The sequence below is a fragment of the Oryctolagus cuniculus genome, chromosome 7 (genome assembly GCF_964237555.1).
Source record: "Oryctolagus cuniculus chromosome 7, mOryCun1.1, whole genome shotgun sequence".
Lineage (NCBI taxonomy): Eukaryota > Metazoa > Chordata > Mammalia > Lagomorpha > Leporidae > Oryctolagus > Oryctolagus cuniculus.
This window is the reverse complement of record NC_091438.1, coordinates 80,592,038-80,652,985: the sequence shown is the minus strand read 5'-3', so window position 1 is coordinate 80,652,985 and position 60,948 is coordinate 80,592,038. Positions and strand designations below refer to the sequence as shown.

The 60,948-nt window shown below is 41.2% G+C and overlaps 1 protein-coding gene and 1 pseudogene across 3 annotated transcripts; one reads left to right on the top strand and one right to left on the bottom strand.

Moving 5' to 3' along the window:
• Positions 1–7,974: 7,974 nt before the first annotated feature.
• Positions 7,975–39,559, top strand: ZNF326 (zinc finger protein 326). Of its 3 annotated transcripts, XM_002715870.5 has the most exons (12): positions 7,975–8,162; positions 10,400–10,444; positions 15,750–15,785; positions 15,880–15,991; positions 18,054–18,459; positions 20,752–20,950; positions 27,906–28,017; positions 31,090–31,237; positions 33,653–33,752; positions 34,329–34,459; positions 36,723–36,818; positions 38,357–39,559. In XM_002715870.5, exons 1-12 carry the CDS (start codon positions 8,147–8,149, stop codon positions 38,732–38,734), a joined length of 1,779 nt encoding a protein of 592 aa, XP_002715916.2. In that variant the 5' UTR covers positions 7,975–8,146; the 3' UTR covers positions 38,735–39,559. The 3 variants fall into 3 exon arrangements, with proteins under 3 accessions (XP_002715916.2, XP_017201588.2, XP_069934186.1); XM_070078085.1 differs by lacking the exon at positions 18,054–18,459 and having other exon boundaries at positions 7,988–8,162; XM_017346099.3 differs by lacking the exons at positions 15,880–15,991; positions 18,054–18,459 and having other exon boundaries at positions 7,978–8,162; positions 15,750–15,839.
• A 9,189-nt stretch (positions 39,560–48,748) lies between these two features.
• LOC108177708 (cytochrome c oxidase subunit 7C, mitochondrial pseudogene) lies at positions 48,749–49,123 on the bottom strand (annotated as a pseudogene).
• Between the last annotated feature and the right edge of the window lie 11,825 nt (positions 49,124–60,948).

Sequence of the window (60,948 nt, the reverse complement as noted above, 5' to 3'; positions counted from 1 at the left end):
GCGTAATCCACTATGCCACAACACCAACCCCAATTATTTGGTGCTTTACCTTGTTCTCCTGGTAAGGAAATTCTATCAAATTGATCAGTTTTTCTAATCCAAGGGAGACCTGAAGCACAAGACAAAGCATTTGCTATTAGTTCTTTTGATATGTAGTTCTCTTTAAATAAAGCACAATTATGTAAAATCATCTATGGATTAGCAAACACCCTGGTGATGTATTAGGTCTGCAAGGTTAACTCCATACACCAATATGTAATATTTATCCTGAAGCTGGAGCTAGAAATTGCTGGTTGTGTGGTCTTGGGTGAATAACCCAAGTTCCCTTCCACTTTCTTCATTTGGAAATGGGTATATCCTACTTTACTGTAAAGATTAGAAATAAGGCATGTATGGGTGAAATGGTCTTCTTTTCATTTGATTACTGTTTATAGCCTTTGATTGTATTTATACTAAACTAGTGTCTTTTTTTGCTTTTTACTTATTGAACTTTTTTAAAAAGATATATTTATTATGGTGTAGCAGATAAAGCTGCCACCTTCAGTGCCGGCATCCCATATGGGCACCAGTTAGAGTCCCAGCTGCTCTACTTCCAATACAGCTCTCTGCTATGGCCTGGGAAAGCAGTAGAAGATGGCTTGGGCCCCTGCCCTCATGTGGGAGACCCAGAGGAAGCTCCTGGCTCCTAGCTTTGGATTGGCACAGCTCTGGCTGTTGCAGTCAATTAAGGAGTAAATCATCGGATGGAATACCCCCCTCCCCCAGCCGCCGCCTCTCCTCTCTCTGTGTAATTCTTTCAAATAAATAAATAAATCTTAAAAAAAAAGAGAGAGAGATTTGCTTATTTACTTGAAAGGCAGAATTACAGAGAAGCAGAGGCAGAGAGAGAGGGAGAGGTCTTCCATCCACTGATTCCACTCCCCTGTTGGCCGCAATGGCCGGAGTTGGGCCAGGCTGAGGTCAAGAGCCGGGAGCTTCTTCAGGATTTCCAACACGGGTGCAGGGGCCCAAGGACTTGGGCCATCTTCTACTGCTGTCCCAGCCCATAACAGAGAGCTGGAGCAGAATTGGAGCAACCGGGGCATGAACTGGCACCTATGTGGGATGTCGGCACTGTAGGTGGCAGCTTTACCCTCTATGCCACATCGCCAGCCCCAATTGAACTCTTTCATAAGTGGAGCATGAAGCCCAGCTCTGGCTGTTGTGGCCATTTGGTAAGAGAACCAGGGAATGGAAGATCTCTCTCTCTATCCGTCTCTCCTTCTCTGTAACTGTCTTCTAAATTAAAAAAAAAAAAAAATCAGAGATGCAAGTTTAGGTGCTGGAGCCAGGCTGACTGGGTTCGAATCTTGGCTCTACCTTGATTAGTTGTGTGATCTTGGGGAAGCAACTTGACTTCTCTAGGTCCCAGTTTCCTCACTGGTAAGTTAGGGTGATAATACTACCTACATCAGAGGCTTGTTGAGGGGATAAAGGATTTGATATATGTAAAGACTTTTGAACACTTATTAACAGTCTAATAAAGGTGCATTACTTCTTTATTGTCCTTCCTTTAAGGTTATAGAGACACCCATATCTTTTGAAGTCCTGTATTAAAACCAAAGGTGCATTACTTCTTTATTGTTCTTCCTTTAAGGTTATAGAGACACCCATATCTTTTGAAGTCCTGTATTAAAACCAGGGAGAGACAGCTTCCTACACATATATTTTTAAAGATATGTTTTGTTTATTTGAAAGGCAAAGTAACACAAAGGGAGGGGGAGAAAGAGAGAGAGACAGAGAGATCTTCCTTCTTCTGGTTCACTCTCCAGATAGCTGCAATGTTTTTGGGGCTGAGCTAGTCTGAAGCTAGGATCTCCCACATGGGTGGCAGTAACTCAAGTACCTGGACCATCTTCCACTGCTTTCCCAGGAGCATTAGCAGGAATGCTGGATTGGAAGTGGAGCAGCTGAGATTTGAACTGGTGCTCTGATTTGGGAAGTTAGCATCAAAAATGGTAGCTTGGGGCCAGCACTGTGGTGCAGCGGGTTAACGTCCTGGCCTGAAGTGCCAGCATCCCATATGGGCGCCGGTTCGAGACCTGGCTGCTCCACTTCCAATCTAGCTCTCTGCTATGGCCTGGGAAATCAGTAGAAGACAGCCCAACTTCTTGGGCCCCTGCACCCATGTGGGACACCCAGAGGAAGCTCCTGGCTCCTGGCTTCGGATTGGTGCAGCTCTGGCCGTTGAGGCCAATTGGGGAGTGAACCATTGGATGGAAGACTCCCCCCCACCCCCCGCCACCCCGCCTCTCCTCTGTGTAACTCTGACTTTCTAACAAATAAATAAATAAATCTTTTAAAAAAAAGTGGTAGCTTAACCTGCTGAGCCACAATGCTGGTCCCTTCCCCTATGTTTAAATTGCATTCCATTCAAGACTGTCATAGCAGCTGTGTTCACCTTTGTGGTAGCCTTGTTAACCAGCTTGCCTTTTTTTTTTTTTTTTTTTTGACAGGCAGAGTGGACAGTTAGAGAGAGACAGAGAGAAAGGTCTTCATTTTTGCCATTGGTTCACACCGGTTCACATCGGATCAGCACCGCGCTGATCCGATGGCAGGAGCCAGGTACTTATCCTGGTTTCCCATGGGGTGCAGGGCCCAAGCACTTGGGCCATCCTCCACTGCACTCCCAGGCCACAGCAGAGAGCTGGCCTGGAAGAGGGGCAACCGGGACAGAATCCAGTGCCCCAACTGGGACTAGAACCTGGAGTACCGGCGCTGCAGGTGGAGGATTAGCCTATTGAGCCGTGGTGCTGGCCATCCAGCTTGCCTTTGATAATTCTACAGAGCCCTCAGCATGAATAACTTCGTTGAGCTTGGCTGTTTTGCTCTAATATAGTAATTCTTGGTTAATTTTTTGAATTAAGGACATTTTAAAAATTCACATATAGAGCTATTAATTTGCGAGGTAGAGGGGGAGAGGGTTCCTATCTGCTGGTCTCTCTTGTTTACTCCCCAGATGTCAGCAATGACCTGAGGTGGGCCAAGTGAAAGCGAGGAGGTAGAAACACAATCCAGGTCTCCCATGTAGGTGCCACAGACACAACTACTTGAGTAATCAGCACCTATCCCATCACCTGGGTCTGCATTAGCAGGAAGCTGGAATCTGGAGTGGAGCTAGAACTTCACCTCAGGTACTCGGATGTGGGATGCAGGTGTTCCAACTTGTTCCTTAACAGCTAGGCCCAACACCTGCCCCATAATTCTTAGATTTTTGACTTCCCTCTCTTAAGTGTAGATGAATTCCCCCAAAGCACACAGGGAGGAAGAATTATTTGGAGATAAATTAGAAAAGTATAGTGAAATCAGGACTCTCATTTGTAACTCTATGCTGCTTACTTACTCTCCAAAACAATTGTAGGGTTAGAGTGGTTTTGTGCAGATGAAGCTTTGTGTACTCGATTTCAACCTGATTAAGTCTTTTCTTCAGCGGTGATTTGACGACTACTCCTCCCTCTTAACATAGATAGTGCCAATGTGCTATGTGCAGGCCACCACAAGGGGTACAATGAAGGGTTCATACCCAGAGGGTATGAACAAGGAGCTAGACCAGGATATAACTCACTAATCAGCAAGATTCCAACTCTGATAACTACTAAGAAGCTTACACAGAGTGAAAGGGATTCTGACCAAGATCTTAGGGAGAGGTTTAGAAAGAGGAACATTTACGTGGAATCCGAAGAACAGAGAAGGAAGAGAGGGGGAAAAAAACATAAGCAGAGATTACGACATGAGCAAAGGTGTGGAAATGTGAAAACACACAGCTTGCTCAGGCCACTGCAGATGTATGTGCAGAAGGTATGTAGGTGGAAGGTGAGCTGATGAGGAACAAAGGTGCCTGGGTTCTCAGGGAGTGCACTCACCTAGGTCTTCTCAGGTTCTGGGTGGCACTTCTCTGACAACTGCCTCAGGTGCAGGTCCTAGCTGAAACCTCTCATTTCCTCCTCCCTACAGTGTGCTCTTGACCTCACGCCCCACGTTCTTTTTCCCTCTGAACATAAAAAGCCCTACTCTTTTTAATTTTCCAGTGGACTTTGCCACCTGTTGTAAAATATACGGAAGATGAAATGACCTAAGACTTTGTACAAAGCATTGGCCCCTTAGGGTAAAAATTTCAGCCTACAATGTGGGAACAGGCCAGGAAGTCTGACTGTACTCTGGAGTACAGAGGTGGGAGGCAGATAGCAATGAAGCAAGGATGCTTGGCACTTCGATGGTGCTCAATCAATATTAGTTGAATAAATAAGTCAGAGAACAGCCTGGTGGACTCACATACTGCACGGCATCTATAGGGTATGGCCATCTGTCTGTCAGAGCACTTTCTACTTCGGAAAGGGAAGGAAGGGAAGATGTGTGCATTTTGGCTCTCGGTGCATTTGTGTTGAGAGTTGGCAACTTTCTCTTTTAGAGAATGATGGGAGAAAACACTTGTGACACACTACAGTGACCCAATGTTTTCTTCCAGCCCTAATAGACCCTGAGATCTCTGGTTATACTATCGGTCCTTTGCTAGAAGCTAAATAGGGAGAACTACAAGAACAAGAAAAAAAAGTTATAAACATTTAGGGAAAGTTCAGTTTTACTTTGTAAAGTTTACTTTGTAAACTTGGCACTTAGGGTGGAAAGAAGACTTCATTGTAATAACAAAGAGCTTTTAATGTGAAGAGACAAGGTGCTGGAGTGTTTCATATAGGGAGATTGTGCTTGTAACATAGCCTGAGGCCTGGTTGGACTACCAGCAGCAACATCTGCAAGTTTGGTAAAAATGCACTCTCCACGCCCCACCCCAGACTGCCTGAATGTGAATCTGTCTTAACAAGTCCCTGGGTAAATCACACGCATATTAACCATTGGTCTAGGGAGCGGGCTTGGGATCTGAAAATGTTTCTTAGAAAAAGTAAATTTTGAGTTGTGCTTTCAGGGTGAGTAGTGTCAATCAGGTGGCCTTCTAAGTATAGGGAACAATATAAACAAAAGTTCGGGGGCACAAAAAGACACAGGGTTTGGGAAAATACTTTATCCATTTTAGTATTTTTTTTTTGTTCTAGTACCATTGGTTGAACTCTGTAATTAACACACAATTATTCTTAGGTGTTTAAATTTTAACTGAAAAGTGATCCCTGTTAGGAATTTGGATAACATTATGTTGAGTGAAATAAGCCAATCCCAAAGGGACAAATACCACTTGTTCTCCTTGATAGGTGACAACTAACTGAGCACCAAAAAGGAAACCTGTTAAAGTGAAATGAACACTATGAGAAACGGTGACTTGATCAGCCCTCACCCTGACTGTTGATGAGCAACTTAATATGTTATCCCTCTTAGTATTTTTGTTTGTTTGTTCTACTTAATACTTTTGGTTGAATACTGTAATCAATACACAATTCTTCTTAAGTGCTGAAACAACTGAAAAGTGATTGCTGTTAAATATAAGAGTGGGAATAAGAGAGGGAAGAGATGTGCAATTCGGGACATGCTCAAGCTGACTTACCTCAAACGGTAGAGTTAGAAACATACCAGGGGATTCCAATTCAATCCCATCGAGGTGGCATGTACCAATGCCATCTCACTAGTCCCAGTGATCAATTTCTGTTCACAATTGATCATAATGATAGGACTAAGAACCAAAGGGATCACATAAACAAGAATAGTGTCTGCAAATACTAGCTGATAGAATAAAAAAGGGAGAGAATGGTCCAACATGGGAAGTGAGATACACAGCAGACCCATAGAATGGCAAATGTCCTAACAGCACGCTGGCTTCATAATCAGCCCTTAAGGCATGCGGATCTGGCTGAAATGCCCATGAGAGTATTTCAGGCATGGAAAGCCAAGACACTCTGGGGGAAAAAAAAACCTAAATGAAAGATCTCCACGAGTGAGATCCCAGTGGAAAGAATGGGTCATCAAAGAAGGAGGTACCTTTCTCTGAAGGGAGGAGAGAACTTCCACTTTGACCATGGCCTTGTCTAAAATGATCAGAGTCAGTGAACCCAGGGGGCTTCCATAGCCTTTGAAGCTCATGACAAGAGCCTAGGGTGAATACTGATGCCATAAACAAGAGTGTCAATTTGTTAAGTCATCAACAGGAGTCACTGTGCACTTACTCCTCATGTAGGATCTTTGTCCTTAGTGTGCTGTACATTGAGATTTAATGCTATAACTAGTACTCAAACAGTATTTTTCACTTTATGTTTCTGTGCAGGAGCAAACTGTTGAAATCTTTACTTAATGTATGCTAAACTGATCTTCTGTATATAAAGAGAATTGAAAATGAATCTTGACATGAATGGAAGGGGAGAGGGAGTGGATAAGGGGAGGGTTGCGGGTTGGAGGGACGTTATGGGGGGGAAGTTATTGTAATCAATATTCTGTGCTTTGGAAATTTATATTCATTAAATAAAAGTTAAAAAAATCAAAAACAAAAAAATAAGTACAAAAAAAAAAAAAAAAAAGCACAGGGTTGTTTTTGCAACCAGTGTCCAGAAACTGCTGAACAGAAGGGAGGGTCTGGGAGAGACAAGAAGGCGGAATGCAGAGGTCAGGCAGATCCCTGCTGTCCGTGCGTTAGGTTAAGGAGCAGTGACTAGATCTAAGCCAGGATAGAGACGCCTCGTGACAAGTTTAGACTGGCATTTATGTTACTGCAGCTGAGAACTCGAGACTGAAGGGCAGAAAAAAAAATTAGTTAGGAAGTTGCAGCACTAGTTATGGGGAGAGCTAACGAGTCTGTACATTCAATTGGTGGCAGTGGGGATGGAGAGGAGGGGGCAGGTTCAAGAAATTTTAGAGGGTAATGAACAGATGAAAGACCTGGGTACGGCTTGGGAGTGAGTGGAAGGAAGGGCTGGGCTGAGTAGCGACTGATGACTGGCAGGCGGGCTGGCTGGGATTAGTAGGATTAGGGGGATTAGCTCACCCTGCCCCAAACAGACAGGAAAAAATACATACAGGAGCCCGGGCAGGTCTGAGGAGGAAAATGGTGAATTGAGTTTTCGACATGATCAGCTCAGGTGAATAGAAAAACATATATGGCGGGGGCGGGGGGAGGAGTGTGGAGAGAAGAAGGAAATGAGCAAAGGGTGGAGAGCAGGGTGAATCATTTAGGGAGGAGAAGGAAAGTGGTGGGGAGGAAGCGACGCCTGGCCGGATTTCTGGCTACGTCAGACACCCGCTGTGTCTGTGTAACTGGAGGTTTTCTTACAGTGTATTTCCTTAGAACTTGGTTCCAGCAGCTGATTGAACCCGGAAGAAGAGCAAGGAGCTTGACTCCTGTTTCCTGTCAACTCACTGTTGCCACCATTTGCTTTACGTGGGGTGGTGGGGAGGGGGAGGATTTTCTTAAACCCGTGGTTCCAGCTGCCCCAAGGTCAGAGTGATCAGAACCGTTTTCTCTTTCCCTATGGTTGGGTGGTTGAATAACTTCGCCCACTGCCCACTGTCCACTCAAAAGTGTAAATAATGGAATGCTAGTAGGTTCGTTTGCCTGCGACCTTGTGCAGCTTCTTACTAGCGCCTTCAAATTCAGAGCGGAGAGCCTGCTTTGCCTCATTCCCAGAGTTCTAAGACCGTCCCAGACTTCAGCGTCTCCCTACACGCTCAAGCATTTTCCCGAGCAGTCATCACCAGCCAATAAAAAGCAAAAGGTCGGCACGTGATTTCATTCGTTTCGGGCAGGAGGAAGAGCCTCTAACCAGAGCCTTTCGCTCTTGCCAGGTTCAAACATGGCGGGCCGCAGTCCGCCCTTCCAGAACACTCAGCTCGCTTCCCCGCAGGCGCCGCCACTCGCCGACGCTCTCTTTTTTACCCACCGTGCCCGCGGCGGCTCCACGGGGTCAAAATCCTAGAGCGTGACAGCGGCCCTGCTTCCCGCCCCCGCGCGAGGGCCCGCCCACCAGCCCGCGCCAGCCAATCGCGGGCCGCGCTGCGGCGGCCGGCAGCACCGCCCGGCCCTGCCCCCAGCCTCACTGTGGCCTGCGCTCTCCGGCCCGTAGCGCCGCTCTCGGTGGAGCGGACTGGTTGTGAGGAACCGCGCGGATCGCGGGCGCTTGCCGCCGGCCAGAGCTCAGCTTAGCGCCTCTGAGGCCGTCCGCCCCGAGCCTCCGCCATGGACTTCGAGGACGGTAAGCGCAGCCTCTTGAGAGGTCTCCGCGGCGGGCGGGAGGCGGGAGGCCTGCGCCGGGGGTCTGTTTACCGTCTCAAGATGGCCGTGTGGGCTTTGTTCTGGCGGGCCTGGAGGCCGGGCCCAGGGCCCTGAGGCGGCCTCTGGAGGGACCCGCACGCCTCGAATCGGCCCGGCCGGGAGAACCTGGGAGCTGGGTGTGGGCCTCGGTGCCGGGAAGGACGCGCCCAGAGCTCCAGGCCCCGGGGCTCGGGCCGCGGCCTCGCCCAGGCCCCGGTGCGTGGAAACCGCCTAACGCCTCCCAACTTCCCGGCTCAGGCAAACGGACGCATGGGGCCTGCCGCCACCCCCACCCCCCTCGTGTCGCCTTCGCCCCACAGGGCGGCGACCCGGCCCGTCCGTCCGTTTAGTCAGTGCTCTTCCTGCCTGGTAGCATTTTCCGAGGCTTGTTCACGGTGCTGATTTCGGTTGTTTTTAAGAAAAGATGTTTAGAGGGCGTCCCTCAGAGACGATCGGTGGAAAGCCAGGTATTTCCTGGTTGGAAAACTGGGCTTGTTAATTCTCGTTCGAATTAGGCTCTGTGAACCGGAGCACTTTTATTTATTTATTTTTTTCGGTCTTGTGTGTGGATGCGGTTTAAGTTAGAATTCTGGCACGAGCAAACATCACGTGCCCTTCACCTTCAGACGTGTACTCAGCCGCTTGTGTTCCTGCTGACGAAATAAACTGTCGGAGCCGTGCCTTTTAGCCCCCCCCCCCCCCCCCAGCTCTTCAGATCGTTTTCACAGGGTCACAAAAAATTAATCTGGGCTTCGTCTTGTCCTCCGATGTCCTCAAAAGTCCTCAACTTTTAGCGACATGGGTGTCGAGAGAGGAAAAAAAAATGGCATGTAGTGACAGCAAGTAGGGAGGCCAGGGAAAGGGCTTGTGTAGTTAAACTGGATTTAATCCGGGGGAACCAGGCAGGCGTTTCTAAATAAAAACCAGTTCGCTAAGTAGTTGAAAGCCTCTAATGCCACCAAAAAAACAAGCCATACTTAACATTGAATGAGGTGTGATCTCCGCTTAGGAATGAAGCAGCTTTTGAATTTTGATTTTTACAAAAGTAAAAGCTACTGAATCAAGATATATGAAAGCCCCCCCCCCCCATTAGCCCTTTTGTAGATACTTTGAAATAGGAAGTTCAGCTGGTAAGAGTACCTGGGGTTTTTGTTTGTTTTAGTTGGACTTTGACTCATTTTGATATAAATACCTTTCAACTCTGAATGTTTGAAGTGATCAAAGTTTGGGATGAAAATAAAAAAAAAATTTACTGTGTTTTCAGGCTACAGTTTGATAGTACAAACACCCAAAGGGCAATCAGAGGCTGCCAGGTGTAGGTGGGGACAATCCTTTCCACCCACCCCAACGCAATTAGCCAATACAAATTCTGCAATTGAAAAACAAGAATCAAACTTAGTAATAACTTACTATTCTCATAGGCCTACAATTCTAAACAGTGTCCGTGATAAAATATTCCCTGCCGCGCTGTCCATCCTCAGTCACCAAATTCTATTTGGGAAATGGAATTTGACCAACAGTGTATCTATACAGTGTAGTGTGGTTCTGTTGTATCCAAATGAGTACTGTATTAAATTTCATTCTTTCAGTATTTATTTGCAAAATTAACTAAATGATTAAACTTTTGTTAAATTGGTTTGATGGGGAAATTGGCAATATGGTTTTCAACGGTGCCGTATCTTGGATGGATTTAACACACACTCAGATATACATATACATTCCTCAGATTAGATCTTGAAATCTTTATAGACAGTGAATTAAATGGCAGAAGTGTTGACTTTGAAAAAAATTACATTACATAAAACCACCTCTCAAATGTCTCTGCTTTTTGCATGTTTTTAATACATAATTTTAGCCGCTCTGCTTTCCTTCTTGTTCTGTACTGTAAATCAGTATTGGATCCCTCTTTTGACTGTTATTATGGATCAGGTGTTATGAACTAATTTTTCCATTACTGTAATTGGATGATGAGATGAACCTGCCTTTGGGGAGGGTGGTCAAGAAAAAGAGATGCGTGTTTTCCCAAAGGGAGTATTGGTAATTGTTTGTACCTCAGTTTTGCAGATAATTGAGTTAATGACATTTGAGAAATTGTGTTTGTTTCAAATAGATGCATATATAATTTTGGAGGTTTGCTAATATTTTACTAATTCCTTTCTGTTAACTGTGTCTTCATAGATTACACACACTCTGCTTGCAGGAATACTTATCAGGGCTTTAATGGTAAGTATCCTCTTTCATTTGCAATTAAATTTTTTGAGGATTCAGTGCATTTCAGATTTTCTCTTCAGACTCACCAATGTGAAAAGTCAGTTCTACTTTTTCAGTCATGGTTTTGGCTCTTGATGTATCACTTTTCATTGTTAACTGTTGCTATAATGTATGTAGTATTTGAATTTGGGATCAGAAAAAGTTAGGGGTTTTCATTGTTAATTAGACTTTTTGTCCATTTTATTTGAATTATGATTTTTAAATTTATTACAAAGGCTCTAATAACATTCTAAGTGGTGAAGTACCCAGTACTGGCTGAGTTCTTTTTGTTGAATTAGAAGCTTTGGTATTGAGTAATGTAGCTTAAGTGGATTATTGGCTTGATTCTATATAGCTTCTTTGTAATGCATTTTGACCTTGTTTTGAGGTCATTTTCTTCTATGCTTCCCAATGTGTAGTGCTTAAAGAGGAACACATAAAAAAACCTGGATGTTATTAACATAAGCCTTGTGACTTGTGACTACAGAGCTAGTTAAAATCACAAGAGAAATGCAGAACACAATTGGATGTTACTTTGATTGCTATAAAGTCCCCGCCAGATAGGATAATGACTCAAAAAAAAAAAATCAAACAGGTTAAAAAAGCATTATATAAGGGATTTAAAAGGGGATAGCATGAAGTATCCTGACTTCCAGAGAAATGCAAAAACCAAAATGTTGTATAGAATGTAGTATGTTCACAAAATAAAACCAAAGAAAATGTACTATTAAGGAAGACTGCTATTTTATGGGAACTATTAACATTAGCTCATTTTTATGTATGGTTTGTAATGATTAAAGAAACTTTGAATTTGACTCAGGCTCAACATACAGAAAGGAGTCAATTTGTATTTTTAACAAACAATTTATTTTATCATTTGAAAGGCAGGGTTGCACAGAGTTACACATGCACACAGATCTTCCAACCACTGGTGCACTCCCTAGATGACTGCAATGGCCAGGGCTGGCTCAGACTGAAGCCAGGAGATGGCAGGGACACAAGCACTTGGGCCATCTTCCACTGTTTCCTGGGTGCATTAGGAGGCGGGATTGGAAATAGAACAGGGGAAACTGGCGCCCCTGTGGGATGCCAGCAATGCTGCAGGCCATGGCTTCACATTGCTTTGCCCCCGTGAATATGTATTAAAGGAGTGCTGAAAAATATTTTTGAATAAGAGAATGACATAGTAAAAATTTACCATGGGAAGTTTAATTGTATCCATGTGTAGGTTAGATTGAAAATTGCAAAATTAGTTAGAAAGCCATTTCATAAATTTAGAAGAATTTTGAGATCCTAAACTTCAAAAGTGACTAATGATTTTTAAAATAATAACATGTTTTCAAAGAAAATAAGCATAACTTGTATGATGTCTAGTAATAGGTAGAAAATTCAGAGAGCTGAATAAAAATGAGTAGGTGGGACTGTTGCTTTTACCAAATTCAAATTGAGACTTATTGGGAATAGTAGAAGCCCACAGCCTGCATAGGATTTACTGGAGAGTTGGATTTTTTTTTTTTTTTTTTAATTTATTTGACAGAGAGACAGAAAGGTTTTCCTTCCATTGGTTCACTCCCCAAATGGCCACTGCTGCTGGTGCTTCGCCATTCAGAAGCCAGGAGCCAGGTGCTTCCTCCTGGTCTCCAAGCACTTGGGCTATCCTCCACTGCCCTCCTGGGCCACAGCAGAAAGCTGGACTGGAAGAGGAGCAACTGGGACAGAATCCGGCGCCCATGTGGGATGCCGGTGCCCCAGGTGGAGGATTAACCAAGTGAGCCACAGCGCCAGCCCTAGAGTTGGATTTAATGTCTCAGCGTAGGACTTGAAATGCAGAATCATTCAGGGCAAGAAATTTATTTCTTTATTACCATATAGTATTATAAAAAGATCTTACGGTTTTTATTTTCTGTTCAGGGTTTTTTTTTAATTTTTATTTTTTTAAAGATTTATTTATTTGAAAGTCAGAGTTGCACAGAGAGAGGAGAGGCAGAGAGGTTCTTCCATCCTGTTTCACTCCCCAATTCGCCGCAATGGCCAGAGCTGCGCTGAGCTGTGCGGATCCGAAGCCAGGAACCTCTTCCTGGTCTCCCACGCAAGTGCAGGGGCCCTTCTTCTACTGGGAAGGCCATAGCAGAGAGCTGGATCGGAAGTAGGGCAGCTGAGACTCGAACTGGCGCCCATATGGGATGCTGGCACTGCAGGTGGTGGCTTTACCTGCTATGCTACGGTGCTGGCCCAGTTTGTTTTTATTTTTTAAGATTCGTTTATTTGAAAGGCAGAGTTAGAGAGAGAGAATGTCCATCCTCTGGTTCACTCCATAAATGGCTACAACAGTTAGGGCTTGGCAAGGTCAAAACCAGGAGCCAGGAGCTTCTTCCAGGTCTCCAATGTAGGTTCAGGGACACAAGCACTTGGGTCATCTGCTGCTGCTTTCCCAGTCACAATAGCAGGAAGCTGGATTGGAAGTGGAGTAGCTCACATGGGATGCTGGCATTGCAGATGGCAGATTAACTCTCTAAGCCACAATGCCTGCCTCATCTGTTAAGTTGAATTCTAACAGTGATAGCATCTGAGGGTGATTGTTAGAATCCCTTGAGGGGAAGAGGTGGGCATTTGGCAAGGCAGTTAAGATACTGCTTGGAATGCTTACATCTTATATTGGAGTACATGAGGTTCATTATCTTCTCAGTTTGACTTCCTGCTAATATGCACCCTGGGATGCAGCAGCTGATGGTCCAAGTAGCTGGTTCCCTAATACCCATGTGGGAGATCTGGATTTAGTTCTAGCTCCCCAGCTTCAGCCTGGTCCACCACCACTGTTACGGGCATTTGGGGAGTGAACCACCTGAGAAGAGATCTGTGGCTGTCTGGTTTTCGAATAATTAAAATACATTTAAAAATGTTTTATGAAAGAATCCCTCAGGAAAACTTGTAAATCTCTTCAGATTATACCCTAGACCTTTTGAATCTTAATTTTAGGACAGTGCATATTGTAGAGATAACTGAATGATTTTGGAAAGCACTTCTGGATAAAGACCACTGCTTGACAATACTTTGAGGTCTAGTTTTTCTGCATTTTATACGTGAGGACTTTGGTTTTAGGGATTTGATTTGACGCCATTCAACAAACATTTATTGTCTGTTGTATGCCAGAAAATTGTCCTAGGAAGTGGGAATACAGCCATGAACTAAATGGACAGATACAAGTATCCCTGCCTTTGTGTGATGAACTGGTACACAAGACAAAGAAGTAACATTGTGCATTAGATAGTAATAATTGCTAGGGAGGAAAAATAACATGAGGAAGCAAGACAAATGTGTGTGCATGAGGTACAATTTTAAAGAGAGTCACTGAGGAGGGATTCATGGGAAAAAGTAACATTTTTATAGATTTAAGGGATGTTATGATGCAAGCCATGAGGCAGTGTGGAGGAAGGATGTTATAAATTACAGGAAATAAAAGATATGTAGGTACCAGATGAAGCCAGCAGCATACTTCATTGCTAGCACTGCATTTTCCAGCAATTGCAATGAAGTAGAGGTATTAGAATATATGTCCAGATAAAAAAATTTCCTCCAGACCATTTCTTGCAAGGGATTTTTTATTTTAAGTGTCTCCATGTTTTCCTTCTTGCTTTGTAAAACTTTTTACATAAGTAGCAGAAAAAGGGAAATCATTCCTGGTAGAACAGGAAGAACGAAGATATGGGTGAATACATTGTGATTTCTAGAGAGACACACAGAAGACTAGTTTGATTAGATTTGGTGATTTTTGCTCAGTAGTCTTAAAACAAGACCAGAGTGCTAAAGTGTTGTCAGAAGGCATTGAAAATCAAAAGTGATTTGCTTACATTTAAGAAATGATAGAAAGTGAAGACATGACAGAGTTGAAGGGGTAAACAGTGTAGGTACAGGGGAGGAGATACCAGGCAGAGGGACTATCAGCTGCAAAAATAGTTGTAGCTGGAATAGAATAAATTAGAGTGTAAGGGGGCCAGTGCTGTGAAGTAGCAGGTTAAGCTTCTGTGCAGTGCTGGCATCCCATATGGTTGCAGGTTTGAGTTTGGGCTGTTCCATTTCCGGTCCATCTCCCTGCTAAGGAGCTTAGGGAAGTAGCAGAAGATGGCTGAAGTACTTGGGCTCCTGCACCCATGTGGGAGATCCAGAGGAAGATCCTGGCTTCTGCCTGGCCCAGCCCTGGCTGTCACGGCCGTTTGAGGAGTGAACCAGCAGATGGAAGATCCTTCCCCTCTTCTTCTCCTTCCCCCTCCCTACTTCCCTTCTCCCTCTCCTTCTCTGTATCTCTGCTTTTCAAATAAATACATAAATCTTTAGAAAAAAACAGTGTATGGAAGATAGTGTAAAGAAGGAGGTCAAGTAGGGCAGTGTTTCTCAGCTTTGACACTATTGACATTTTGGGCTGGGTAATTCTTTGTTGCGGCCAGATGTCCTATGCATTATAGAATATTCAGGACTATCCCTGGCCTTGTATGCCCTTGATGTCAGTAGTACCTGCCCCCTAGTTGGGACAACCAAAAATGTTGCTAATATCTCCTGGTTAAGAGCTGCTGGTGTAGGGTCTGTGAGTCAATTTTAAGGCTTTGGCTTTTACTTGGAGTAAGATTGGAAGCCTTTGGAAGTTACTGAGCATTGAACATGATATTTATCTGATTTTTAAAATTTCATTTGTCTTCAGAATGAGCAGGAAGGGAGCAAAAAGCAGGGAAAGCCAGTTAAGTAGGTGTTTGAAATAAATTTGAAATAATTGGCAGAAAGCTGATGTCAAAAGCTAATAGAGATGCTCTGATGGGATGTGGGTATGTTAACTACTAGGCCAAATACTCACTCCTGCTTGTGAGTTTTTAGATATTTTGAGAGCAGTTAGATTCAGAAAATAGGGATAGTATTTTTACAATTTTTTTTCCTTTAATGTTGTTAAGTGCTGTTTTCTCTGAAAATAGGAGTTATGTATCGTTAATTCTTCTTTATATGCTGTAATGCCCAATACGGGGCCATATAATAGTTTCCTAGACAAATAAATATTGGTTAAATTGAAAAAAATTGTAATATATAGGTTTTTAGTTCACAATATATGTTCCTTTGAAATATCAACTTTGTTCTCAAATCTGACTTTTTAGATTATTTGTGTTTTCCTTAAATGTCTAATGTGATTTAACTTAATTGTGAATCATGTTATTTCACATAATTGATAGGCAATTTTATGTGTTATTCAAGGTTTTCTGAATATTTTACTGAGAGCTTCTTATTGACTGTCTTTTAGGAATGGATCGTGATTATGGCCCTGGATCTTATGGAGGTCTGGCATTCAAGGATATTTATCTAAAAATTCTTCTTTTGAGTGCCAGTGAAGGTGAGCTTAATTTAATTTTTTTCTTTTTAAACTTTTATAGGGATGGATCGTGACTATGGCCATGGATCCTATGGGGGTCAGAGATCCATGGATTCCTACCTAAACCAGTCATATGGCATGGACAATCACAGTGGTGGTGGTGGGGGTAGCAGGTAAATTGCTTAATCACTTGGCCAACTTAGCTAACTAAGATTCTGAATATATTGTTTTAAGTATTTTTTAGATATGTTGTTATACATAAATGTCACTGTTTGGTATTGAATAGTCACTTGAAACATTTAAAGGTACTAATTAATGGTATAAAAGTTATCTCAGGATCATTGACAGACATTAATTTAGGAAACCCCCTGATAACTATTGTCATTCCAATGTAATAAGAGTAAAATACTCTGGTTTTAGCAATGAACATTTTTACTTTTTAACTCCTTCTTATCAATCAAAAAGTCCAGAACAAACTACCTAAAAATATGTTACTGAAAGTACTTATTTGTGTAGCTTGTCATTGAGATTTTAAAAGAAAATCTTTTCTAATATGGGGTGCTATATAGGGTAGCAAAAGCAGTCTTTTAACTGAACCAGTCTAGTAACATCAGTTTCTAAGAAACATTGAAGATAATGTTTCTTTTAATTTTAAATAAGTTGCAAGAGCATATTGTCATAATAAAAATGTTCTTTAAATCACATCCAGGTCATTTATTGACAGTTACTACTTGACTAAAAATACTTTGTGCTCTAGGCTAGGAGCATTGTGTTAAAGCCATGAATACAGTTCCTTTGCCTAAGTCTTGATTTTGTTTATATTCATATTCGTTTTTGAGACCGTGTAAACCTTTAACCTCGTTACACAACTATAAGCTTTAGGGTTGACCATGTTTCAGGAGAAGAGGGTCTGTTTTTTGAGGCAGAAAGATTCCCACTGAAATATAAGCAAAACTAGTTAGGAGACATTTGAAACTGTTGTCCTTCATAAATGAAGGATCTGGATTCCTTAATGATGGATGGAATGATGCTTCCTTTCCTTCTTTCTGTTTCAAGTGTGCCTTTAAGGTTCATAGTAGAGAAAAATTTAAAAAATGAGTAGTTACATCAGTTTGCTTGTGTGATAGATGTTTTAAAATATAGTCAGAAAGAGGAAATATTTTTACATGGTTTCTAGGATTCAGAACTACATATCTTATGAATGGTTGAAATAATGTGACACATTTAAATGTTTTATCAGTTACTGCTCTGTTATTGTAAATGTGATATGCATAAACTATTTCTGTAGTTGTTATAATTTGTGTCTTATGTATAATTGTGGGCCTTTATAAAACTGTTATAAGATAACAAGCAACTTTTGTAATCCTTGTTTTGGGTTTGTGAGAAGTAAGATAATTTGTTTCTTGTGTTGTCTCTATTAAAATCTTGAGGAGACTGTGTGCTCCCTTTGTAGAGTAGTTTTATGTGAATTTCCTGACAGGAAATGATTTTTCAAATAAGTTATTATAAAATGTATTCTTTCTCATCTGCCTTGAAAATTCATATGCAAAGGGTATACATTGTGATCTTTTATGTTCTATTTTATGTATTTATTCTCATAGATTTGTTAGATTTGCTAGTCTATAAGTAAAAAGTGTTTAAGGATTGATTATTGACACTGGCTGAAGTTTGGTAGATTGTTAAATTTTATAATCAGATAATTTCCCAAATTTTGACTACTACAGACACAATGCAGTAGTTTTGTGATATAGATTATTGGGGTGCAAATGGATCTCTCTATGTCACAAATAGCCTACATCTGTGTAGTCTGCAATTTGTGTCCCAACTGAAAGCCAAAGTGTTGTAAATGCTTTGTAATTTTCAATAGTAGCAATGGATTCAAAGAAAGTTTGAGTAGTTTGTGAACTTTAGCAAATGAACCTTATCCAAGACTAGGGCTGGGCTTTAATGATAACAGTCAAATCTTCTTAATAAAATAAGAAAAGCTGCTAAAAAAGCATATTTTTAAGGTTTATGAAACTAAATTCCATTTAGAAACTGACTCAGATAGCTTTCTGTCTGGTCTCATGTTGAATTGCCCAGCCCTAATCAAGTGTGAATAAAAGTAGAACTGTATAATCCAGTATGGTATAAATGAATTTTAGTTGATAAATGTCATCTTATAATTTGTCTTTTGAATTGTCTAACATTAGTAAGCTTACTTTTGTTTTTTCCCTCACTGTGCAACTTTTCCAGGTTTGGACCTTATGAGTCTTACGACTCCAGGTCTTCTCTGGGTGGGCGAGATCTGTACAGATCTGGCTATGGTTTTAATGAACCCGAACAAAGCCGCTTCGGAGGTAGTTATGGTGGTCGATTTGAGAGCTCCTACCGGAATAGCCTTGACTCTTTCGGAGGTAGAAACCAGGGCGGGTCTAGCTGGGAAGCACCTTACTCCCGTTCAAAATTGAGGCCTGGGTTTATGGAGGACAGAGGAAGAGAGAATTACTCTTCCTACAGCAGTTTTTCTTCACCCCATATGAAGCCTGCACCTGTAGGCTCTCGGGGGAGAGGAACGCCTGCTTATCCTGAAAGTACGTTTGGAAGCAGAAACTATGATGCTTTTGGAGGACCATCAACAGGCAGAGGCCGAGGCCGAGGAGTAAGTACAACAGAATCTTTTCAGATTCTTTTCACTAGTCACTCTTTTAAACCCTTTCAAGACCATGGTTTTTAATTAGCATAAACACTGTTCATCCCAGTGTATTTTAAGCAAAAGCTGACTCATAACATAATTTTTAGGTTGACTGTAAAAGTTTTTCCAGCACCTCTGAAAGTAAGTGGCAGTTTAAGATGATTGTTGTAAAGTTGTGCCAAATCTCCCTTTGTTAAAAAGGTGAGGCTGTTAGGTTTGGTCTAAAAGGGGTTAAAAGGAGTTGCATTTTTCCTTGTAAACACTAGCAGTTTTGCTAGTGGGACAGTTTTGGATTATTGTAAAAGGTAATTGAACCCTTTTTGAGTTTTTGAGTAGGTTAAAGGTGCAATGTATGATAAAATGTTTATACTTTGTTAAACTGTAGCATGTAGAATTTCTTCATAGCTCCATGTTTCACATTAAACACAAGTTGATGATAGATCAGTATAGCCTAGCTATGTCTACACAGTAAAGAAGTTGAAGTGTTTAATAGATTGTAGAATTTTTAGTCAGTCTAATTTTGCCCAACTCACTCTCTTATGGTTATTTTATTTTCCCATGTGTCACTAGCTTTACTCTAGAGAAGTGATTTTCTACTTGGACAGACATGTTTATGGCTTATTCCTAGGAAGTAGTAGTTTGTAAATTATTGCTAAAATGAGTAAATATAAAAGTCCTCAGGTGTTTCAGGATATAGAGTTTGTAAAGATTATGCTTTAGATTTCTAGGTAGCTTGATTGATATGAAATTTTACCTGGTAAGGATATATAGATTGTGGGGTTATTATGTAGTTTGATCATGTAAAGAATATTGTATTATTGTTATAAGATCTTTTAAAATTAGTTGCTCTTAGTATTTCCTGCTGAGGAAAATACTTGTGATAAAAAATGTGATAGGACACATGTTTTTGACTTTCATTAGCCTTTGGTACATCAGTGTAGTTTGTCATACCTGTATAGAAATTTTGCATTTTTAACAGTTACTCTTTACTTAACGTGAAATGCATTGCACCTTTAATGGATAATTAGTGAAGATTTTTCTGATGTGACTTTATAAATTAGCTGGAAACACTAATTTATTCAAGTATACTAGGCTGGATAGGTATTCCTGAACATAATATGCAAGTGTAAGCAACTGAGATGTTGCTTTTCCATTATACTTCATGACTGTAGGTTAATTGAAACTAGTTGGGGAAATAGGCTTTGGGTTTTGAAATTGAAGATCCATTCCAGTTTGAAAATTCGGAATACACTTCACATTATTCTGCTGCATATTATTTTTAGGCAAAGGACTTTTTCTTAATAAGACTTCAAGTATCAGTTTTGTTTTTATGACAGTAAAACATGTATTCCTGTACTGCCATTCTAGTCTGAATGGACTTTTCTTTCTTTCTTCTGATACTGAAGTAGATGAACCAGTAGGACCTTCATTTTTAATCTTCACTTGTACAATTCCCATTGGGTCCTTCTCTTCAGATAATTCCTCAATCTTTAATCTTACAAAAGTAAGATTAGCAGAATAAATTTCTGTGGGCATGTGGCCTCTAGGTGTAGTGGATTTTGTTAACGATGAGAGAAGAGGAAGGGACATAAAGAGTCGTTTGGTTGCATGACTCTTCACCTGTAAACTTTTGCTTGTTGGGCTTCTGGGTCAGAATATGTCTCTGTAGGTAAGAATGTGAATGGAACGTCAGATGCAATTCTTGATCTGAAGTGTGTCTTGGAAGTTGATGCATGGTTATGCTTTAACTCTCCTATTTCATACTAATGTTCCATCTCGCCTTCTCATTCCGTTTTTCAACAGGGAGACATTCTAAATGATTTCTGGATCTTTTTTACTTCAAACTACAAATATGGTCTTCTTTGTATACATTAGTTTTAAGCCAGGTTTTAGTAAAATAAAGATTTCTTTTAAGGTCTTTTCATGGGAATACATCAATTAGGAACTCTGAAGAGGAGTTGTCAGAGAGTTGTACAAGTGGTAACATTCTGACAGGCACATGTTGTTTATCATCTCAAGTAGTTTTGAATTGTGAAAATTAAAAAATAGGTAGGAATATTCATATTTGTTCTATTGGAAATAAAAATACTGATTCACTGGATTTGAGTTCATGTTATAATTCACAACATTTTTCAGTGTGTTTTTAGTTACATTCCAGAGAATTTTCAGGTGAAAATTAGTAGTTAACATAAAAATGTATAAATTCATATCTTACCTTTGGACAATATGCTAATATTTCTTGATTTCACAAATTTACAGCATATGGGTGATTTTGGAAACATTCATAGACCCGGAATTGTTGTTGACTATCAAAACAAACCCACCAATGTGACAGTTGCTGCTGCAAGAGGAATAAAGAGAAAAATGATGCAGCCATTTAATAAGCCCGGTGGAACCTTTATCAAGAAACCCAAGCTAGCCAAACCGATGGAGAAGATGAACCTCAGCAAATCACCAAGTAAGTAAGAGAAACATTGCTGTGGTTCAGGGTACTTTTTTATTTTGTTAAAGTCAATGCTTTTAGATAATTTGTTCTAAGTTTTTATAGAAAAACTGCCTAATAATTACAACTGCAGAAATTTGGCCTGTCCTTATTAATTATATATGTTCAGTGACTTCATTATTTAAATTTATTTTATTTGAGAAGTAGATAGTGTGTGAGAGTGAGAAAATGAGCTCCCATCTGCTTATTCACTCTCCAAATGCCCACAACAGCTGGACTGGGCAAGGCCAAAACTAGGATCTGGAAACTTAATTTAGGTCTTCCATGTGGTTGGCAGGAACTCAATTACTTGAGCTACCACTGCTGCCTCCTAGGGTCTGCATTAGCAGGAGGCTGGAGTCAGGAAATGGAGCCTAACATTGAATTCAGATATACCAGTATGGCATTTTAAATGCTGTTTCAGCTGCTAGGTCAGACACTTGCCCCTAATGACATCATTATTAATCATGCCTGAATATGCAAAGGTACTTTTAATTTACATGCTGTGGTCTACTCTTTCCCTGAATCCTGTGTGACAGGCAGAGTTAGACAGAGAGACAGACAGAGAGAAAGGTCTTCCTTTTCCGTTGGTTCACCCCCCAATGACCGCTATGGCCGGCGTGCTGTGGCTGGTGCACCACGCTGATCCGAAGCCAGGAGCCAGGTGCCTCTCCTGGTCTCCCATGCTGGTGCAGGGCCCAAGCACTTGGGCCATCCTCCACTGTACTCCCAGGCCACAGCAGAGAGCTGGACTGGAAGAGGAGCAACTGGGACAGAATCCGGTGCCCCGACCGGCACTAGAACCTGGTGTGCTGGCGATTTTGAATTAGACCTTCTTGGTTGCTACATATATTGTTATAGGTGTTGTGCAGGATGTGGTCTGTTATATAACCTTTATCAGAACAAGGAGAAGAAAATTTTCATGGTTCCTGGTACTTGGAAAACTGTTTTAGAAAATTAACTTTTAATTTTCTGCATGAAATGACTTTTAGAGATAATCATATTTACATTAAAATCTAGAGCCAGTCTGAAAATGAAATTAAAAAAAAAAGATTTATTTATTTATTTGAGAGGCAGAGATACAGAGGGAGAGACAGTGAGGTCTTCATCTGCTGGTTTGCTCCCCAGAGGTCGCAACCAGCACCGGGGCTAGGCCAGGCCAAAGCAAGGAGCAAGGAGCTTCTTCTGGGTCTCTTATATGGGTGCAGGGCCCATGCATTTGGGCCATCTTCCACTTGGTTCCCAGGGCATTAGCAGGGAGCTGAATTGGAAGTGGAACAGCTGGGACTTGAACCGGTGCCCATATGGGATGCAGGCAGAGGCTTAACTTACTACACTACAGTGCTGGCCTCTGAAAATGAAATGAAGCAATTTCATTCATGGCAGCATGAAAAAGAATAGAATACTTGGAAATACATTTAGCAAAAGAGGATAAAATTACACTCTGAAAACTGCAAGATATTGTGGGAAGCAATTAAAGAAAATTTATATAAGTTTTCACAAATTGGCAAGCTGAATACTGTGAAAATGGCATTACTCTTTGAACTCCTCTATAGATTCAATGTAATCTCTATCAGTTCCAGCTGATTTCGTTGCAGACATTGACAAGCTGGCTCCAAAATTCACAGGGAATTGTAAGACCCTGGAATAGCCAAAATAATCTTTAAAAAGACTAAGTAGAAGGAGTCACACTTCGTGATTTCAAAATTTCGTGTAGAGCAGGCATAATGAAGACCATGGCACTGGCACAGGGACAGGCTTAAATCAGTAGAACAGAATTGAGAGTCCAAAAATAAGCCCATACATCTATGATCAACTAGGATATCAAAGACTATTCAATGGGCAGAAAATATTTTTCAATAAATGGTGCTGGGACATGCAAAAGCCAAAATGCAAGAGCTAAGACTAAATACTGTTTGAACAAAATGTGGGGCAACTGTTCATGACTTGGGGTTTGGCAATAAATTCTCTTAATTCTTTTTTTTTTTTTTTTTTTTTTAAGATTTATGTATTTGAAAGGCAGAGTTACAAAGAGGCAGAGAGAGAGAGACAGAGAGAGAGAGAGATCTTCCATCTGCTGTTTCACTCCCCAAATGGCCACAATGAAGGAGCTGAGCTGATCTGAAGCCAGGAGCCTAGAGCTTCTGGGTTTCCCATGCACATGCAGTGGCCCAAGGACTTGGGCCATCTTCCACTGCTTTCCTAGGCCATTAGCAGAGAGCTGGATTGGAAGTGGAGCAGTCGGGACTTGAACTCTTGCCCATACGGGATTTCAGCACTGCAGGCAGCTGCCATACCTGCTATGCCACAATGCCAGCTCTAGGAATTCTTATGACACCAAAAACACAGCTACAAATTAAAAGAATAGATAAATTGGACTTTATCAAGATCAAAATAGGGTTTCCAAGAATACCATTAAGAAAATGAGGGCCGGCGCCGCGGCTCAATAGGCTAATCCTCCACCTTGCAGCGCCGGCACACCGGGTTCTAGTCCCGGTCCGGGCGCCGGATTCTTTCCCGGTTGCCCCTCTTCCAGTCCAGCTCTCTGCTGTGGCCCGGGAAGGCAGTGGAGGATGGCCCAAGTGCTTGGGCGCCTTTACCTGGCTCCTGCCTTTGGATCAGCGCGGTGCGCCGGCCGCAGCGCGCTGGCCATGGCAGCCATTGGAGGGTGAACCAACGGCAAAAAAGGAAGACCTTTCTCTCTGTCTCTCTCTCTCACTATTCACTCTGCCTGTCAAAAAAAAAAAAAAAAGAGAAAATGAGAAGAACTCACACAGTGGGAGATATGCCAATCATACATCTGAAAAGGAACTTATATATAGAATATATTGTGAACTCATGCAAGTCAATAAAACAAATAACCCAATTAAGCAAAGAATATAAGTGGACATTTCTCCAGAAGAGAGATAAAAGTAGCCGATAAGCACATGAAATAGTGCTCAGTAATTAGTTATCAGGGTGTATTAGTTTTTCATTACTATAATGGAATACATGGGTCAGACAACTTTATAACAAGAAAAGATTTATTAAGCTCACAGTTTTGAATGTTTAGTATCTCTAGATTGGTGGCCCTATTGGTTTGGCTCCTGTGGAGGTGGTGGATGACATTGGTAGAATGTGTGCACAGGATGGATCACAGAGTGAGCCAAGAAGCGGGGCGGGGGTTGTGTGTGTGTGTGGCTGGACCCAACACAGGTTTTTATAGCCAATCCTCTAGTAAGAACTACCTTCTAAGGACATGCTTGCATGAACCTAAAGACCTCCTACCATGCCCACCCCCTATATAAAATAATTGCATTAAGTGTTATTTAGTAGCATTGATTTATGGGTTTGAGGTTTAAACATCTACATGAATTTGGGGGCCAAATCATAGTCAAACTGTAGAACAGGGAAATACAAATCAATACTATTATCAGGTACCACTTCACATTGCCTGGAAATAAGAATCTTTAAGATGTAGAGAAGTCATAACCCTCATGCACTGCTAGGGGGAATGTAATATATGACAGCCACATGGAAAATAGTCTGGCAGTTCCTCAAACAATTAAATAAGATTATTATTTGACCTATCAGTTCTCTTCTTCATACCCAAGAGAAAGGAAAACACAAGTTCACACAAAAAAACTTACATGTGGATATTTATAGCAACATTATTTATAGTAGCTAAAAGGTGGAAACAACTCAAATATCCATCAAAAGATGGACAGATAAAGTGTGGTATGTACATATAATAGAGTATTGTTTATTTAAAAATGTAATTACTGATACATGCACAACTTAGATGAACCTTGAAAAGATTATGCTAAATTAAAGGCAACAGTCATAAAAATTCATCTATTTTATAATTCTATTCATGTGGAAGTACAGAATAGAAAAAATCATGGAGGCAGAAAATAGATTAATGGTTGCTTTGTGCTCTGGGGTAAAGATTGTAGGGGCCTGAGAAGTGATACTTAAAGAGTACTCAGTTTTATTTGAGAAGATGAAAATTTTTAAAATTGAGGCTGATGTTGTGGCATAGTGGGTTGAGCTGCCACCTGTAATGCTGTATGGGTGCCAGTTTGAGTCCTCGCTGTTCCACTTCCAATCCAGCTTCCTGCTAATGCACCTGGGAAAGCAGTGGTGCATGGTTTAAGTGCTTGGTCCCTTGCACACATATGGAAGACCTGAAGAAGTTCCTGGCTTCCACCTGGCCTAGCCCTGGCAGTTGGTTGCAGCCACTGGGGAGCGAACTAGCAGATGGAAGACCTCACTGTCTCTCCACCTCTAACTCTGACTTTCAAATAAATAAATTTTTTTTTTTTTTTTTAAGTCAGAGTTACACAGTGATAGAAGGAGAGGCAGAGAAAAAGAGAGGGAGGTCCCTCATCTGCTGATTCACTCCTCAATTGGCCACAATGGCCAGAGCTGCGCCGATCTGAAGCCAGGAGCCAGGAGCTTCTTCCCAGTCTTCCATGGAGATGCAGGGGCCAAAGGCCTTGGGCCATTTTCTACTGCTTTCCCAGGCCATAACAGAGAGCTGTAACAAGTAGAGCAGCTGGATCTTCAACCAGCGCCCATATGGGATGCCGGCCCTGCAGGTGGCAGCTTTACCTGCTACGCCACAATGCTGGCCTCCTAAATAAATCTTATTAAAAAGAAAATTTCTAAAATTAAGCATGGTAAAGGATGTTATGTTGATGAATACAAAACCATTGGATTGTATACTTCAAGTGGGTAAATTGTATGGTATAAGAATATAGCTAAATCAAGCTTCTCGAAAAAAGTTCAGAGCCAAATTACTCTTTTTTTTTTTTTTAAAGACTTATTTGAGAGGTAGAGTTATAGACAGAGGTGGTTCACTCACCAAATGGCTGCAATGGCCAGAGCTGGGCCTGTCCAAAGCCAGGAGCTTCTTTCAGGTCTTCCAGTGCAGGGGTCCAAGCACTTGGGCCATCTTCTGCTGCTTTCCCAGGCCATAAGCGAAGAGCTGGATTGGAAGAGGAGCAGCCGGGACACGAACTGGCACCCATATGGGATGTCAGTGGCACAGGCAGATGCTTAATGTACTATGCCACAGCTCTGGCCCCTTGTTCCTTTTTTTTTTCTTTGAAATTTTATTTATCTATTTCATTTATTTGGAAGGCAGAGAGGAGAGAGGGAGAGGGGCATGGGGGGGGAGGGGGAGAGAGAGAGAGAGAGAGAGAGAGAGAGAGATCTCCTGTCCACTGGTTTATTCCCCAAATGCTTACTACAGCCAGGGGTAGGCTGAAGCTAGGAGTCAGGAACTCAATCCAGGTCTCCAAAGTGTTTGTCAGGGACCCAGCTGCTTGACTGATAGCCTGCTGCCTCCCAGGGTATACTTTAGTAGGAAGCTAGAAGTGAGAGTGTAGCCTGGCCCAACCCTGGCTGTTGGGAATATTTAGGGAGTGAACTAGCAGGTGGGAAATCTCTATCTCTTTATCTCTATGATTTTCAAATAAATTAAAATATTAAAAAGAGATGAATAGAGCATAACAGTGTAGTGCATTCATTGAATGGAATATAATAAATATTAAGCTATAAAAAGGAAGTGCTGATAACATAGCACAACATGGGTGAACTTTAAAAACATGCTAAATAAAAACAAGCCATCCAAAAAGGCAGTAGACTCTACCATTCCATTTGTATGACATTCAAAATTGGCAAATTCATAGAGACAGATAGCAAATCAGTGCTTCCCAGAGCTTTAGGAAGTAGAGTAGCTACTTAATGGTTATGGGATTTCATTTGGCTGTTGAAAAAGTTCTGAAACTGCATAATGGTGATGATTGCACAACATTGTAAATGTACTTAATGCCACTGAATCATATACTTTTAAAAGGTAAATTTTATGTTTCATGTATTATCACAACAGTGGTTAAAAAGAAAAAATCTTATATTTTGGAGTTTATGCATTTTAATAAATAATGGGAGCGCCCCTACAGTATGAGCATGAAATTTTATATCCAGAGCTCTCTAGCATTCCTGAACTTGATTTTCTTTCTTTTTTAAATTATATTTATTTATTTGAAAGGCAGAGGTGGGTAGAGAGAGAGCATGTGTTCATCCACTGGTTCATTCCCCAAATGGCTGCAACAGCTAAGGCTGGGCAAGGCTGAAACCAGGAGTCAGGAATTCCATATAGGTTTCCCATGTGGATAGCAGGAACTCAAATAGTTGAACCATCATTTACTGCTTCCCAGGCTTATTATCAGGGAGCTAAATTGGAAGCACTGTAGCTGGGACTTGAATCAGCACTTTGATATAGGTTGTGGGTGTCCCCAGTGGTGGACTAACCCACTATGCCACAACACCCACATCTTTTTAAAATTATTTGTGAGGCAGAGAGAGTGCTTAGATCCATGGTTCTCTCCCTACATTCCTGTAACAACTGGGGATGGGACAGGCCAAGGCTAGGAGCTGAGAACTCAATTTTAGGTCTCTCGAGCATCAACTGCTGCCTCCCAGAGTGCATGTTAGCAGGAAACTGGATTGAGAACAGAGCTGAGACTTTCTCAGACACTCCAACATTGGATGTAGACTTCCTAACCCAGATAGATTAACTGCTAGGCTGAACTCCTCCCCCGGACGTAATTTCCAAGCTGGGTCAGTTTACTTCAGTGTTTTCAAAGTGTGTGTTCAAGATGATTTTAGATGATAAAGATATTATTGCTTAGAATAAGGGTAAGAGAAAATGAATAGGTTTAAAGAAAAATATGAGCAAATAATCAGCAAAATTTATGGTAGTATTCAAATAAAAGTTCATTTAATAAAGTTTCAGAAAGAGCAAACGATCTCAAACTTATTTTTCTGGTGAGTAACATTTAGGTTTACTTACTAAGTGAACCCTTTTATGCCTATACCTTAAGAACTGGTGATTTGAAGACAAAATGGAAAATTGATTTTTAGTTGTCACTTTCTTGTCTGATAGCAAAAACCGATCCTAAAAATGAAGAGGAAGAAAAGCGACGGATTGAGGCTCGGAGGGAGAAACAAAGACGCAGAAGAGAAAAAAACAGTGAAAAGTATGGAGATGGATACAGGTTTGTGCTTATTCGGGTCAGAATATTGGGCTCATTAAAAAGTAGCTCCCTAGAATAGGCAAATACATCAGTTAGAATACGAGAAAACTCTTGAGAGTCAAATGGAAAAGATTTTATTGGAAATATTGGAATACTTTTCATTTTTGATGTTTATATATTCATGCTGCTTAGAAAATATAAGAAACGGACTGTATTCATAATGGCATATAAAAATAGAATCCAGAAATTACAGTATTCTTTTAAAAAAAACCTTTATGTTATAACATGAAGAGAACAACTAAGGCTTCTTGAGGTTTGACTTTTTTTTTGTTTGTTTTTTTCAAGATTTATTCATTTTACTTTAAAGGCAGAGAATCAAAGATCTTCCATCTGCTGGTTCACTCTGCAAATGGCCACAACTGGAGCTGGGCCAGTTCGGAGCTAGGAGCCAGAAACTTCTTCTGGGTTTCCCACATGGGTACAGGGGCCCAAGGACTTGGGACATCTTCCACTGCTTTCCCATTTACATTAGCATAGTGGGTAAAGCCTCTGGCCTTCTGTCTGGGTACTCGGTTCATGTCTTGACTACTCCACTTCCAATCTAACTGTATGTTAATGGCTTGGGAAAAACAGAAGATGGCCCAAGTGCGTGAGTTTTTGCCACCCACATGGGAGAACTGGAAGAAGCTCTTGGCTCCTAGCTTCAGCCTGACCCAGTGTGTAGTGAACCAGTGGATGGAAGATCTCTCTCTAACTCTGACTTCCAAATAAATAAATAAATCTTAAAAAAAAAAAAAAAAAAAAAAGAATTAACCTGCAGTTTATAAAAGGACTAGTCTTAAGAAAACTGCTGTTTTTGGTCCTTGCGAGCATCTCTCCCACTCTTCTTTTGTTATTCCCTAGTTACTTTGATTCGCAAATGAACTGAAGTTTACACTTTGTATCAAATGTGTAGGAGTTAACAGATTTCACTTTATAAGGTTGAATTTTCTATTTAACTCCTTTAAAGTATTTCTAATTACTTTCAGAGTACTTTACCCCTTAAAAATTGTAGATTTGGATAGGATCAGTCCATATTTATATAATGTAGTGCTTTGAAGAAAATGAAAGAACTTTTTCATTTAGTTTTTTAATAACTATAAATGTGAATATATATTTGATATAACCAAGAGAATGTAAGTTTAACTCAGTTGTCCAAATAGTCTAAAATTACTTCAGTTTACCCAAGCAGTTTTAAGTTAAGAGGATTAGGGATTAACTGTAAATCACTATTCTTTTATTTATTTATTTATTTTATTTTTTGACAGGCAGAGTGGACAGTGAGAGAGAGAGACAGAGAGAAAGGTCTTCCTTTTTTGCCATTGGTTCACTCTCCAGTGGCCGCCACAGCTGGCTCGCTGCGGCTGGCGCACCGCACTGATGCGATGGCAGGAGCCAGGTACTTATTATCCTGGTCTCCCATGGGGTGCAGGGCCCAAACACTTGGGCCATCCTCCACTGCCTTCCCGGGCCACAGCAGAGAGCTGGCCTGGAAGAGGGGCAACCAGGACAGAATCTGGCGCCCGGACCGGGACTAGAACCTGGTGTGCCGGTGTTGCAAGGTGGAGGATTAGCTTAGTGAGCCGCGGCACCGGCCTGTAAATCACTATTCTTGTGATAAGGTGCTTTGCATATTTGAATGCTTTCAACATAATAAACATCATAGAAGTTCCTTAAGAAGGAACCAGGGGGAAAGGTTAGGTGTGTGAGAGCTGGTCACAAACAGCAGTATATAATGAAAGAATGTGAAAAGAGAAGTATAAAATTTGTTTTTTAAAGTTTTTGAGAGAGACTTCCCATCTACTGTTTTGTTATTTATATGCCTGTAATGGCCAGGTATGGCCTGGCAGAAGCTAGGAGCTAGGAACTCCATCTGGGTCACTCAGGAGGGCAGCAGGGACCCAATTTCTTGGACCATCATCACTGCTTCCCAGGGTTTGTGTTAGTAGGAAACTGGAATTTGGAGCTGGGGGTGCTCCCATGTGGGATGCAGATATCCTAACATATCTTAATTGCTGTGCCAAATATCTCTTTCCTCCCACCCAAGGTAAATAAGGCTGCAGGGAAACCAAGTGTGGCTGCTTGAGGTGATAGTTGATCTAAATATAGTAGAGTTATAGGAGACAACCCAGATAGAGGGCAAAGCCTGAGGTAAAAGCAAAGAAGTAGGCATGTTTGACTCACATTACAAAATGGAAAGCTTTGTAGATTGAAATGACCCTAGTGGGTTGAAAGGTGTAATGCAACTGAACATTTGATGAGTCTATACTAAGTTAATAGAGATAGGAGAGATTAGCTAAAAACATTTGACTTTGTTTTTGAGCTTAAGGAACCAGTAAAAGCCTTTTGAATAATAGTGTGCTGTTACCTCTTTTAGGAAGTAATAGAGACTAACTGAATAATTATTATATGCCAGGAACCATTCTAAAGGCTATATGTATTAGGTTGTTTTAACAAGTTCATGGAAATGCGTATTATGGCAAAATTATGCACAGATTTAAACATTTCACAATAAACTTATCTTCTAATTCCATTTTCCATGTACTTTTTGAAGTCCTCAGCTTGTGTGTGCATTTTCCCACTCCAGACCTGTTAGTCACCTGAAGTAGTCATCAGATGACAGGACTTTTGATCATAGGTGTAAATTATGGTTGTCTGCAGAGCCACCTGGCTTTGTGGATTGCTGACTTAGTGGTTTAAAACCTTGAGGATGAAACAATGTGAAATAAGTTGTAGGACTTTGGAACTTGATACTTCACAAGGTTTGTTTTGACTTCAATGGTCTAGGTTTGGAAGTGTGTTTCTTAAAGATCCACTGATTCCATTTTTCCTGCCTAGGAGCCCCAAGCTTGGCTAGAAATGCCAAGTTGCTGTAACCACTTTTCCATCCAAAGAAATGAAGTATAAAGAAATGGTTTTTCAGGCTTATGCTAACTTTACATTAATCATAAAATGGAAGAAATCACTTTAGACTGCTTAAAGTAGTTTTAATGATATCTTTTTATGAACTCTGGGTATGATAATATTTAGAGAAAAATTTTTTTTGCCTTGCAGAATGGCTTTTACATGTTCATTTTGTAAATTTCGAACATTTGAAGAAAAAGATATTGAACTACATCTGGAAAGTTCTTCACACCAGGAGACATTAGATCATATTCAGAAACAAACCAAATTTGATAAAGTAGTCATGGAGTTTTTGCATGTAAGTAGCATTTTCTAAATTTTTATTCAGTTTCCCATTTCCTACTCTGTTTCTGAAAATGTAATTATTTAAAAAAGAATTAATTTAAAATAAACCCACAATTAGATGTGAATTCCTCTATAACAGAACTTGGATTTGTTATTTGAGAAATTATTCTGTATTTTTTGTGGTAGTTCCTGGCAGAAATGTCCGAACAAGAATTCTTTTAATAATTGTATTTTGATGTAGATTCAGGTATCATCTATTGAGGGTCCACTGTATATGGGGTGGTAGGTACTTTGATTCATTTTTTCAGTTGAACCTCATGCTACTCATCTTTACCACAAAAGTTCATGTTCAGAGCAGTTTAGTGAGTGGCAAAGTCTAAATTCAGATTCAGAAAGCCTACTGTATGTTTAGTATCCTTTGTTTTATCCTTTGTATTAGTAGATGATTATCAGCTTAACATTCTTTCTTGAAAACCTGTGAATGCTGCTATATCAGGCACTGGAAACACAAACAATACTACTTTCAATAAACTAACAAAAATTTGAAATACACTACATTCACAGTTACACAGTTAATACAGCAAAATGGAAATGCTAAGAATGTAGAACTATTGTAGGGTTTAGAAGAAGGGGAAGATAGCTGGGACAAGGAATGCTAAAAGCAGGGACTTGAACTCAATGAGTTGCTAATTGTAAATAAATAAATTTTGGCAGAAGAGATGGAATTACTAGAAGGTTAGAAATACAATGATTGAATGATCATTCAAATTTCTATACCCTCACAGAATTGTGTTCCTTAATTAAAATTTCTTTTCTGTGATTACTTTCCTTAGTAGGTTTTTATTTGTCATTTGTGACCTGAATACTTGCCTACTGTGAGCTGACCTCCTGACTTCTAGCTTTGTTATTGTTAAGCTTTATTTTATTTGAAAGGCAGAGTTAGAGAGGCAGAGACAAGAGGGAGATCTTCCATCCACTGGTTCACCTCACAAATATCTTCAACAGCCAAGGGTAGGCCAGGCTGAAGCCAGGAACCAGGAGCTTCATCTGGGTTTCTCACATGGGTAGCAGGGGCCCAGGCACTCGGGCCATCCTCCTACTGCCTTCCTAGGTGCATTAGCAGGGTGCCTGATCAGAAGTGGAGCTGCCTGGACTTGATGTGAAGCCCATATGGAATGCTGGTGTCAGAGGCAGTGGCTTAACCCTCTGCGCTACAGTGCTGGCCCTTCTAGCTCTTTTGAAACAATTAAAAAATGTATGTAACATTATTTGGAATTTGAGGTGGAGGGGGAGAGAGAAATGACTGAATGTATATCTCCCATACCTTGGTTTACTCCCAAAATGCCTGCAACGGCCAAGACTTGTCTAGGCTGAAGCCAGTAGCCTGGAACTCAGACCAAGTTTCCCACATGGGTTATAGGGACCCAGCTACTTGAGTCATTACTGCCACCTCCCAGGATTTGCATTAGTAAGAAGCTAGAGTTAGTTGAGTGTGGAGAGGGACTTGAATCTAGACACTCTGGTTTGGGGTGTCAGTGTTCCAAGCTGTGTCTTGATTGCTATGGCAAATGCCTCTCCCTTTCTAGTTCTCTTTCATGTCTCTTATATGCCTAAAATATGTTTTGAAAATGGAATACTTTTTATAATTTTCTAGTATTTTTTTAACAGATTTTTTAATTTATTTGAGAGGTAGAGTTACAGACAGAGAAGGAGAGACAGAGGTCTTCAATCCACTTCCCAGTTGGCTAAAGTGGCCAGAGCCAGGAGCTTCTTTCGGGCCTCCCATGTGTGCAGGTGTCCAATCACTTGGGCCATCTTCTGCTTTCCCAGGCCATAGCAGAGAGTTGGATAAGAAGAGGGGCAGCTGGGACATTTACCAGTATCCACATGGGATGCTAGTGATTGCCTAATATTCTAGTATTTTATGATAATCTTTTAAACTATGTTGTGAGCTCCTTAAGAACCAATATTAGTGGGGCCGGCTCCATGGTGCAATAGGTTAATCCTCCGCCTGCAGTGCCGGCATATGGGGCACCAATTCTAGTCCTGGCTGCCCCTCTTCCAATCTGGCTCTCTGCTATGGCCTGTGAAAGCAGTAGAAGATGGTCCAAGTGCTTTGGCCCCTGCACCTACATGGGAGACAGGGAAGAAGCACGTGGTTTCTGGCTTCGGATCGGCGCAGCTCCAGCCGTTGCAGCCATCTGAAGAGTAAACCACCGGAAGGAAGACCTTTTTCTCTGTCTCTCCCTCTCACTGTCTGCAGCTCTACCTCTCAAATAAATAAATAAATCTTTAAAAAAAAATAAAATAAAAGGAACCAGTATTAGTTCTTTTGTAGCACATATTCAGTCTTCCAGAGAATGACCATGGTGTTAAGCATGTAGTCAATGTTGATTTAAAACTATTTGAATTCTGGTTTGTTTTTTAGGAATGTATGGTAAATAAATTCAAGAAAACATCTCTCCGTAAACAACAGGCAAATAATCAACCAGAAATAGTCAAAATAATTGAAAAAGATGTTATGGAAGGTAAGTATTTAAACAAATTGTTTTAGAAATTTACCTGGATGTTTTATATAAATGTCAATGTAAATGACAACCCTTGGAGTGATATAGTGCTATCATATGTGCTGTAGCCCAAAATGAATTATCAGAAATGGACACCTTTTATTTCTTGTTGCCATGTTACAAATTTATGAAGACCTACTTCATTTCTGCTTCTGTATCTCCTTAAATGCTGCTTTTGTTCAAATCCTTATCCTCATGACAGTTGCTAACTTTCAAGTAAAATAAATAATAAATCTTTAGAAAAAAGAAAAATATATCAATCTTTTTTTAAAGGGTAATTTAAAATATTTATTTATTTTCATCTACTTGAAAGGTAGAGTAACAGAGAGAAATTTTCAATGATTTGGGTGGCAGTGGCCCAAACACTTGACCTGTCATCTGCTACCTCCCAGAATGCATTATCAGGAAGCTGGATCATAAGTGGAAGTGTTGGGACTTGAACCAGCATTCTATTATGGGATGCAGTCATTCTAAGTGGCAGCTTAATCCACAATGTTTACCCCAATTATGGTGTTAATAATTGGATTCCTTTTTTAGGTGTTAATGCAGATGATCACATGATGAAAGTGGAGACTGTTCACTGCAGTGCTTGCAGTGTATATATTCCTGCTTTACATAGTTCAGTTCAACAGCACTTAAAGTCTCCTGATCATATTAAAGGGAAACAGGTAGGTATTGATTAGTTTTAAGAAAGTTATAATTTGTTGGATTATCCATTAATTCTTTGAGGCCGTTGCATACCTACCCACCTACATACAGTCCTGGTCATTTCAATGTGTATGATTTTAAGCATATTCAGAGATGTACTATGGTGTAGAAGTTAAGATTGTGTGCTCTGCAGCAAGACTTCCTGTGTTTGAATCCTAGTTCAGTAATGTGTTAATAAGCAACTAAGTTGCTTTGTCTAGGTTTACATAACTATAAAACAAAAAGTGGAGGATATTATAGTTATGTCTAAGTTCTCTATAAGTTATGTCTAAGTGCTTGCAAAAGATGTATCATTCTTGGGTTCTTTAAGTTTCTCCAAAAATGCTTTAAAAAAAGTGAAATTAACTTTGAGATGCAATGACTTTGAATAACTGTTGTCTTGACTGTTGAGGAAGTTTTTTTTTTTTTTAATATACAGTTTGTTGAACTCTACTTAGTATACAGTTAATCTACTGTGTATAGAGTTAATTCAAAATAGAGCTTAGTAAAAAATAAGACTGGGAATAGCAGAGAGAGGAGGAAAAGGGGTGGGAGTGTGGGTGGGAGGTTAGGTACAGTGGGAAGAATCACTGTGTTCCTAAAGTTATATTTATGAAGTGCATGCAGTTTATATTCCTTAAATAATAGGTTTCTTTGGGGAAAAAATGGACAATCATTTTACTCCTTTTTTTTAAAAAAGATATATTTATTTGAAAGTCAGTTACACAGTAAGAGGATAGGCAGAGAGTTACACAGTAAGAGGATAGGCAGAGAGAGAGGTCTTGAATCTGCTGGTTTACACCCCAATTCGCCATAACAACTGGTGCTGGGCTGATCTGAAGCCAGGAGCTTCTTCTGGGTCTCCTACACAGATGCAGGGGCCCAAGGATTTGGGCCATCTTCCACTGCTTTCCCAGGCCATAGCAGAGAGCTGGATTGGAAGTGGAGCAGTCAGGACTCAAACCAGCACCCATTTTTAAGGTTTAGAATAAATAAAACATATAAGGGAGTTAAAATAGTGCATAGTCATAGTAAGCAAAAATAATGGATGTTGAACTACTTATGTTCTTAACTTTTGGTACAAAACAGTTCTGAGAGTATGTGTTAGAACAAAAAGAGTAAAGATTTGATTATAACTGATAAATTTTTCTGAAGGCTGGGAAAAATTTAAAAACTAAGATTATCAGTTATAATCTATTGTTACAGCTTATGAATAGAATGTCCCTGAAAATTTTACTGTGTTTTTTTTTTTTTATTCTAAAGATTTATTTTATTTATTTGAAAGGCAGAGTTACAGAAAGGAAAAGGCAGAGCTTCCATCCACTGGTTTACTCCCTAAATTACCTCAGTGGCCAGGGCTGGGCTAGCCTGTACTAGCCTATACTGGGCTTTCCTATACTATTGCATCTGGTTCTCCCACATGGGTGGCAGGAGAGTAAGTACTTGAGCCATCTTCCTCTGCTTTCCCAGGTGCATTAGCAGGGAGCTGGATCAGAAGTGGAGCAGCTAGGACTCAAACTGGCTCTCAGATGGGGTGTCAGCCTCGCAGTCAGTGGCTTAACCTGCTGTACCACAGTGCTGGCCCTGTCTTTTATTAGCATATTTCTGCTTCTGTTTAGACTGGTTTTATTTAGTTGAATTTATTTCAAACACTACAAATTTATATTGTGAGAAATTAGTTCTTTTGGAAAAGCAAATTTAAAGATTCAAATGTTAAAGTCATAGATTTTAAGTAGAGCATCCTTAAATTAATATTTTGTATTGAAATGAACCTCATTTTAATTTTTTTGTTTATCCTTTCTTATCTCTTAAAATCCCTTTGACACCTTTTTAGCAAACAGACATGCCATTATTAGCCTGTCCTCCTCTGTATAGTAAAGTCTTGAAATGACAATAGTCCAGAGGAAGACTAATAACTGTTATGGTCTAAAAAATTATTCTTCCTCTTTTGATAGCATGAAAGTCAATAATTGGAAGAGGGGAAGTAGGTGTAGAGTGGAAAGGAAAGCAACTATCCTGTGGATCTAGACTTAAAGAGTATTTGGGGAGTGAGCATTTTTTTAATTAAAGCTTGTCATCTTACTGAATCTGCGTTGTTTAATCTATAGGTGATTTAGATTGTGGTCACAGTAGCCATTGTTACTCTCTACCTTAGTTAGCTAGAAAAGGGTTTTAGCATTAACATACTATTTTAATTGTAGAAATTCCTTTCGTGACATATACTCATTGTGTTCTTTTTCATAGGTTTATAAGGAACAAATAAAAAGAGAGAGTGTCTTGACTGCTACTAGCATTTTAAATAATCCAATAGTGAAGGCACGATATGAACGTTTTGTTAAGGTAAGATTTGAGGACAAAAGCTTTTTAGTTAACATTGCAGTGCAATAATTAAATGGTAATATAATTAAATAGTAATAGCCCTTCGTGATATTCAAATACAACACAGGAAGAATTTTACACAGTATCTTGCATATAAGTGAAACACCCCCCCTCCAACCTCCTAATTATTGGAATTTGGGAGGAGAGGAGTAGTAACTGATTCCTCTTACCCTCTTTCTACTTCAGAATCAGTTGAGAAGTAGACAAGAGACAGAAGATAAAATGTTTGTTAAAATCACTGTGGGATCAGGGCATACGTCTATTTTGAGAGCTTGATGGGAAATTGTGAAAATAATTACTGGACATTGCTGCCATCTGAATTCCAATTATATCCTCTGTTTGAAACTGTGTGATCTAATTATCAAATCTAATGGTTTCTTAAGAATTTTAGCATTGTTATTTTAAACATAAAAAGTAAAACAGGTAGTAAAATCCTCAAGAATCCTCATTCAGCTTTAACAATGGCAAACTCTGTTTTTCAATCTTTTTCTCTTTGGTTAGCAAACATTGTTTATCACTTCTTTTTGAAGCTGTTTTGATACATGATACTTTACTATCCTGCTTTTCCTCCTGCACCAAATGTCTTTTTTCTTCTGCCCCCATGTATAGACATTTTCATAAACCTTTATCCTCATCTTTGTTTTCTACTTTTTCAGTCCTACTTCAGAGCTATCCCATTTATAGCTTGTTTTCACTATACACTTTATACAAGCAATTCTTTGGACTCTTTTTCTTTTATAGTTGCTGTTAGACATTTAGATATCTTAAATTCTAGTTATATATAACATCACTTACTTCTTCCCCTTTTCAAGTTCCAATTTGCGTGTTCTGTTAATGCTGTCACCACATCTTTTACATAGCCCTTTTCTGGGCTATTAGAGTAGCTCTCTCACTAGTATTTCTTTTCTTGCTTCATCTTATGGTATAGCATCAGTTGTGGTACTTTCCTTCTTAATAGACTTTATTGCTTTTCATTTCTTACTGCATTAATATTCTTCTGATATGCTCCAGTTATATGAGATTTGACCTAAGCATAGGAGTCATATTAAAATGTAAAAGTTGTACCTGTGAATGTTTACTGAATTAATGATTTGTCTTTTTTTTTTTTTTTTAAGTAGAAGTAAGGCATGGTACCTAGTAGGTAAGACAAGGTACCTGATTTTCATTTTCATTTAAAAGAGATTCTAGAACAATAATACACTGAATACTGGTGTGATTAGGTGGAATGTAAATATTTGTACAATCTATTTGTTTCTACCCAAAACCACTTTTGTCATACTGTATGACTTCAAAAATTCAGTTAAGAAGAAAATATGGCCTATGAGCTCTAGTTTGTATGGTATAATGACTTACATGGTCATTATATAAGTAGGTACTTAAAAATATTTAATGGAAAAATCTATTCAAATAAAAATTTTTTTCATGATATAGCAAATAAAAATTTCATGGATTCAAAAATTGATATTCTGATTTTAAAAACCATTTCTCAATATTTTTAGGGTGAGAATCCTTTTGAAATTCAAGATCATGCTCAGGATCAACAAACAGAAGGAGACGAAGAAGATGAAGAAAAGATTGATGAACCTGTTGAGGAGGAAGATGAAGAGGAGGAAGAAGTAGAGGAAGGGAGGGAAGCTGAGGAAGTAGAAGAAGCAGAGGATGCAGGAGAAGTTGAAACAGTGGAAGGAGAGGGGGACGCAGAGGGAGTGGAAGAAGTCGGGGCAGTGGGGGAAGTCGGGGCAGTGGGGGGAGCTGAGCCAGTGGGGGAAGTAGAGGGAGGGGAAGAAATAGAGGGAAGGGGAGAAGTAGAGGGAGTAGAGGAAGAAGCAAAGGAAGAGCCTGTTGATGTCCCCGTTGAGCAACCTGAAGAAAATTAAATATAAGGCATTAGATTTAAAGAGAGCTTTAAATTTCTGTACTAATATGGGAAAGGGTAAGAATTTAATAGCTTAAAATATGAGTTAATATTCATGTTGCATGCATTCCACACATTAAAATTTGTTTTATATAATTTCTAAATGTTTGACATTTGTTTAATAAAATGAAGGTAAGACTATTTTAGTTTAGTTTTTATAGCTCCAAACAGATCTGATAAATTGTTTGTATAATTTTTAAGTTTAATTTTTGTTACTTTATTGATGTTAAGGATGACAGATGTGTATTGTTAGTGTATCTATTCTAATCATTTGAACTTAAATGCTGCTCTTGGGAGTGAATATTCAAGTGTGCATTAATTTTTTGAATACTTACCCTAGAAGAGATACACTGGGCAAGTATTTTGTGCTCTGATTGTGTATTTTTTTACTGCATTGGACATTGAATAGTAATTTGCGTTAAGATACGCTTAAAAGCTTTTGTGACCATGTTTCCCTTTGTAGCAATAAAATGTTTTTTACAAAAACTTTCTCCCTGAATTAGCAATTTAAATGAAATAGTTCACCAATTAAATGAGTATTTACAAATCAAGATTTGCCTTAATGTATGAATTCAGCTCAAAAGTATTAAAGTATTTCAGAATGATTGAGAAGACTTGAAAAAATAAACTTTCTCAATCATATTTTTAAAAAGTATGACAAAATTTTTTTTAAAACATTTCACATAGAGGTCAGTCTGTAGCTGACCTTGTTTATACTTGTTTTCATTTGTTCCTTTTCTCTGTGCCTGTGTCAAATCTTCCTGAAAATACATTTGAATACAAATAAGTTTTCTGCAGTTGTGTTAGTTCTTTTGTCATTTTTTTTTAATGTAGCCTTTAAAACTATTATTTATTTGAGAAAGTAGAAAGAGAGAGCCTCTCTACTGACTTGCCACCTAAATAGCCTGAAAAAGCTGGGCTAGGCTGGGACAAAGTCAGGAGCTGGAAACTCAATCCAGGTCTTCCACAGGGGTGGCAACGACCTGACCATTTGAGTCATCCCTGCTGCTTCATGGGGTGTGCATTAGCGGGAAGCTGGAATCAGGAGCCAGAGCTGGCAATGAAACCCAGGCAGTCTGAAGTGGGATGCAGGCATCCTAAGTGGTCTCTTAAATGCTAGGCTAGACATCGGCTTAGTCATGTCTGTTTTAGACTGGAGAGTCCAAAACTGCTTTTATGGTAAGGATTTTCAAAAAATGATTTATTTATTTGAAATGCAGTAAAACAGAATTTTTCCATCCACTGATTCACAGCCCATGTGTCTACAACAGATCTGGGCCAAGTTGATACAAGGAGCCAGGAACTCTATTTGGATTTCCCACATACTGCCTTCTTGAGTGCATTAGCAGAAAGCTGGATCAGAGCCAGAGCAGCTGGGACACAAACCTGCACTCTTATATGGGATGCCAGTATCACAAGCAGTAGCTTAACCTGCTGCAGGACAGTGCCAGCCCCTTTAATAAGGATGTGTATAAGATCTTTACTATTACTCCTCTGGCTTTTGTTTCTAAGTATTTATTTTCTTTGTTAGCAAGATACAATTTTCTAATAGCCAAAGCAATTTATTTAGAACATACACGGTTTAAGTCAGATGCATAGCTGTGGACTGTCGTATGTCTTTTTATAACTTTCTGCTTCTATCTGTCAGATATTCTATTATTTCCAATATGTGTCTGTCCACTTTCTGCCACCACTGCTACTAACACAGTTCAAGTCCTAATCATCTCTTTCCTGGATTATTGGAGTGGTTTATTAACTAATCTTGTTTTCATTCTCACCTTACTAGACTCAGTTTTCTATACAGAACTGGAACCTTTAAAAGTGTAATTAAGTTGCTGCTAATCTCCTACATGCTTCTGTACATGGGCAGTCCAAACCCATCCTAGAGATCAACCCTGGCCTCCTTTCCAACTTTACATCGTGTTATCCTTCCCACCAGCCATTACCTTCTGTACATTTTTGATGGGAGTTTTTCCTATAATGACTTTTTTTCCCAAAGATTTTTATGTATTTGAGAGGTAGAGTTACAGACAGAGACAGACAGGTTTTCGTCTGTTGCTTCACTCCCCAAATGGCTGCAATGGCTGGAGCTGTGCCAATTTGAAGCCAGGAGCCAGGTGCCTCTTCCTGGTCTCCCACGCGGGTGCAGGGGCCCAATGACTTGGGCCATCTTCCACTGTTTTCCCAGGCCATGGCTGATAGCTGGATCAGAAGTGGAGCAACCGGCACTCAAACCTGCATGCATATGGGATGCCAGCACTGCAGGTGGTAGCTTTCCCCGCTATGCCACAGTGCTGGCCCCTGGAGCTGAGTCCCAGCTGCTTTGGTTCTGGTCTGGCTCCCTATTAAGATGTCTGGCAGGGTGAGCAGAAGATGGCCCAAGAGTTTGGGTACCTGACATTGACATGGGTGATCTGGATGGAGTTTCTGGCTCCTGGCTCCAGCCTGGCCATGCTCCGGCTGTTGGCAGCTATTTGGTGAGTGAACCAGTGGATTGAGGATTTCTTTGTCTTTCCCTCTTTCTGTTGCTCTACCTTCAAATAAAATAAACATTAAACAAGTCTTTTCTGTACTTTCTGTAGCCAATAGCTGCTAGTTTTCCTTAGCAGACTCTTCCTCCTTCAAGTGCACTTAGGAATGGAGAAGCTTTTTTTCTGCCAAGGGCCATTTGGATATTTATAAGATTCATGGACCATACAAAATTATCAACTTAAAAATTAGCCTGTTGAATATCAAGTCCTGCCTGTGTTTGCCTTGGCATGGCCAGACCAAGTGATTTCTTGGGCCTTATGTGGCCCTATGGCCAGATGTTTCCTACCCGTGAGAAGTGTTAGAAAAGGCAACAGTTTTTAAAATTTTTTTAGATTGATTTATTTTATTTGAAACAGGTATAGAGCGGGAAAGGAAGAGGCAGAGAGGGTTCATTTCATAAATGGCCACAATGGCCAGGGCTGGGCCAGACTGAAGCCAGGAGCTTCACCAGGTCTCTCATGCAGGTGCAGAGGACCAAGCACTGGCGCCATCTTCAGTTACCTTCCTAGGCCTACCAGCAGGGAGCTGGATCAGAAGTGGGGCAGCCGGGACTTAAACGTTTTTGTTAAAGTGAGGATTTGGGGGATTACCCCAGACTTACTAGAGCATATTCTTTCAAAGTGATGTATTTTCACAAGTGTCCTAGGTGATTCTGAAGGTGCTGGTTCATGGCTGCGAATACTGTTAGAGTCCTTAACCAAGTGTTGTCTGTGACTCTCAGATTTCAAAGTAGGAGTTTTTTGCATTTTAGTAAGTTAGGGGCCAGCGCTGTGGCATAGCGAGTAAGGCTGCTGTTTTCAGGGCTGGCATCACATATGGGTGCCAGTCCAAGTCCTAGCTGCTCCACTTCCGATCTAGCTCTCTATGCCCTGGGAAAGCATGGCCCAAGTCCTTGGGCCCCTGCATCTGTGCGTCTGTGTGGAATACCAGGAGTAAGTTCCTGGCTTCTGGCTTTGGATGGGCTCAGCTCCGGCCCTCATGGCCATCTAGGGAACGAACCATTGGATGGAAGACTTCTCTAACTCTGCCTTTCAGATAAATAAATATTTTTTAAAAATTGATGCTTATGTTCATATTGTGAAGTCATTAAGACTCACAGTGTTCCTATATTGGAAGCTTACTCTTGGCTATAAGGCGCAGAAAACAACTACAGGAGCCAGTGCTACTGCTGCAGCCCTGGCATCCCATATGGGCACCAGTTTGAGTCCCAGCTGCTACACTTCTGACCCAGCTCCCTGCTCAGACTCCTCAGAAAGCAATGGAAGATGGCCCAAATTCTTGGGTCTCTGCATCCACATGGGGGACCTGGATGAATCTGCTGGCTACTGGCTTCTACCTGGCCCAGCCCTGGCTGTTGCAGCCATTTGGGGAGTGAACCAGTTGATGGAAGACTTATGTGTCTGTCTCTCTGCCTCTGCCTCTCTCTAACTCAAATCTTCAACAACAAACTACGAAGGCCAATGTTTATAGTGCATATTAAACTGTATTTGAGAATTTCTGTTTTCTTTATTTGAAAGGCAAGGGACAGAGATCTGTCCACTGGCTCATTCCCCAAATCTAAAACGGCCGGGGTTGGGCAAGGCCAAAGCTGGGAGCCTAGAACTCAGTGTGAGTCCTACATGGGTGACAGGGATCCAAGTACTTGAGTCATCACCTGCTGCTTCCCAGAGCGCATCAACAGGAAAGCTAAGCTGGAGTCTGAACTCAGGAATTCTCATAGGATGTCAGCATCCCAACCAGCAATTTAACTGCTGTGCCAGATTCCTGCCCCTGAAAGTTGGTTTTCTTGGTAGGCTTTGGTAGTTCTAGCCCTGCAATGAAAGGTGGATCTCTCTGGTTAGTTGGCAAACAAAATCAGGGAGCCTTCAGGGCTGGAAGGAAGATTCTCAGCAATGGTAAATTCAGCAGACCCTGCTACCATTTGAGGCCTGCTCAGAAGCAGCCATCTCAGTCTATTCCCTCTGTTCCCTTTCTCTTGATTTTTCTGGCCTTTTTTTTTTTTTTTTTTAAATTTAAAGATTTATTTATTTGAAAGAGTTACACAGAGAGAGAAGGAGAGGCAGAGAGAGAGAGGTCTTCCGTCTGCTGGTTCACTCCCTTATTGGCTGCAATAGCCAGGGCTGCAACAGTCCGAAGCCAGGAGCTTCCTCCTGGCCTCCGACATGGGTGCAGGGGCCCAAGGACTTGAGCCATTTTCTACTGCTTTCCCGGCCATAGCAGAGAGCTGGATCAGAAGTGGAGCAGCTGGGACTCGAACCAGCACCCATAGGGGATGCTGGCACTGCAAGTGGCAGCCTTACGCTCTATGCCACAGGGTCGGCCCCCTGGTTTTTGATTGAACTAAAAAATTAGGATAGAGTTGAGCTGCTGTGCATGGTGACAGGTGCTCTCTCTGATGACAAGGAAAGGATGAAACAGCATGAAGTGTGGAAGAGACTATGAGCACCTTTATTATTCCATGAATGTAAAGTATAAATTTGGGAGAGCTCCAGATCAAAAGGTACTACAAGATTCAAGTTACTGTTTTCTACAGTTCTATTAAAATTACAGAAAAAAAAATACAATGATAAAAAAGTTAGGGCCGGCGCCGCGGCTCACTAGGCTAATCCTCCGCCTAGCGGCGCCGGCACACCGGGTTCTAGTCCCGGTCGGGGCGCCGGATTCTGTCCCGGTTGCCCCTCTTCCAGGCCAGCCCTCTGCTGTGGCCAGGGAATGCAGTGGAGGATGGCCCAGGTGCTTGGGCCCTGCACCCCATGGGAGACCAGGAAAAGCACCTGGCTCCTGGCTCCTGCCATCGGATCAGCGCGGTGCGCCGGCTGCGGCGGCCATTGGAGGGTGAACCAACGGCAAAAAAGGAAGACCTTTCTCTCTGTCTCTCTCTCACTGTCCACTCTGTCAAAAAAAAAAAAAAAAAAGTTAGTAATAAATTTAAACTAGAAAGAAAACCAGGGTGCTATGTGGGATTTCTAGAAGATACTAAACAAGAAATCAGATCTTGGTGAAATTAAAAAAAAACAAAAACAAAAACAACTGACATCCACATAGAGATGATACTGAGACATTACCTGTAGGTTTGGAAGTAGTTGTGAGAGGGGGTGTCTGGGGTGGTCAGATTGAGGTTTTTTGTTGTTTTTACTTTTTTTTCCCCTGAGAAACTTTATTTAAAGAGTACAAATTTCATAAGTACAACTTTAGGAATATAGTGATTCTTCACATCATACCCCGCCTCCTCCTCCCTCTCCCATTCCCAGTCCCATTCTCCATTAAGAAAAAAAAAAAAAAAAAAAAACTTCCTGACAGTCAAGACAAGGGCTGTTCAAGTCATTGCTTCTCAAAGTGTCAATTTCACTTCTACAGATTTCCTTTTAGGTGCTCTGTTGTCACAGATCAGGGAGAACATATGGTATTTGTCCCTTTGGGACTGACTTATTTCATTAAGTATGATGTTTTCCAGATTCACCCATTTTGTTGCAAATGACTAGATTTTTTTTTTTACTGCAGTGTAGTATTCCATAGTGTACATATCCCATAATTTCTTTATCTAGTCTTTGGTTGACAGGCATTTAGTTGATTCCATGTCTTCGCTATTGTGAATTGAGCTGCAATAAACATGGGGGGTGCAGATAATTCTTTTATTTACTGATTTAATTTCCCTTGGGTGAATTCCCAGCAGTGGGATGGCTGGATCATATAGTAGGTCTATATTCAGATTTCTAAGATATCTCCACACTGTCTTCCATAGTAGTTTTACCAGTTTACATTCCCACTGACAGTGGATTAGGGTACATTTTCCCCCATATCCTCACCAGCATTTGTTGTTGATTTCTGTATAAAAGATTCAAACTGGGTTGAAGTGAAACCTCATTGTGGTTGTGATTTGCATTTCTCTGATGAAGACCCATGGTATGATTTTGATTTTATTGAATTTAATGAAGCTTGTTTTATGGCCTGCATGTGGTCAATCCTAGAGAAGGTTCCATGGACAGGTGAGAAGAATGTGTATTCTAAAACTGTAGGATGAAAAGTGATGTAGAGATCTGTTAAGCCCATTTGTTCTATGGTGTCAATTTACTCTGCTGTTTCCTTGCTGATTTTCTGCCTGGTTTATCCTTTGCTGAAAGTGAGGTATTGAAATCTCCATTACTATTGTATTTGAGTCTATGCCTCCTTTTAGGTCCCTTAACATTTCTTTTAAATAGCCAGGTGTCCTGTAATTAGGTTCATATATGTTTATAATAATCACCTCTTCCTATGGAATTGATCCCTTAATCATTACATGCTATCCTTCTTTGTCTCTTTTAACAGTTTTTGTGTTAAAGTCATTTTGTCTGATACTAGGATGGCTACACCAGCTCTTTTTTGGTTTCTGTTAGCATGGAATATCTTTTTCCATCTTTTCACTTTCAGTCTGCATGCATCTTTGTTAGTGAGCTGTGTTTCTTGTAGGCAGCAAATAGATGGGTTTTGTTTTTTAATCCATTCAACACTCTTTGTCTTTTAACTGGAGAGTTGAAGCCATTTACATTCAAGGTGACTATTGGTAAGTAATGGATTTCCTTTGTAATTTTACTGGGAGCTTTCCTTTCTTTACCTTCTTCTGTAGTGATGACCATGTTTCTGTGTTTAGCACATCCTTAAGCATCTTCTGCAGGGCTGAATGTGTGGTGACAAATTCTTTCAGTTTCTGTTTGTCATGGGAGGTCTTTATTTCACCTTCGTTCATAAATGAGAGCTTTGCAGGGTATGGTATTCTGGGTTGACAGTTTTTTTTCTCTTAAGACTTGAACTATATCTCACCATTCTCTCCTAGCCTGTAGGGTTTCTGGTGAGTAGTCCACTGGGAGTCTAATTGGAGATCCTCTGAAAGTAATCTGGTGTTTCTCTCATGCACATTTTAGAATCTTTTCTTTATGTTTTACTGTGGAGAGGTTGATTACAATGTGTTGTGGTGAAGATCTTTTCTGGTCATGTCTATTAGGGGTTCTAATGATTCCTGTACTTGGATGTCCCTTTCTTTCTCCAGATTGGGGAATTTTCTATTATTATTTCACTGAAGAGGCCTTCTATTCTTTTCTCTCTTTCCACACCTTCAGGAATTCCTGGAACTCATATGTTGGGTGGCTTGCTGGTATCCTGTAGATCCCCAATAATGTTTTAGTTTTCTAATTTCTTTTTTTTTTTTTAAACTTTTATTTAATGCATATAAATTTCCAAAGTACGACTTATGGATTACAATGGCTTCCCCCCCATACCGTCCCTCCCACCCACAACCCTCCCCTTTCCCACTCCCTCTCCCCTTCCATTCACATCAAGATTCATTTTCGATTATCTTAATATACAGAAGATCAGCTTAGTATACATTAAGTATGGATTTCAACAGTTTGCTCCCACACAGAAACATAAAGTGAAAAATAATAGATGATTTTTTTAAATGATGATGAAATCAGAGCAGACCTATTGTCATGTTTAATCCCAGTGAGAGTCAAGTTGGGAATTGATAATTTCTTTTTTTTTTTTTTTTTTTACAGAGGATCAGTTTAGTATGCATTAAGTAAGGATTTCAACAGTTTGCACCCCCATAGAAACACAAAGTGAAATATATTGTTTGAGTACTCGTTATAGCATTAAATCTCAATGCACAGCACATTAAGGATAGAGATCCTACATGAGGAGTAAGTGCACAGTGACTCCTGTGCACTTACTGTGCATCAGTAATCTCCCTATGCTCCAGTCATGAGTTTCCAAGGCTATGGAAGCCCTCTGAGTTCTCCGACTCTTATAATTTCTTCTTATTATTTTTGGCTTACTCTATAATTTCCAGTGCTTTGTCTTTTAAGTAAGATATTCTTTGTTCTGCTTCACTGATGCTGTTGTTAAGGCTCTCCACTGTATTTTTATTTGTTCTATTGAATTCTTCATTTCTAAGGTTCAATTTTGTTTTCTCTAAGATCAATTTTGTGGCAGAAATTTTCTTTCATGTCATGTATGGATTTCATTAGTTCATGCATTTGCTTCTGGTTACTTTTTTTTTCTTTGCTAAATTTGTAGTTTAATTACAGAGCAAAGATTTGAAATCACAAGATCATTTTATCAATCCTACAGTCTTATTCTTGCTTCTTCTTTTTCCAAAGATAGGAAATCTTACTCTCCCATAGGAAAACTTTCCCAACAAACAGTGACATTAAATTTATGATTACTTAATCAAAACAAAGTGACACAGAAGTGCAAGCTAGGCAAAGTCATTTTAAGAAGTTATCAGATGGCTGTTATGGAGTCTAAAGACAGGCACTAGCATATAAACTGAGAGAATAAAAATTTCAGGTTGTAGCAAATCAGGTAGTTTTACACCAAGGCTAAGAGGATGCCTAACATTATGCTAAGTGCTGGTGTAGGCACCTATTTTGTTCTATGAAATGCTTTGGAACCACACCAAGCAATTGTTCAAGAATCCAGAAATACATATTATTTAAAAACATATAGCATCCTCTCACCAAAATCTGGAGGCCAGAGAGACTACCAGTTTATAATCTACTTTACATTATTCATCCATTCATATTCCAGAAGCAACCAAACCATTAAAATATTCAATTGTGAATTACTTTCCCCTGCCTAAAACAAAGCCCTACAAACTAGGCCCGTAAGATTTTAAAGCATAATTCAACTGTTATCTTTTATCCCCTTGCTACAAGTCAAACTCCAATGTTTGGAATACTTCCTACAGTATATGCTTCCACTTTAAATACTTTTATTCAGCCTCAACAAGACTAATATTGGTCAGCAGTACCATTATCACACCAAAAATTTCAACTTAATGTTATAGGCCTGGGAAAAAATGAAGCTCTTAAATCTTTTCTCTCCCTTTAAAAGAAAGTTATAGACAATAGATAACTTGGCATTTCTTTTATATCATAAATTTTCAACAGTGTCTTAATTCAAAAGAGCAAAAATTAAATAAATAGGTCATACAACAAGCTGAATCATTCACATCTTAAGAAACTAATGTTGGCCGGCGCCACGGCTCACTAGGCTAATCCTCCACCTTGCGGCGCCGACACACTGGGTTCTAGTCCCGGTCGGGGCGCCGGATTCTGTCCCGGTTGCCCCTCTTCCAGGCCAGCTCTCTGCTGTGGCCAGGGAGTGCAGTGGAGGATGGCCCAAGTCCTTGGGCCCTGCACCCCATGGGAGACCAGGATATGTACCTGGCTCCTGCCATCGGAGCAGCGTGGTGTGCCAGCCGCAGCACGCCGGCCGTGGCGGCCATTGGAGGGTGAACCAATGGCAAAAGGAAAACCTTTCTCTCTCTCTCTCTCTCACTGTCCACTGTGCCTGTCAAAAAATAAAAATAAAAAAAAAAAAAAAGAAAGAAACTAATGCTGGAATATTATCCAAATAATAAAGCAATCACATGCTCAATTATCACATTCCCTATATATGAGAAGAGGCATTCAGCATTCTAGTCTTAAGTTTATTTACAAACATATCTAGTATGCTATGAGTTCAAGAGTTTGATCCATTTTTCAGAGACTGCACCTCTTGAAATGCTGTTATCTGTTAAGCAGATGACCAAAAACATCCTTATTTTTTAAGCAGTTGGTGCTGTACTATGAAGAAAGGGGCAGCAAATCCAGATCCAAGATCCAAGGTCATCATAGCTAGCAACCTCCACTTGTTTTCCACTGAAAATGGCAAATTCTTCCCTGGGCCCTCCTCACAGTGGCTCCTACAGACCACGGAGGTTGTGAACCTCTGGATGCTCTGTCCCAACATGGCGCGGCTGGAAGCTCTGTGCGAGGCACAGAGCTCTGATTACTTCTAAGTAATGATATTTTTTTTGAATTCTATTTCTGCCATTTTTTTTTAATCTCATCATCTTCATAATCTAGTATTGAAGTGTTGTGTTCTTTTGGGAGTATCATGTTGTCTTCCTCATGCTTGTTTCTTGGATTGGTGCATTTGTTATTTGGCATTTGTGGGGCTACTTGTTGGTTTCTTTGATTTTTCATTATGGCAGCTTTTACCTTTGGACTATATCTGATTGGATTAGTGGAGTGTCTGCTTTCAGGGAATATCTAGAGGCGTGTGGTGGGAGTGGCCAGGTAGCTCTGTTCAGTGCTCCAGGGTGAAGGTGTGTCTGAGGTGACACATCCAGGTTTGGTGTATTCAATCTTTTTCTTTTTTTAATCAGAGGGGAGGTTTCTTCTTGCCTGTTGGCATAGACTCAGCTGAGCTCCTCTCCTCAAAGGAAGCCAGTGACAGTACTTGGGGGCTAGCCCCAGTTAGTATATTATTCATCTGCTCTGCCGCAAGGACCGTACAAAGGATCTGTGCAGTCTACAGTGTAAACTCAGATTCCCCAGTAATGTCCCTTGCTAGCTATGCAGGGAGCCCTGATGGTGTGGAGCCTCCCACAGTGACTGCCCCATGTCCCAGCCACACCTTGAATCCTCCCATGCAGCCTCAGTGTTTTCAAGTCCCAGCACACAAGCCTCCCACAGTCACGAGCACCCAGCCCCCTGTCTGTTCTGCCCACCAGACTCAGGAGTCTCTGCTTGGTTAGTTGCTGGGCATGGACATGAGATGGTGCAGCTGTTACATATGTCCAAAATGGCGCCTGCTCTCCGTCAGCTTGTTACAGGATGCCTTTGCAGGATGATCAGCAGGAGAAAACATGCACGCACACAGACACACACACACACACACCCGTTTTTCCTCCTCTAGTTTGGCAGGTACACTATCCATCACAAGGCTCCAAGCCAGATTCCTGCTAGGCTCTTCCTGCAGCTTTTTTGCCAGTGGCTTGGGCTGCTGCAGTCTGGTCTCATCTTGCTCTCCAATGCTTGGGCAAAGGCTCTCAGCTGTTGGGGTCCTACAGTGTATGCGTCCTCACCCTCCACATAGGTCCACTGTGTTCTTCCAATTTACATAGAGTTTCCTCGCTAACTCATCCCTGAGATTTTACTCCTTCCATTTTTTTTAAAAAACTATCTTCTAGACTCAAGCAGCAAGCTCCCTCCTTACTGCACCATCATAAACCCCAAATTGAGTTTTACAGGATGAGTTTTTCTAGTCCCTGGCCAGTGCTGCGGGCCCTCAGCTTGCTGTTTACCAGGTACTGTGATAAGTCACAGAACATGAGAGTGGAGGTAAATACAGAGACCGTGGAAGTGTGGCAGTGCCCCCAGTGTTATCAGATACCACAAGCTGCTTTGAGTCCTCATATGTAGAAGAAAGGCAGACAAGAGACAAACCTGCTTGCTCTCCATTTCCTAGTTCTCCTACCGATTGGTCCTCCTTCCTTAGGAATTTTTCACTCCAAGTGGCAAAGCCTAGTTAACAATGCTTTAAAAAATAGTACTCCTGACTTCAGATAGGTGCAGCTCCAGCCATTGCAGCCAACTGGGGAATGAGCCAGCAGATGGAAGACCTCTCTCTCTCTCTCTCTCTCTCTCTCTCTCTCTCTCTCTCTCTCTCTCTCTGCCTCTCCATCTCTTTCTATGTACCTCTGACTTTCAAATAAATAAATCTTTTTTTTTTTTAAAGAGCACTTCCTAGATTCTGTGTCTACTCTTCTACGTTAATGCTATTGTTAAAATAGCCACATGATCACATAACTGCCAGAAAGGCTGGGAATTGGGATTATTCTCTATGGCCATATTTCAAGGTGAGAAAGCCAGAGTTTTCTATTATAGGAAAAGGAGATGAATTCTGCTAGTACTAAATAACCACACACACACACACACACACACACACACAGAGCAATAAAAGTTTGACCTGCATTTCTTATTAGAAAGAGAACAAAGGAGGTTGGTGTTACAACATAGCAGGTTAAGGCTCTAGCATCCCATATTGGTGACAGTTTGAGTCCTGGCTATTCCTCTTCTGATCCTGCTCTCTGTTAATAGCCTAGGAAAGCAGTGGAGGATGGCCCAAGTGCTTGGGCCCCTGCCACCCAGGGGGGAAACCTGTAAGAAACTACTGGCTCCTGGCTTTGGCCTGGCCCAGCTCTGGCCTTTGCAGCCATTTGGGGAGTGAACCAGCAGGTGGAAGATCTCTCTCTATGTCTCTAGTTCTCTCTCTGTAACTCTGCCTTTTTTTTTTTTTTTTAAGATTTATTTATTCATTTGAAAGGCAGAGTTAGAGAGAGAGAGAGAGATTCTCCATCTGTTGGTTCATTCCCTAAATGTCTGAAATGGCTGGAGGCTGGGCCAATCTGAAGCCAGGAGCCAGGAGCTTCTTCCAGGTCTCCCACATGGGTGCAGGGACCCAAGCACTTGGGCCATCTTCCACTGATTTTTCAAGCCATCAGCAGAGAACTGGATCATAAGTGGAGCAGGCAGGACTCAAACTGGCATTCATAATGGGATGCCAACACTGCAGGCGGTGGCTTTACCTGCTATACCACAGTGCTGGTCCCTTTGACTTTCAAATAAAATAATTTAATCTGGAAAGACAGGAGAGGAGAGGAGAGGGGAGGGGAGGGAAAGAAAGAGAGAATAAGGGGCAGTATTTTGGCTCAGTGTGTTGAGCCACAAACAATACCAATAGCCCATATTGGAGCACAGGTTTGATATCTGGCTGCTTCACTTCCACTCCAGCTCCCTGCTGATACACCTGGAAAAGCAGCAGAGGATGGCCCAAGCCCTTGGGCCCTTGAAACCATATGGGAGACCTGGATGAAGCTTCTAGCTCCTGGCTTCAGTCTGGCCCAGCCACAACTGTTGTGGCCATCTGGGGAGTGCACCAGCAGGTGGAAGATCTCTCTCTCTGTTCCTCCTTCTTTCTCTGTGACTCTTCCTTTTAAGTAAATAAATAAATCTTAAAAAAGAAAACTTACAATAAGTACAAGTTATCATATGTAAATAGATCAATGAAAAAAGAAAGACTCATGTAATATGTCAATACAGAGTATATGTTAAGATCTGGGTCAAGGGCCGGCGCCGCGGCTCACTAGGCTAATCCTCCGCCTTGCGGCGCCGGCACACCGGGTTCTAGTCCCGGTCGGGGCGCCGGATTCTGTCCCGGTTGCCCCTCTTCCAGGCCAGCTCTCTGCTGTGGCCCGGAGGTGCAGTGGAGGATGGCCCAAGTGCTTGGGCCCTGCACCCCATGGGAGACCAGGATAAGTACCTGGCTCCTGCCATCGGATCGGCGCGGTGCGCTGGTTGCAGCGTGCCGGCCGCGGCGGCCATTGGAGGGTGAACCAACGGCAAAGGAAGACCTTTCTCTCTGTCTCTCTCTCTCTCACTGTCCACTCCTGCCTGTCAAAAGTAAATAAATTAATTAATTAATTAAAAAAAAAAAGATCTGGGTCAAAGAGGAGCCTGTGAATGTCCTGGAGTCTGTAGAATAACCACATTGGGAGAAGACAGATGCCTGATCCAACTGTATAAAAATAAATTTCAAGCGCCTTAGAGAGATAAAGTTTATAAGAACTCTAGGCAGTAGTAAAAAATAGAAAAATTTAAGGGTGGAGGTCCTTCTAAGCAGGGTATAAACTGTAAAAGTCATAAAGAAAGTCTGACCAATTGAATACACACGAAGAACAAATAACTGCATGGTGCAGAATCCCCAGAGCATCAAAAGGGGAGGAAATATTTGCAAGATGTGTAACAGGTAAGAGACTAAGTCACTAGAGTGCCAACTTATCAACCACGCCTTGGATAAATATTCAGAGATCCACGCTACCCTATGGGTGAGGAGAACAAACTTTTCCCAAGTCAGCCAATGGCTGCCTGAATCGCTTCACCTGATTTGGAACACAATTTGGAAACATCTAGCAAAATTTAAAATTCATATACTCTTTAGTCCAGCAAACCAACTTTCCAAATACTTGCCCAAAATTAAAAATGTCTGAAATATATGTGAATGAAAAGGTTCATCATTTTACTTAATCTAAAATATATTAGGGTACAGTTTTTTGATTCTTACAGGAAAATAAAAGATTATTATACAACAAATAAATGCCACCAGGCTTACAGTGATGCTGACGTTAATCAGTGGTAAGATAAATCACAGCACCAGAAATGTTAATTACAGCTGGACAAATTTTGTTTAAGAATTATTGAAACACAGCTGGCATTTTGATGCAGTGGGTAGTGAGCCCCTACCATTCAGGTTTGGCACTCAGCATTGAGTGCCCTGGCTCCGACCTTTGGCTTTGCCCAGACCTCACTGTTACAGGCATTTGGGGAGTGAATCAATGGTTGGGAGATTTCTGTCTCTGCTTTTCAAATCAAGTAAATAAAATTTGAACAAAAAGCCTGGAATTCAGTTACACAGATAAAAGCATTATTTATAATTTTGGCATGTTTCCTTATGATCTATTTTCTCTGCAATGAAGTAGGTGTCGATGTTCCTTAAGGTAAGAGAAAGAGGAAGAAGAGCCAGTGTAGGTGAGAGAAGATGCTAAATCAACTTGGGGCATTGCCTGTGGGACACTGAAGTGGTGCTATCAACTTGCCACTGCATGTATGGTATGGCGCTTAGGGGAGCCTGTGATCAGCTTGCAGTATTAATGCTTTCTCTTTCAAGTGAGGCCTTTTAATATTCATGTGTCTGACACAAATAAAAACGTAATTTCTTGTGGCAGCCTGGTGTAACAGCGTGTTCGCCTTGGGATTCAACAGATCTTCCTTTCCTGTGGTTCCCCACCCACAATGCTTCTGCACCATTTTCTAGTCTTGTCCGTCAGAGGGAAAAAAATAATTAAGACCCCTATAAGATAAAGATAATAAAAATAATAATCCTTGCAAGGTTGTTGCAAAGATTAAAGTAAGGAAACAGCACAGTCTGGACGCTTAGCTAGATTTCAGTGTTTGTTTTAATTTTTCTACTATTACCTAAAAAAACAGAGCTTATTCATTCATTTTTGTTTTTAATTAGAGATAGAAGAAAAAAAGCATTGGCTCGTTAAATCTGCATATATAGTAAATATACAAACAGGGATATTTTCCCCCTCAAATTCATTCTGATCTAATTTTTATTTTTCAAGACTTGCTTTTCTTTTAATTGTACAGGCTTATGGGGTACAGTGTGATATTTCAATAAATTTATAAAATGTGAATAGATAAAATCAAGATAACTGATGTTTCCCACTCCTTGTCATTACTTTAGTTTTTTTTTTTTTTAGGAGGCTTTGAGCTCCCCTCTTTGATTTGTGCATCAAGTGTATAAGAAGCTATTTTGAAGGTGAAATTATGTCACTAATTTTAAGCTTTATGCAGGTCTTTGGTCAACATGAACAAAATCATAACCTGATGACCTGATATAGTTGAAGGAAAATAATCCACAAATGTCTCATATAATGGGATTAAGCATAGTTACCATCAATAATTATTTTTCTTTTAGCATCAAAAGGTCATCAAGCGCAAGGTTATTAATAACCTGCTAATGCTAGAGCTCCAGAATCAGCTCACCCCAAAGAGTTAAACCACTCTGCTCAGCTGAGATTTGAATTGCTTGTCGGTGCTGAGGTCACTATCACTGTTAAATGACAGATGTTTTCCTGAAAATCCCTCTCTCCCTTCTGGTGATATAAAGTTCAGTGTCTGCAACAACAGGGCGGAGTTCTTTAATAACTGTTAAATTTATTCTTTGGAGAGTTTATGAAGACGTCCTATTGCTTCCTCAGGACTCCCTCGACACCCAACTCCGCATTTTCTTTTTGCATAATGCGTACAATTTAGAACCACCAGGCTCCCTGTTGTGCAGCTCTTGGATCCCTGGCTCAGTAGAACCAAAATACTCATAAATCTCCCTTTCTGCCTGTAGCCTTCTGCAGCAGCTGGGGTATGACAGGGATGTCCCTGATCTATAATTCCAGACAGCCCTAGGGTGAGCAGATACACCAATCCAAAGGCGCTACGTCAGATAAAGTGATGTTGTTTGCACAGCTCAGCATCCTCAAGAGGTAGTCAAGTAATACTCCCAATTTGTATTCTGCATAAAACTCCTTTTACAAGTTATAAACTTCCTACAGGGAATAAACATATCAAGCTAGAGGATGCTGAACATATGACTATAAATGTAATTTTTAATTCAAGAAATGGACTAAGCCTTTCCAGTCCTAGAAACTGAAAGTTGTTTTTTTAAAAAAAATCTCTGATAATTTCCATTTAAGTTTGGCAATCTTCAATTTGGAATTCAGAAAAAGCAACATTTTCCTGAAATGCAAGGTTTGATATGTAATGTTAGGAATATGACTAGTTAATATAAATATTTGAATTGTACATATCATGAAACACAAATGCTTCACTTATAGCCATCAGAAATATTGCTTTATTTGTACTTTCTTGACTTACAGTTGAGGCAGCTAATAAAATTATTCCTATGATCACATTAATTGCATTGCAGAAATCTTGACTAAACAGTGTCCTTGTGTTTTATTTTCATGATACTTGCTATCTTTTTTTCTCATCCTGGATTAGGGGTTCTCAGTCTTGGATTAGCAGTGTTTTACTTATTAATTTACTTTGAAAATTGCATTTATTTTGAGAGAGAGAGAGAGAGAGATATCTCCCACCCACTACTTTACTTTCCAAATGTCTGCCACAGCTGGGGCTGGGTCAGCCTAAAGCCAGGACCTGGGAACTCAATCCAGTTTTCCCACTGGGTGGCAGGAACCCAACTAGTTGAGCCACCACTTACTGCCTCCAATGGTGCTCATTAGCAGGAAGCTGGAATCAGGAGTGGAGCCAGGACCTGAACCCACACACTTTGATACAGGATGTGGGCATCCCAAGTTGTGTCTTAACCGCTGCACCAAGCGTTCTTCCCAGTGCGTTTTAGATTGGATAATTCTTTGCTGTGGGCTGTTCTGTGCGTTGTAGGATATTTAGTAAAAATTCCTGCTTCTACCTAATAGATTATGGCAGCATACAGCCAGTTGTGACAATCAGAAATGTCTCTAAACATTGCCAAATGTTCCCCAGCAGAACTCACTCCTGTTTGCAAGCCACTAGTCCAGATATTTGAGGGGTCATCATAGAAAGTGTGTATTATGAAGAAACTATGTATGGATTTCACAATTTTGCATCAAAATAAAGTGGAAGATGTTTATTTCCATCTACTTGAAGAGTGACAGCAGAAGAGGGAGAGGGGGAAGGGCAGGGGTAAAGAGAGGGGGAGAACAAGAGCTTACATCTGCAAGTTCATTACCCAAATGCATGCAACAACCAGGACTGGGTCAGGTTGAATCCAAGTGCCTGGGACTCCATGTGCATCTCTCCATAAGTGACAGGGGCTCAAGTACTTGGACTATCTTCCATTGCTTTCCCTGGATGCAGTAGCAGCAAGCAAGATTGGGAAGCTGAGGGGCCAGGATTCAAAATAGTACTCTGAAATGGGATTCAGGTGTCTTAAGCGGCGGCTTAACCCACAGCACCGGCTGCAAAAGCAGGGGCTTGGCCAAGCCAAAGCCAGGAGCCAGGAGCTTCTTCTGGGTCTCCCATGTGGGTACAGGGGCCCAAGCACTTGGGCCATCTTCTATTGCTTTCCCAGTTGCATCAGCAGGGAACTGGATCAGAAGTGGAGCAGCCAGGACATGAACAAGCACCCATATCGAATGATGCCATCACAGGTAACAGCTTAACCTGCTATGCCATGATGCCAGCCGCTAAACTTTTTAATTTCGTTTTTCCATGAACGTTTTAAAGTATCTTCATAGGAAAGGACGTTAGGGGTGGAATTTGAACTCTGAATAATTCTGCCTAATGGTATTAGGATGTATCTGAGATGAAGCAAAATACAAAAAACAACTTAGATTCAGCTGCTCTAGGAATCATTCTCATGTTTTCTTGACCTTCACTTCCCTCTTTTCATCAGCAACTCCCAGTGGCCTTCCCCCCCCCCCCCCCCTGCAGCTTACTTTATCAGAGCCTGCACAAAACCCTGGGCTGCAGGCTTCTGCTTTGCAGACAATTCTGTGTCTTGCTCTGTTTTCCTACCTCCAGGATTTAGAAGGGATTTAGAAGTGCCACCACATAGTAGATGCCTTAGAAATGGATTTGTTTGATAAAAATGATTACATTTTTCACTGATATGTATATATTTATATATACACACAGACATACATCTTTAAAAGAAAATGGATGTGTGTAGCTATTTTATTTTCCTTTGTGGTATCTCTTTAATTTTTATAAGCCTGTAATACTTAATTTTCTTTTTTAAAAATTATTTACTTATAAAGCAGAGTGACAGGGAGAGACTGAGAGAGAGGGAGAGCGAGAGTGAGAGCCAGAGAGAGAGACTGATCTTCGATGTGCTGGTTCACTCCCCAAATGGCCACAGCAGTGAGGACTCGGCCAGGACTCCATCCAGGACTCCCACATGGGTGGCAGTGGCCCAAGTAGCTGGATCATCTTCCACTACCTAATCAGGTGCATGAACAAGAATGTGGATCAGAAGCAGAGTAGCCAGGACTCGAATGGGGGTGTGTGGCCAGCTGCTGTTTAATCTGCTGCACCACGACACTGGTCAGTACTTGATTTTCTTGAAGCATTGTTTATTCACCTCGTGTACACTGGGCACTTACACATGCCAGACACTGATGCTGGGAGCTAAGAATCAGGTTATGAACCAAACCACAGCATAATCCTCATCCTTAGCAATCTTAAAGACAATTTAAGACGTGATTATGAGTCAGTAATGACTCTCTTAACCAGGTCTGTCTGACAACACTGGTTTCCAAACAAACCTAATTACGTAAGGCCTAGAATCTATCTCAAGATAAGCGTCACATTAAGAGCAAGACGTGCCCTGTGGGCCTCATGAGCTTCCCATCTGCTTCCAAGATCTTAAATGATCTCTTCCAGTTTTCCCATGCTCTAGAACCCAGCAGGAGGGTGGGTGTTAGGGTGCAGCAAGGTCAGCCCTCGCTTGCGATGGCTGTGTTCTCTGTCAGAATGCCTGGTTTGAGTCCTGACTACTCGGGTGCCCATCCAGCTCCCTGCTAATGCACCTGGGAGGCAGCAGATGATGGCTCAATGAGGGTACAGCGAGTCCCTGCTGCTCATGTGGGAGACCCTGATCCTGGCTTCTGGCCTCGGCACAGCTCTGGCTGTTCTGGACATCTGGGGGCAAGAACCACCTGTTCATGGAAGATCGATTCTCTCTCTCAGTCTCCCTTTCAAATCACTGCAGTCAGTCAGTCTTAAAAAGCCTGTCAGGAGGAAGTTTGGGGTCAGGGGTGGGGGTGTAATGAGTAGGCGGGGCTCTATTCTTCAAGCAATGTGTTTCCCAAGAAGCAGCCTCCAGGAACATAGCGAGGCAACCTTCTATGAAGGCAGAAGAAGCTGAATGAGAAAGCCGGTGGAATCGCTCCCTTATTCCTCCACTTCCACACACAGCTCTCACTTTTCATCAGGCTCAATCAGTTGTCTGTGAGCACCGACCTCGAACCCCAAACCAGCAACATCCCCTTCTCTTGTCCTGCCCTCTGGCCGCTCACTCACTTGCTCAGGTTTCCCTGTGAAATCCTCCCCCCCTAATCATCTTTCACCAGAAAGGGCCCCCCCGCAGGCTCACGGGGATTGCTCACCTGCACGCGGCCCCGCACCAGACGCTGAGGTCTCCCCTGCTCTTCTCTCTAACCCTTGCCTGACTGGGTCTCTTTCGTTAGTCAGCTGAGTTAAATTGCAGCTTCCTCGGAGAGAACTCCCACAATCATTCTCTCTGCTGTGACCCTGGTGCCTCTCCTCGCTAGCCAGCACTATTTATGTGTATGTCATTTGTCTCCTTCTCTAAAATACCAGCTGCACGAGAACAGGAATTTTGTCCTCTACTTCAGCACTGTCTCCTCAGCAGCCAGCGTGGTGGCATCACTCAATAATTTTTATATCTTTGTTTCTTGCTTGACAATTTTTATTTATTTTCTGGAGAGAGAGTTGGGAAGGTGGAAAGGAAAGAAGGGAGAGAAAGAAGGAGAGCAAGAGCGAGCTACTTCAGTCCACTGACTCACTCCCTAAATGCTCCCGCTGGGCTCTGTCTCTTTGCTCATCACTGGGGCACATGGCTAATCTGCAGCAGCCTGTAGGGAAGATGGGAAGGAAAAAGAGGGCCAGGAATGACAACGGAGTCACTTTACAAATAGCATCTGTCACGGAAGGTAAGGAAGCAGAGTGCAACTAGAAATAGCAACACACTGGAGCTGGTGCTGTGGTGCAGCGGGTTAAAGCCCTGGCCTGAAGCGCTGGCATCCCATATGGGTGCCAGTTCTAATCCCAGCTGCTCCTCTTTCTGATCCAGCTCTCTGTTATGGCCTGAGATAACAGTGGAAGATGGCCCAAGTCCTTGGGCCCCTGTGCCCATGTGGGACACCTGGAAGAAGCTCCTGGCTCCTGGCTTTGGATTGGCTCAGCTCCGGCCATTGCATCCATCTGGGGAGTGAACCAGCAGATGGAAGACCTCTCTCTCTCTCTCTCTCTCTCTCTCTCTACCTCTCTCTGTAACTCTGTCTTTCAAATAAATAAAAAAATATATCTTTAAATAGCAACACACTTTGGGAAATAGTATTGATACACTGTGATTCAAAGGAAAATAAGTGATAAATAAAAATAGTAATTAATTAGTTTGTCAAACGTTGATGTACTATGGGTGGCACTAATTGCCTTGCATTTATTGTGTTATTTAATGCTCATCCAAAGTCAGATAAGGATCCAGGGTCTGGAGTGGCTGATTAATTCCCCGGCCACTTCTCATCCACCATTCCCCACAGCTGATGGCAGCAGTGCTGGAACTCATAGTCAATTCTGTCTGATTCCAAAGCTTGTGCACTTAACTCTGTTGTGAGTACAGTTCAAGTTGTAAGGGTTGAAACAAATTTTACTTTTATTTTATTGGAAAGGGAGACAGAGAGAGACCCACACAGAGATCAATCTTGCATCTGTTGGTGCACTTCCCGAAAACCCACAACAGCAAAGACTGGGCCAGACAGAAACTAGAAGCCAGGAACTCCATGTGGGTAGTATGGACCCAACCACTTGAGCAATCGTCTGCTGCCTCCCAGGTGCACATGAGCAAGAAGCTGGAATTAAGAGCAGAGCAGGAACTTGAACCCAGGTACTCCAATCTGGGGTGCAGGTTTCTCAAGTGGTTGTCATAACTAATGTGCCAAATGCCTGCCTTGGTGATAAGGAATTTTTAAAACCATATAATCCAAAGGATTTGTTGGACTATCAAAAGGTAATGCGGGCCGGCGCCGCAGCTCACTAGGCTAATCCTCCGCCTGCAGCAACCATGCTCCGGGTTCTAGTCCCGGTTGGGGCACTGGTTCTGTCCCAGTTGCTCCTCTTCCAGGCCAGCTCTCTGCTGTGGCCCAGAAAGGCAGTGGAAGATGGCCCAAGTGCTTAGGCCCTGCACCTGCATGGGAGACCAGGAGGAAGCACCTGGCTCCTGGCTTCGGATCATCACAGTGCGCCGGCCACAGCGGCCATTTAGGGGGTGAACCAACGGAAGGAAGACGTTTCTCTGTCTCTCTCTCACTGTCTAACTAACTCTGCCTGCCAAAAAAAAAAAAAAAAAAAAAAAAAGGTAATGTGTGGGGCCAGTGCTGTAGCGCAGCGGGTTAAAGACCTGGTCTGCTGTGTTGGCATCCCATATGGATGCCAGTTGGAGTCCTGGTTGCTCCACTTCCGATCCAGCTCTCTGCTA

What these genes read in the sequence shown, in the direction of transcription:
- ZNF326 (XM_002715870.5), top strand. An exon ending in GCAGAGGCCGAGGCCGAGGA is followed by an intron (nt 18,460 to 20,751) that starts GTAAGTACAACA and finishes ACAAATTTACAG; the next exon opens with CATATGGGTGATTTTGGAAA. An exon ending in ATCATATTAAAGGGAAACAG is followed by an intron (nt 34,460 to 36,722) that starts GTAGGTATTGAT and finishes TCTTTTTCATAG; the next exon opens with GTTTATAAGGAACAAATAAA.